The sequence below is a fragment of the Callospermophilus lateralis genome, unplaced genomic scaffold, assembly GCF_048772815.1.
Source record: "Callospermophilus lateralis isolate mCalLat2 unplaced genomic scaffold, mCalLat2.hap1 Scaffold_66, whole genome shotgun sequence".
Classification (NCBI taxonomy): Eukaryota; Metazoa; Chordata; class Mammalia; order Rodentia; family Sciuridae; genus Callospermophilus; species Callospermophilus lateralis.
Genome location: NW_027514882.1, coordinates 123,848 through 195,936, shown reverse-complemented (window position 1 = coordinate 195,936; position 72,089 = coordinate 123,848). Strand labels below are relative to the sequence as shown.

Here is a 72,089-nt window from a genome sequence, read left to right as displayed (position 1 = left end):
TGACAAATTTATTTATTGGTTTGGGGAAATACTATATAATAATCTACCCTAATTATAAAAAATGAGTGAGAAAAATCACATATTTAGTTAAGTTTTATATAAACCTTTTCTATAATACTTTTTGTAACTTTAAAAATTTCAGATGGAATCAGTAGTTCTATACCCATAAGTCCTGGATGAAATTATACAACATTTGAATCAGAACATCATAGAGTGTTCTGTTTATTAACTTATGTGTGGACTCATTTAATTTATACACACTTGCTGAATTATACATTTGCAAAACAACCAGACACTTCATGAAAAGTTAAACATGGTGCCAATAGTAGAATACCAAGATTCAAAGTGCTAATTTTTTCATTAGAATTTTCTAAAATAAACTAACTATATACCCACTGATGTGAAGATTAAGAAAACACTTGGTGTAGCATTGCACAGAATTACTTAATATTATTTAGATTTTCAATGCATCTTATTGGTAAAGAAAGATATATATTTAACAATATTGATCATATATTCAAAGCTAATATTTAGTGAAATGTTAAATACCAAACAAAAATGCTTCTGAATTTTCATAAGGTAAGAAATATTTGAGAGAAAATATAAATTTTTAAATATTAATTTTCATCATGAAAAAGTTGCTCTTGTAACTCAACTGTGTCTTCTGCACATACTACCATACTATTTTATCTTTGCCATATGTCACATGTTGAAATGCAAAGAATGTGGGTTTTTGTATTTGTTCCATACCTGAAGAAATACATGTATTGACTTTCACCTATTAATAATAAACATAATATTAAATGATTACTAATTTATATATACCCATTGGGAATGAAACTTATTCTTATATAAATCCTATTATTGTATTTGAGCTAACTTGACAATAGTCTTTTTTATTATAAAATACTGATGTTTCTGCTGATGTTTATAAAGTACTGATTTTTCAGAGTCACCATCCTGCCTTTAGTGAAGGACACTTTTGTCTGAAGGGGTGCTTCTTTCTTCTTCTTTTTTATCTCCATGTGCAAACACATGATTTTATTAATCTTTTTCACTCCATATCACATTCTTACATACACAGTGTTTGGCACATAATTATATATAAAAACAATCTGATAGATTCACATATATTTCACCCCCAAATAGTTGATTTATCTTGCCTTTGTATCAGAATATATGTATTAATTGTTGTCTGTTAAAAAAAAATACTAAGAAATTTTAAGAAAGGAACATAATAGAGAAAAAGTAACTAGTACATTAAGAATAACAGCAGGCTAGCAAGGTAGTATTTAGACTTGGGTAAGAGAAAAGATACAGAGATATTATGAAAAGAAAAGTAATTTTTGAATCTGAAATAAAATTGAAAATTTGTATTATAAATATATTAGACCAACAATATCTCTGTAACACATAAATTTTTATACATGCAATAAAATATAAAACCACAAGTAATGACTTTGATGAGATGGTAAGACTCTGAGAAAAATCTCTCATTGATTTGTGGTTTTATTTCAATTTTATTAGTAATCCATCACTTTTAAATTCAGCCTCACACAAAGATTTAGAACATGGGGAAATATAACCAAGTTTTCTGTTTTTTCAGAATATAACTTGAGTGTCTTATACTCCAATTCCCAACAGAGTCCTCATTTCCTTCTGAAAAGTCATAAGCACAGTCCATATCTCCATCAACATTCTGGTTTTTTAAGCTCCCACTAGAATTACTCAGCTCCACTTTGAGTTTTCTAAAGCTTTTCCAGCTTGCATCTCTAAACTATTAATTTTTTCCCCACAAACAAGTTCCAGAGATTTCTGAATCACATGGTCATGTTAATTATAGCAAGGACCCCACTTCTCAGTACCAATTTCTGTTAGTCAACGTTTCTGTCACTGTATTTCCCCCAAAGAACACATTTAAGAAGGAAAACTTTATTTGGGGATCATGGTTTCAGTGGTCTCAGATGGCCAACTTCATTGCTTTTAGCTCAAGGTGAAGCAGTACATTATGGGGGAAAGGCCCAGAAGAGAGAAGCTGCTCAGCTCATGGTGGAGTCAGGAAACAGACATGGGGGAAAGAAGAGACAGAGGGAGAGAGAGGGAGAGAGAGAGAGAGAGAGAGAGGTCAAGATAGAGAAGTTTTCAGAAAGAATCAGTGGATTTTTGATTAGTTCCTTTCTTTTAACAAATCAAAGTGCTAATATTTTATAGAATAATTATCATGTATTTAAAATATTAATATTTGGTAAAGAAATTAAATAAGGGATACAACTTTTAGATTATGTAATTTTTATATGTTAGTTTCAAACTAGTTGTCGACTGCCTACCTAAATGGAACATAAGCAAAAACCAGAAATCAGAAATAATTGACAGTAGCTATAAGAAGAAATGATGTGTGCCTCTCGCCTCTCATGGGAGTACCCAGATTGATCAATTTTCTAATTATGCTGATTTTTCCTATTTCTTTCATGCTCACTTTTGGATGGTAAGTAATAAATATTTTATTAGTTTGTCTTTTTGAAGGGAGGAAATAACACAATATCCTACCTACCTATTTACACGAAGAAATATTATTTAGAGACAATATGTTTTTAAGGTACAAAAATGCAATTAGTTAGGTGGAATAAGTTCTAGTGTTCTACAGTGTAGTAGAATCAATGTGGTTACCATTATTTGTCAGCTCTGGAGTTTGAACTCTGAACGTTGCACATAGTAGTTACTCATTCTAACACTGAGCAACATCCCCAGCCCTGGTTGACAACAATTCATTATATTTCAAAATAGTTGGGAAAAAAAGAAGTTTTAATGTTCCAAACACACAAAATGTTAAATATTTAAGGTTACGGGTATGAAATTATCCTAATTTGATTATTGCATATTACATAAATGTATTGAAATATCACAGTACTGCACTCCATAAATATGTATGATTGTAACATATCAATTTCAAAAAAAACTAATATATTTTCATATTAAAAGATACTGAAAGACATTAAAAAGATAATATTTTGAAGTCAGGGTAATTTGATAACACTACATAATGGAGAGTTTTATAAAAAAAATCAATGTTTTACCTCTTAATTGCTTTTATTAGGAATTACGCACATCAAGGCTATTCCTAGATGACACTTTTTGTTCACTAAAGACAAGTTATATTCTTATTTCCAATGCTGTGAAAGTACATTAATATAAGAACCTTATTATTCTATAATGACATCCCATTTTGACAATAAATTACCAACACAAAGAAGGATTTAACTCATTTTATTTCTACTTAGAAATGCAATTTTTTTTGGAATGACACTCATTGAGATGTCCAAATGAGGGAGTCATTGAAAATCATTTTTTCACAATGAAATTAATCATAGTAAAAGTGAATGTGCCAATATAAAACATTATTCTCTTTATAGATTTATATGGCCATGAAAGTTAGCATGGTACATGAATTAATTATGGATGTTTAGACTGAGACAGCTATAGTATGTTTACCAGTTCTTGAAACTCATATGGTTTCAGTAAATTCAGTTAAGTTTTCAGTGCTTCAGCCTCACCTTTTATATAATGGTGATGTTATTCACCATAGTGACAAAGACTAAAGGAAATATGCAAGTGATTATGGTTTGGAAATCATTAACTATTACATAAATGACATTTTTTTATTTTGCTTAAGAATTTAAACTATAGTGGACAGGGTAAAAACTTTGAAATACCCTCCATTTCCATTAAGCATCTATAAGCATCTACATTTCATTTTATATTTTTAAAACATATTTTCCCCAGTGCAATTTATTTCAACTGGCTGCCTTAGAACTGACTCTTATTTATGTACCATGGAATATGTTACAGTAATCCTCAGGCTTTTTGATAGCCTTCCTCCCTGGCCTATCTTCTCATATGGTCTATAAATCCCTATCCCACTCTAATGTTCACATCTAGGCACCTCAAGCAGCACCTTTGCTTAGTTACAGAACAAAGCAAGACAATCTTGTCCTACTTTTGAGTATTTTCTAACTTATGTGTGACTTGCAATGTTGTCTGCTATCTTCTATTTAGGTTTTCAAATATCAATGGGATAAATGTTAACTTCTAGAAACTACTGGCTCTAAATTTTCTTTCCAACCATTGGTTGTGGTGATAGTGTACTTGGAGTGAATGTGGGTGGATGGAGGTGGCAGGATGTAACTGTTGCCATTTCAGCACAGATCCCTTCAGTCCTTTGAACAGCAAGAGCTGCTTCTTAATCTCTACTTTATGTTGATGATAAGCCATGAGATAAGAATTTAGTATTTGCAAATTTTCCACTATACATATTTGGATTTATGGGTTCTGTCTCCTTTCAAGAAATTCTGTATGTTATATGGGGTTTTCCATATTTTTAATTTCAAGTAATCTATATTATCATACATGAAGAAAAATCATGTAGGACAACAATATAATTATACCACGTTTTAAATTAATTCTGCCTCTCTCTGTCTTCAATTTAGTTGACATACTTAGTATATTTTATGTCATTAATTTATTTATTAGGGCTGCCATTTTATTTTTTTCTGCTGTGCAATCATTAGTTTTGATTCTGTTTCTTGACTTCTGATGGATTACTTGAATATTGTTTAGAATTCCATTTTGATATATTTGTAACATCTTTAAGTGTTTCTCTAGATGCAGCTTTAATATTTCTTTTCCTGAAGTTTATATTATATATGCATAACATTAAATTCAACTGGTATGATATTGTATCCCTATAAATGAATTTCAAAAATCTTACCTTCATTATGTCAATTTACTTTCACTGTTAATAACATGTTTTAATTAATATCTATATAATTAAGAATATGTCAGATGATATTGTTATTTTTGTTTTAATCATCAAAAATAATTTAGAATACTAATTAGGAGAAGGTGATGTAATGTGTTTACACATACACCTATTTCATATTGTTTGTTCTTAAGCTTCTAAGATTATTTCTGTCATTTCTTTTCTCATTTGAAATCTACTTTCAACCATCCTTTTAGAATAGCTCTGTTGCTGATGATTTTATCACTGTTATAATTATTAGCTTTCATTCAACTAAATTTACTTTGATATTTCTTTAGTTTCTGAGATATATTTATTGTAAATAGAATTCTGGGATGGTTGTTTTTTTCTCTTACTCCTTAAAAATATTGTTAAACTTTCTTTTGACTTTTATGGTTTCTGATGGGAAACCTACTTGACATTCTTAATGGTTTTCCCAAATGCATGAGGTATCATTTTTCTATTGCTACATTGAGATATTTTCTTTGTCTTTATTTTTTTAGAAACTTGAATATGGTGTGTTTTCTTGTGGATTTATTTAAGTTGATCCTGCTTGGAGTTCAACCAGCTTAGTGGGTTTATGTCCTTTATCAATTTTTGAAGTTTTTACCTGCTATTTTTCTGAGTGTTTTCTTCTTTCTGAGTCTCTGTTGACCTGAATTTCAGATCTTGTTACAGCCCCACAGGATCCTGAGGCTCTGTTCATTATTTATAAAATCTACTTTCTCCTTATTTCTCAGATTCTTTAATTGTTTTTCTGTATTCTAATTTGGTGTCCTGTAAACTCTACTAGGTATATTTGATTTTACTTTATATTTTTTAACTTTTGCGAAGCACATTCGAGGCCCTGGGTTTGTTCCTCAGCACCACATAAAAATAAATAAATAAAGATATTGTGTCCAACTAAAAAATAATATTTTTTAAAAAAAGAATGCACAATGTAATGTATTGAAGTATCACATAATATCTAATCAATATGCACCAAATTTTTGTGTAAATTATATTTTTAAATGAAAACCTAATTCATTTTGATGTAATGTTTTTATAATTCTATATAATACTTATTTATTTGGCAGATATTTAATTATTACCTAAGTGTTCAACAAAGAGATAATCAACTTTACTTTTAATTCTCATAACACTGTGAAGCAATTATTTACTTTACACTTTCAGATAGAATAGTGAGGCTCAGCATAGTATTTCCAAACCATGTTTAATAAATCAATTACTTAAATTGATATTGAACCTATTTTTCTACACTTATCTTTATTAATCAATAATTCCATGTATTTCCACTGAACACTTCCAACAGTCAGCCTAGCTACTTGATATATGTAGAAATTTGTGCTTGGATTGCAAGATAACTATCTACAGGAGTGTCATATATCTGCTCATCAATTTTGTAGACCAAAAGGAGTATATACTTAAGTGTACTTTAATTTGTTGTGTTCTTTTTGGTGTCTTTTAACCAGATTTGGGTGTGTCTTGTCATTCGCTTAATTCAGAATTTCCTAAGGAGGGAGAATTAGTCACTCAAACACTGTCTATATTGTCTCATTTGTTTGATTCATTTTCCTATTCTCTGGCTCACACGAGTTCCTACTTAGGCCAGGTTGTAGAGCCAACAAATCTTCAATAGAATGTAAAGTGTTGCCAAAATTTAAAAAAAAAAATTAAAAACCCTCAAATTTTAAATGCTACATGAGCATTTTCATTGGCCTTTATTACTCTGCTTTATTCAATTAAAGGAGAAGTTACTTGGGTATGCCATTACTGATTTTATGATTATCTATTTGTTTTTAGCTATAATATATTTAATGTCTACTTCTTTTAGTGAGAAATATAGTTTCCATCATTTTATGTTTGACAATGAAATCAGTAAGTAGCCTTTGTTTTCATTCATTTATAAATAAGTAGAAGGTCCCTCTTTCCAGAATATGATATTCAGTTTCCAACATGCTAATCACTGAAAGAAAGTTCTGTATTTCTGAGAAGTGAAGGGTGGACCACCCACTGATCCTGGTGTGATACTTACTGGTGTCCAAGATGGGGAGTCATCTTCAAATTGCATCATCCTTAATTGAGTATTTGATTACAATATATGTCTTTGATAAACGGCATTGACCTAAGCAGAATAACACCAGGGATCTCGGGTAATGAAAGAAAAAAAAAATCTCTGGGCAGAGTGATGTGTCTCAAATCCTCCACCTTCCCAGAATATGTTCAGTGATGCAAGATTTCTTCAAAAAAGCCAGAACTCTCAGAGTCCAGACTATTTTTAGAGCACCTGTTGGCAAAGGTTCTTGGATCTGATGCCTGAGTGGTAGGTGACAGAATAATACTAGCTAAAGTGAAGATAATTTGCCTGTCATTAAGAGTTTTCTTGGCAAAACTATACTAGTTATTACATGGAAGCAGAGAAGCTTTGGCAGAGCTATCTGGCAAGGCCTGTTGGTGATGGTCAGGAAGCAGGTTTCCAATTTAATTGCCCAATTGGTTGTTATTGGTGCTAGTCTCAGTACAAATTCTAAGACTGAAGAAACACAGAGTCTTCAGTAAGATTTACAAACACCATCTAACTTTTTGAGTTCAAATTCTGCCTGCAGAACTTAGCTTCTGAAACTCAGGCAAGTGACTTAATTGTTTGCTTCTATTTTCCCATCTGTAAAATGGTCTAAATGTTTTTAACTTATCTAATAATATTTTTGGAATAATTAAATAATTTATTGAAAAAAATGCTTAAAATAGGAATTTATACATCATAATTATTAAGTATTTTTACTTATTATTAATATTTTGACTTAGATATAAGACTTCTTGGTTACAATTGATGGTGGAATGTGATTATCATTTATGATTATCCAAAGTATATTTTGAAAACATGAATTGATGTGAATATACTTTTTATACAACCAGAGATATGAAAAGTTGTGCTGTATATGTGTAATAAGAATTTTAATGATTCTGGTGTCATATATAAATAAAAAATAAAAATAAAGACTTCTTTACTGTTAAGTTTCATTGGTGAAGTGAATGATTCTTTCTGCATACTATGAGTGATAAATTCTTTCAATTAATATCATACACAAAGTGCATTTCAAATTATAAATCTTCCTTAAGAGGATGAGTTTTTAAATGTGGCCTCTCTTGACACTGACATTCATTTGTGGTAGATTAGCTATGTCATTACATGCAATGTATTAGTGGATACACATTGAGTTTGAAAAGCACATCTTATGACTGCTTCTATTTTGACTAATTTATCTTTAATATTACATAATACTAACTTTTGTTCATATTCAGATTCAAGTTTTCTTTAGAGATTTCTTTTATACATCTCCCCAGAATTCTTTCTTTGAATAAAGGGAATGTTCAAATATCACCCAGGAAGTAAAATGAATGCTCTGAAATTACTCAATTTTAGAACAATTAGAGCTTGGTTCATCCACATGTACACAGACTCAATTAACTCAACAATTGAATTATGCATTCCAAACTCAATCTAAATTACTAAAATATGATTAAGTAGAATGGATTTGTTTCAAACTATTTATGCTAGTACAAGTATTGTTGTAATATTAAACATCTGAAAAATATCCTTTTATCATTATTCACATTTAATTATGACATATGTCAAATTTTAAGTATTGAACACATTTGCTATGCAGGATATTTCTCTGTCACCATGAAAGAGCCAAGTATGCAAAATGTAATTTTAGTAGTTTCTCTCCAAGAAGACTGGCTTTCCAATGCCATCACACAGCTTTTATTACCCATAACATTTCTGTCACTAGCCCCAGGAAATATGCATGGTATAGTAGTTTCTCTAACTTTTATTGAAGCTGCACAATGGAAAAGACTCTCACCATGCCTTTAAGCTGATCAATACCATGACTGAGTTTGAGAAAATTTCTTAATTACTGGAAGAAATAGATAAAATTAAATTATACTATGAATGATTTTTACAAAGCCTGATTTTTAAAGTTTTTGATATGGATTACAAAACTTCTAATGCATAACCACAATACTCAATTGTGGGGCTGGAGATATAGCACAGTTGGTAAAGTGCTTGCCTCACTTGCATAAGGCCCAGGGTTTAATCCTAACCACTACTAAAAAAAAGAAGAAAGAGAAGAACTAATTTTAAATACACTTATTGTTTTATTGCTAATGTAATTTTTGTACTGTTTCCATAGCATCCCAGAGCTTGCTAACAAGGTGTAAGTGGTTTCTTAGGTTAAAACAAACTGCAAGTGGAAATTTAGCTGTGGCATGTTCAAATTGCAGACTTTACTTAAGAGAGGTGTTATTGTGAACCTCTACAGGATATTAGAATTCAGAAGTTGGTGCACGTTTCATAATCTCAAATTTTATTTTTATGCTGAATTAAAAAAAAGATCCTTAAGGGATTTCTTTACTTGGTATATCATACAATGAACTATAAAATATAAATTTAGCCATTTGTTTTATATCAAACTTATTTTCAAAAGGCACCTGAAATTTTGCCAACAATTGAAAAGCATACATGCATAAAACTTTTTAAATGTTCCTTAGAATTTTACTGCAATTTATCAGGCAATTTATTTTTGAGTAGTAAGAAGATGAAATCTGCCTCTATTTTCCCTATGGTCAAAAAAGGTACACTCATACTTTTCTGGTAGGACTGCAAATTGGTGCATCAAATATGGAAAGTAGTATGGAGATTCCTTGGAAATCTGGGAATGGATCCACAATTTGACCCAGCTATTCTTCTCCTCAGTCTATACCCAAAGGACTTAAAATCAGCATACTACAGGGACAAAGCCACATCAATGTTTATAGCAGCACAATTCATAATAACTAAACTGTAGAGCCAACCTAGATTCCCTTCAGTGGATGAATGGATTAAAAAAATGTGGCATATATACACAATAGAATTTTACTCAGCAATAAAAGAGAAAAAAATCATGGCACTTGCAGGTAAATGGATGGCATTGAAGAAGATAATGTTAAGTGAAGTTAGCCAATCCCCCCCAAAACAAATGTCGAATATTTTCTCTAAGGAGGCTGACTTATAGTTGGTAGGGAGAGAAGCATGTGAGGAATAGAGAAACTCTACATTGGGCAGAGGGGTGGGAGGGAAAGGGAGGAACAGGGGGTTAGCAAGGATGGTGGAATGTGAAGACATCATTATCTGAAGTACATGTTTGAAGACACGAATTGGTGTCAACATACTTTATATACAACCAGATATATAAAAAATTGTGCTGTATATGTGTAATAAGAATTGTAATGCAATCAACTGTCATTTATTTAAAAAAAATTTAAAAGACTCTAACTGGAGTGTCCCATATAATTCACTGTACAGATACATATAGTTTCTGTGTACCTTATGCACTTATTTTGATATATAACGTGTAGCATAAATGTGTAGATAATAAGGATGTGTGCCCCAGAGTTACTAAAAATAACTCCTGAATCATAAAAATTATGAACATAAACTCATGTGTATATATTTAATATATTTGCTTGCCTCTAATATGTACGTTTCAAAATTTGATTTTTCTGAATCTAAAGTTTAAGATAGTATTGTGTAGAAATTCAGTTAGTATTTATTCTCCCAAAAGTCTTACAAATAATTTTAGTAATTTTTCTAAACAATGGAAAGAAAAAAAGTCATATGTAACAAATCATTATTTGCATAAACAAAAATTTCAGTGAATTTGAATTATTCAAACTGCTCTATTTGTGTAATAGTTTGTATTCTGAAAATTACCTTAAAATGCTCAAATGGGTTATTTAACTCTTTCTATGAAAAACCTCATATCTAAATTCCAAATTATTTACTTTAGAATACATATGACATATATTTAGAACATACTCAGAACATTAACATGACTTAATAATTTCACTATATTATGTTTTAATCGCTATTATAACTAGAAATAACTAAAATAATTCATATCATGTACATAATAGAGTACCTGGTATTATAAGATTATCACCTTTCAGCACTATAGTGCTATATTTATATTGATTTAAGTGAAGAAAGTATGTTTCTCCTCAATATAATTGTATTATCTCATGTTTTAGGATACTATTTCAGGGGGAAAGTTGTATGCTTAAGTACATTAAAAAAGAGGAAACAAGTCACTTTCTTCATAAAAAACCTACAGCAATGTGATATATTTTGGTCATGTTACTGTCATCATCTGAGAAATGGGAGAAAAAAGATTCATTACCTATATGCCTCTATCTTCCTTCTTGGGTAGTAAATGTAGACATGAGATGTGGAAGAATCCCTAGCAATCATTATAAAAAATACAAGTGATTAAATTTGTGGAAAGAATAAATTAATTGTATTTTACACAAAATTCCATAGCTATAAGTGGTGTTATTTTCTTAATAACCTTATATAAATGGTCAGAATAGCCATTGTTTTGTTTTACTTCCTGATGTATTCTTATGATGTGAGCCATATGAAAATACTTTGCAGTCTATAAAAACCCTGTTAATCTGACATAACTTTCCCATGTTCCTGTATGAATACATAACTACTAAACCTTCACATCAAGTACAACCACAAGAATGGGATCCCAATTAGAATGTTATACTCCATGTATGTATAATATGCCAAAATATACTTTACCACCATGTGTATCTAAAAAGAATAAATAAAAATTATATATAATATAAAATACTCCTGGTAATATGAACTTAAACCAGGAAGTCAATGGTAAGGATATATGTGCATGTGTGTGTGTGTGTGTGTGTACATGTGTGTGTATGTACATATATATGTATTTATGTGGTCATGCATATACATATGATATGCCACATAAATACATATATATGTGTGTAACATATATATGTGTGTATATATGTGTGTCTATAAAAATAAGTATATACATATGTAAATTTTTCTTTGTCAAATTCAGATTCAAGTTTTTATTTAAATTTTCAGTTAAGACAAAGGTTTTCTCAAAGCCAAAACACATTAATTCACATAGAGTATATATTATTCTGTGTGTAATTTTGGAATTGGTAAGAATTCTTTGAAAGATAGTCAAGAAACAAATCCTACCTACAATGGAAAAAAGAGATATATTTGGCTTTGTTCAAATATAAAAGTAAAATATTCAACAAAATTAAAAATCAAAAATGCAAGAAAACACTATAAATACATTTAAAAGTCAGGTAGTAAGTTCTTTTAATGAGGGAATGGATAAAATTCTGTCCATGACAGTAATATCTAATTGTTTCAAAAATAAAGATATATTTTATTTTTGATCTTAGGTTCAAATATTTTTCATAATAAAACATTGATAAGTGGGAGAATAGTGTACACAGGATCTAAAACACTGTCTCATTTTCAGACAGTTAAATTTAACTGAAAATTTCAGCTTCAGTTCTATAATATTACCCAGTTCTATGGGGGTACTTCAAATTTTCCTGCTTTTAACATGTATGTTTTAGAACTAAATATTCAATTACTGTACAAATATAGGCTGGCTTTAACATTTATATTTATTTCTTTTTTAAAAACATATTTATTTTTAGTTGTAGTTGGACACAATATCTTTATTTTATTTTTATGTGGTGCTAAGGATCGAACCCAGGGCCTTGCATGTGCTAGGTGAGAACTCTACCACTGAGCCACAACCTCAGCCAACATTTCTGTTTCTTTCTACTACTAGGGTACAATTATGTCTTTTAAAATTTGGTATGTATTTAAATTTCCATGTTGTATTTTATTTAACACATTCTGTGCTTTTAGAACAAGATACACACTTAAAGGATAAGTAGAATTTCAGATTAACAACCATTCCTACAGAGGTCTTTAATTTAGAAGACACCTTTATTTAAATATCACATTTTCCAGAATTCAAAAGATACTTTAAAACAGATAAATATATATGTAATTACTCATACCAATATAAGTAGAACCAATCAAAATTTTATGATATGAAGTATCCTTCCAGGAAATATGTATATTCAGATGATGGAGATTTGTTTTTCAAATGAAAATTAGAATTGATCTGAAGCTTGTGGTTCAATACATTAATATGGCACAAATCGTTTTTTATTTTAAATTACTTCTATGAAACATTTTTGGTATCTTTTTACTTTTGACACAAAATATAATCCTATCTTATGAAGATGTATAATTAATTTCATAATATTTTCTTAAGTAGAATGTCATTTCAGATGATGATAAGGCACTATTTCCTGGCTGCCAGGCTCCAATCAAAGATTAAGGCCTTCTAAGATTCCATTTTGCTCTTCATGATTAGTTTGATATTATTTTGAACATGTTATAATTTGCTCAGATAGTACTAACCTAATGATAATATGAAAAAAGTTGATCAATATATCTACATAGAGTGGATTCCATATGGTCATGGAGAAACCTTAGAATTAAAGCAACCAAGTTAAGTAGATCTAGTAACATGTGAGTAAAATTACTTTACTATGAGGGCAAATAGTATATCAAATGGTAGAAGTGATACAGCTACTGTCATCAGCAATATATTATGAACTAGATATTTGAGAAGTGGAAAATACAGAATTACACAAAGGGAACAGCTGATGTAGGAATTTTGTGTTTTGGTTTTATAATATACTGGTTTTACAATATACTGAATTATTTAACCCAGTTACAACACCAGTGAAATTAAAAAAAGTAAATTAATAGTACTACTGAACACTGTTTTTGTTTTTCCAAGATGTGTCTAAGCACATGTATTAATATTTCCATCCTTTCATACTTATAGCAAGCCAACATGGAAGATGTTATTTCTATTCTTATTTCTCAGGTGAGGATGCTAAAACACAATGTGGTTACCACATTTTCCTGAGATCTTAAAGCATTTAGAGAGCTCCAGGATTGAGCCCACTCAGGATGTTCTAGCACTAATGGTTTTATCTATGTTCTACCCAATCTTTCTAGTACATGTGTGTACACACATTTACCCCGATAAGACATTTGTAAGGGAATAATACCTGGCATAACATTAAATATGATGAATAAGAGATGTCCAAGGTTAAAAACACTTGGATATTACATAGGAGGTGCTCAGTATTTAAAAGCTATTATTTTTATTTTAAAAAGCTTCTAGTTCAATTTCTGAAATTGGTGGATCTAATTACCAAATAGTATTACTTGTGTGAACGTCTAGAGCGTTCGGGTCCCTGGGTAAGGGTCGCAAAATAACCAGGACACAGGGGATGCAGATCAAAGGCAGCAATTTCAACTGCATGCTGAGGTTTATTTGCAAGTTCGTTTTATATTTTTCTTCTAACAAAGCAAGCAATTCTTCCCAAGCAATTCTTCGATAACCCTTTACCCACATTGCCCAAATATCATGCCTCAGCGGATACACAGAGCTAAATTCAGATCGTTCCTGTTTATTTGATAAGTACCCTCTTAAAGTTCTTTGTAGACATTATCTATTCCCCTGAGGATGCATTTGTTTCTTTAGAATGTACTGCTCCCAAGATAAGTATGCAGGAAGCTTCTTCCTCTTGGCCAAACCATGCAGAACTTGTGACTTGCGATAAGGGGAAGAGAACTTTTCCTCCTCCTAACTGAGTTTTGCCTCAGCTGACCTAAATCACAGCCACAGCTCTTGCAAGATGTCAGGCCTGAGGGATCTAAACTCTGCACACTCAAACTCCAACAACTTGGATTACCTTATAAACAATAAAATTTAAATTACACAAATAAGAGCAATGTGCAATGTATAGTGTGAATAATTAAAATTGGTGAAATTCAGACATTGCATATATCTTAATGTTTCATAAAAAAGAGTAGATTTTTGTTCAAAAAATAAAAACCAGAAATATACTATAAGTTTTGTCCTCCTCAATTTTTATTATATTCCCTGATTTTATTTATTTATTTTTATGTGGTGTTGAAGATTGAACCCAGTGCCTCACATATGCTAGAAAGCTCTCTACCACTGAGCTAAATCCCCACCTCGATTCTCCTCAATTTAAACACAATATGTCACTTTTAAATTTTTACTAATTTTTTAAGTTTTCCAATTAAACAGGTAAAATATCTGTTCTTATCAGAGTTGGGTACTCTTTGCTATTTGGTTTACTATTAAAACAACTATTGTACACATTTTTATGTATTCCATGCTGGTCCTCAGAAGAATGTGTTTACTCTCTAAACTATAATGAAATATATTTTTTTTGTCCTTGAGGGTATATATGCATTTACTTGTATGTAAGTATTTCTGTGAAAGTGGGAAATCAACAATATAAGAACAATGGAAAGGGACAAGAAAGGAAAAATAGGTTTTGTTTTTTTTTTTGAAATTTCTGTTCAAAGCCTAATTGACTTCATTCTGAATGAGTGTTAGTGAAGATATTGCATTGTTCTTTATTCTAATGGACTTTCCTTCATGTGCCCCTAATATCCCTTCCATATTCCCATTGCCCCTCTAATACCCATTTTGGTGGGGAGTGGGATAAAGGTACAGAAATTTGAATCCAAGGTATTTAACTCTAGTACTACATCCCAGGCTTGTTTCTATTTTATTTTGAGACAAGGTGTCTCTAAGTTACTGAGGGCCTTCCTAAATTTCTGAACTTGACATTGAAATCTCAATCCTCCTGCCTCAACTTCAGAGCCATTGGGATTACAGGTATACACAACCATGCCCAGTCTAATACCCATATTTTAATCACTCACAGGGATAACTGAGGAAAACTTAACATCTTTAGATTATACTATAAAGAGATGAATTGATATTATTTATAGATAAATTTTGTGCTTAAAGGCCGGGAAGTTTAAAACTGGCAGAAATAAAACATGTAACTTGAAAGTTAAGTAAGAAAAAAATTGTCTTTTTCACATGTAAATTACTGCATGTAAATTAATCTCCAGAGTGTTACTAGGTTTTCTGTATTTCTCTTTGTTTTTTTCTTTTCTGTATTTTTATGCAATTCTGAAGTTGGATCTAGCAAACTATCAGAGGAAAATAAAGTCCTTTTCGCTGCTTTCTAAAGAGAAAGGAATACATGAAAAGTCTCCAGCCATTTATCTGTCATATTCACTGATAAAAACTCCAAAGAGGAACAACTAAGGTTGATTGCAATCAATCATAATGTTTTTGTGGAACACGATTCAAATATATTCTATTATAAATCGCTACTATTCAGAGTAGCAATTTTTAATTTTTTTTAGTTGTAGATGGACACAATATCTTTATTTTATGTATCTATGTGGTGCTGAGGATCAAACCCAGTGCCTCATGCATTAGAGGCAAGTGCTTAACTACTAAACTATAATCCCAACCCCAGAGTAGCAAATTTAACTACATAAATACTTAACACAATTTCTAAGTATGTGTTAAGAAAGCACATACTTGTGAATACAACAAATCTCTCAGTTGGTGGTGGAGAGAAAAAGGTTATTTGATCATTTGGCAATCAGGTAACGCACCTTCAATGAAATATTATTTAATGGTACTTAATTGTACTAAGGGATCTGAAATAACCAATATACTAATTTTTTAACTTGTATCCAAGTCATGTTGTATCCCAGAAGACACAGTCTACTGATCTACACTGAATTTAGAGTTTGGAACATTGGAGAATTAGAACAAATGACTTATAACCAGTCAATCAATACAATAAAATTATTCAAGTAGTTTCTTCTAGAATAATGGATTTTTTTCTCTTTTATTGTTTTTACAATTTCTTCCTTCTTTTCTCTACCAACACCCAAATCATAATCATAAATAAATAGCCATATGATATAAAATAAGCTTTTGAGGAACTTGTTGTGGTGATGAGAATCAAGTTAAATTGACTAAAAATTATTTAACTACAATTGTCTTATTATTTGTTGAGAAACTGCAGAAATGCACATAATTAATGAGGTTTCTTTTACTGTGAAGCTTAGAAAGGAAAATACATAACAATGTTAGAGATGTTTTACTCTGCATATATCACAGGCAATATGATTCACAGATATATAAATCATGCTCAACCAAAGGAAAAGTGTAGTGGCTCTTTCAGATAATGCAATCCTTTCCAGTTTTCTCCCCCTCAGAGTAAATGAAAATGTAGTGAATTAAAACAATTCAGTAAGTAAAAGAAGCTTTTGCTTCTATGTTGCATCTAGTGCTTTTCTATACTATTCAGAGCATCTGTTGACCAGGTTTAATATATAAAATACTCTATATACAGATTAAACCACACTCTTAATCCAAATATTTGTTAATTTCTAAAATAAAACAGAGGTAGATATACCTTAAATGCTCCCAAAAATCTGAGTCATCTGGATTTCTGGATATTTCTTACACTATAAAAAACAGGATTGTACAGCAGTTATGTGCAGGTGTATGCATATTGAAGTTAATTTAACTATATAAGTAAAGTGACACTTATTGCCAATATAGTGTCATCCACAGTTGAGTCAATGAAACCTTCTCAGAACAATATCTTCTCCTAAGCAATAACAATAACAACAAAATCATCCTTTCCTACCTTTTGCTTTCATAGGTCACTACCTCCAAAACATTATTGTGAGATATTTTAATCTCTTTTTCTCCACTAATAGATGAGGTCCTTGACAGCACACAGGGTAATATTTATCTTTGCTCTCACATCACCTTTTGACAATAGGAAAAAGTGGGAAAAAAGCAAGAGCTGGATTTGATGAAGAATGACTTATTTTTAAAACTAACATCACCATCACGTGACACTAAGTGGAAAGTAATTTTATAAAGTGACAATTCAATGTTAATGTTTTCTTCAATGATTTTAATGTGAAAAATTAATTTTAGTTTGCAACAAAAGCAAGATTAGATTCATTTCTCAGAAATACTAATTCCTCAAATGTACTAAGTTTAGAAACTGATAATGCTTCACAAATAATACCTATTAACAATTGTAATCTGATGAAAAAGATATTAAGTTACTCTGAAAATTAGAAAATAACCCAATTTTTACATATTAACTATTTTCTTGGGGAAGGTACCAGGATTGAACACAGGAGCACTTGACCACTGAGCTAAATGCCAGCCCTATTTCGTATTTTATTTAGAGAGAAGGTCTCACTGAGTTGCTTAGTTTTCCACTTTTGCTAAGGCTGGATTTGAACTCAGGATATCCTGCTTCAGCCTCCTGAGCCACCAGGATTACAGGCATGCATCACCATATGTGGGTTACATATTAACTACTCTTGCTTTGAGATTTTCAACAAGATTCCAAATGCCTGTATACTCTACAGGTTTATAAATATTATGTTGTGGCCAAAGTATTTATCCCCCATCAACACAATAACAATCCACAATATTTTGGTCCTTCTGTTTCCCTCTCCTGTGGTATACATAAGGAAACTCCGTGGAATCCCTAAAATCTCAAAGTCTGGTTTTTAATTCATTATATGACAGGTCACCCTGTCTTCTGAGAACATTTAGTAGACTACAGCTCCTGGGCTAGTTAGGGATGCCAAGGAAAACATAAATATTTTTATGTTGGAAGGAAAGCAGAGTAAAATTCCAAAATTGAAATCAATGTTCAAAAGTCAACGAGGCATAAGATATGGTAACTAGGTTTCACTAAGCCTTTTTAATGTGATATGTAATAATATGTTAATGTTTCATGTATCATTGGCATTTCAAAACTCAGTCCAAAAAAGAGGCCTTTTCTATTTTAGGCCTCTTCTATTCTTTAGTTGTATATACTTGGATGTATTTGTTTTTCTTTATACATTGTAGTATAGAATTATGCATATTTTTATCTTCCCTTCTATACCATCTTAGAAATTCTTGAGGATAGAAAACTCTGGTTTTGAATGAAGGCTATTGCCCACAACAAAGTAATACTGCTTGAGTTAATTTCTAGGACACTACATTTTTTTGTCCCAAATTTATTGCATATTATGAAATCTTTTCCTGGAATTGGATGTGGTGGCCCACAACTGTAATTCCTTGGGAGGTTGAGGCAGGAGACTCTTGAGTTCAAATTCAGCCTCAACATTTTCTTTATTTATATTCCATCTTTAATTTATTTTTATTTTTTCCTATTATTTTACCAAAAACTTTGTATAAAAAATAGTTAATAATAGTTGCCTACAGCCTCTGTAAATATTAAAAGTAAGGGGTATCTTGAGATTTAATGCCCATGAATTTTCTTTTCCAAATCCCTAATTCATAGATCCAACCATCAATAAATTTATTTCTATTTGATCATCTCAACAGGGAGAACTATCTGTAGAATTATAATGCATGTTCTTCTTTCATTAATATGAAGTCTTGCAGGGCTTGTGGAGAGAACCATAGGGCCTACACCAGGTCTCATGGAGGTACTGCATCTGCTGGCCAAAGGGAAGGTGTCCCTGGCTGCCAGAATTCCCAAAGCAGAAGACTAAAATATGCTGAACAGTCCCCCACTCTGAGGGCATAAGTGAGGTATTGCATGAGGATATGGAGGGAGTGTTACCCTGGCCTTAGGTGGGTTGGGGTCGGGGGAGAGGAATAGATGAAGAACTTACCTTCCCACCACTATTTCAGTGGGAGGCCTGCCAGTAATTCTTTGTGTTCCATGGTCTGACACTTGGCCCTTTACACTGGGCCATGTCCAGGCTGTCTTTCATCTCCTTGCCTTGACCCCAATTAATGTCAGGCAGAGGCTGACACAGGGACAGGTGTGACAAGTGTCTGGCTTCTTATTTGACAATTGGCAAGAAAAAAATCTCCCTGTAAAGATGTTCCATCTTCATACCTCCTGGTTGTCACCACGAGGACCCGTCATGGCCAGGACAGATGGTGGCCCTAATGGACTCCATTCTTCACCTGCTGCCAGAACTGCAATCCAGCCCCAAGGCAATGGAACCCTCCCTGACACTGTGGTAAATTTCAAGAAAATCAGAGAAATGCTCTTTTTTCCCCTTACCTCAAGGCCCTCTTTCCTCCAAGAGTATGAAATTTAAATTTACGTGCTGAACCTAAGATCAGAGAAAAGAAATGGTTAAGTAAGATTGCTAAAATAGTCCTTGGAAGTTTTTCATTGGTAAAGGTATTTGTAAATTTTAAACTTTTTTTTAAACAGCTAAATATTGATAAAACTATTAATGTGCTTTTGCAATAACTTTCTATTTTTTACCACAATAAAAGTGGATTGAAGTCATTGTCAAAAATATTCTAGTGCTTTTTCTCCTTCCGTTTTGTCTCATTTGAATATAAGTTTGAAAAGAGAATTTCTTTGGTAAAAAGAGTTTTAAAATAGATTTTATATCCTTTTGTTTAGTGGTAGTGGAGGACTTTTTCAAATCAGGTGTAAATGACTTACCTATTTACAGTAGCAAGTGAGAAAAAAGCTGCAATTTTCTGTTAAGGAGTTTGAGTTATGCCTCTGAGAACAAAGAGGAAGCACCCATGTTAGCATTACTGAAGGCAAAACCAGCCTTGCATTTACCTGCATGATGGTAGAGGGCATTCTGAATTTCTGGTTATTCTGTAGACTGTCTCAAATCCTTTTTGTCTGTTCCCATTTCACTAACGGAATTCAGAAGGATCTAGCTGAAATAACCCTTAATCCTCTCCTAACTGCAGGTAAGAAGCAAATTTTGTTGTTTTGATTTCTAAATTGTGGAATAATATCAGATGAATGTATTATCCTTGTATGTATGTGCAGCAGAAGAGGCTAGCTAGCTATGTTTGCTTCCAGTGCTTTAAACAAAAATTGCCTAGGTGAATTAAATTAAATTAGGAGAAAAATACTCTTAGCATGTATCATATATTCTGTACTTATGAATATAGTGATCTTGTGCTTCTTGCTGAGATTTGTTTGAGTGGTGTTGATTTTTCTGTTGTTTTTCTGTGGAATATATTTATTCACAAGTATTTTGTAGAAACCTGTAAGGTTTTAAGTTTTAAAGTTAGTGCTTGTGTGCAATCTGAATTGATTTTCCAAATTTAGAAATTGTTGAATATGGTGTTACAAAATGTAAAAGCATTAAACAGGAGTATAGTTGTATCTGTTGGATTTATTCAATAACTTGCCTAAAGGACAAATTTTATGTGCTAAGCTATGGTTGTAGTTGTTATTTTCTAGAAAGCACATTGTTGGAATTGTTTACATTTTAAGCAAATATCCTAATGACTTGGGAAATTTCTTATCAGTAAATTAATTGCAATTGTGAGAAGAATCAAATTCAGTGGAACTCAGAATTTAAGATTGGTTGACAAATTGTATTAAAAGTAGCTGGTTGATTTTTTTTTTTCATTTGTGTCTTATATAGTGTTCTGGTTTTTTTTGAATGGTGACTGTATGGTTGACAAAATTTATCAAATTTAGAGAGCAATATTATAAATAAATTGCATAGAAATATTTGCTCAAGAATGAGAGGGGAAGAAATGCTATAATTAAGGCAGTGTTGTGATTTGATATAAAAATGTTTTGGTGTTTAACCTGTGTTTTGGCTACAAATTGTGTTTGCTCTTGTTGATCAGCACCATCTCTGAAGTCTACCTGAGACTTAATAAGGAATAATCCATTTACTACTTTGTGTGTGTTAACCAGATCCCCAGATAAGGGGGATCTGATCCTGATTTATCTAGTGAATTAACAGTTTTGCTTATATTTGTAGTCGCAGCCATTTCAGTTTAAAAAGGAGACATGAAAGTGAACTGATTATAAACAGAGTGGTATGTCAGATCTCAAAATATTACTTAAAAAGTATACTGCTCAATAGTGTAGCCACTAGCCACATTCTGACTATGGACCAGGATGTTGTGGTTAGTTGAAAATGTGATATGCTGTAAATGTAAAATGCATACTGGATTTTGAAAACTTAGTACAATTTGTAAAAGAATAAATATTTTAAAGATATTTATTACATGTTGAAATAATATTTGGCATGTTTATTAAATGTTTTAAAAATTGTATTTTTATCATTTTAGCATAGTTATTAGAAAATTCAAAATTACATGTGTAACTTGCATTATAATTTTGTTGAACAGTATTGCTTTAGAGAAGAAGTAAATCAGTATTTCTTTTAGCCTTCTAAATGGTGTGTCAAATCTGTACCATTTAGGAGGTCATGTTAAATTTGCTCTGTGGAAGAATCACTTAACTTTCAGAGTATATTCTGATAATTTCCATTACGAAAGATGTAAAGATCTGTCTATTTAAAACTCACATGTCTTAAAGTTGCATGTCAGGTCAAACGTTTTTAAGGGTTTCTGTTGATTTTCTGCAAATGGCTTAAACCAGTGTATGAATATACATCTAAAGAACATAGTAGACATATTGAATGATTTCAGAGCAGTAATTTACTGGTACATTTGGTAAAGGAATGTACATTAAGTGTTTAACCCAGGACTGTTTCCACAAGGTCACAGGATTATTTTAGATGGAGTAAAATCTTTCTGTGAAATAGAAAGTAAGTTTCACTTATTGCATATTTTTTCTCTTTATATACCAGATTTCATTTAAATTCATGAAATACTGCTTAACATTTAGTGATTTAACTAGTGAAGCAGTAAAACTTTGGGCTTGCTTGTGCACAGTAACATGGAATACTTATATCTATTTTCTTTTGTCACAGTCTTTGGTCACTGTTGGCTATTGAAAAGGAAATCTTTTAACTTCTCTAGTTCTTTAATATCTGAGTTTCTTTGTGGCTGTGTAAGTGATTCAGGAAAAAAATGTAAAATACAAGTTTCTTAGGAAATTAGAAGTTGTTTCTTACTACTTTGAGGAGAGACTTTTTCCATATACCTCATTTGTAAAATAATGCATATGCTTTTGTGTGTCTTTGGATTCTTCTGGGTAGAAGGTTAGTTCTTGTAATTTTGATAGAAAAGCCTAAATTTGTATTGTGTTTTTGCTTTCATGCCAGAAAATGCAATAGATTTTGGTATTATAATTCTTTTAACTCATAGCTGCATAAATGAGAATTTTAGCTTTATGGTAGTTGTATTATTTAGATTTGTTAATTTATGTTGTAATTAAAAATGGGATTCCACAATCATAAGTACACTTAGAATTTGTGGGTTAATATTGCATGAGACCTTTGAAACCTTATGCTTGCTACTTCCAGGTGCGATTATTTAATTATGGCTTTTGGTAAGGTGTGTGTGTGTGTATAAACTTGTCAAAGTATGTGACAGTGTTAATTATCCCTCAGGGAAGAAATGTTAAGTGTATCTGGGTACATTCAGGAAAATGTTGAATGAGATATAGGAAAACCAGAATTACTTGTACTAGGGAGATTTGTCTTAAATCCCATCTTTTGTTTTAATTAATAAGTTATTCTTTAGTTACATAATTAGGTCTAATATACACATCCAGGATGGCCTTTGGGTAGATATCATTGTCAAATTAAATGCATGACTTTAAAAGTGTTTGATTATATGTCAATAGGAATACTTCTTTTTCTTTTAGTATAAAAGGTTGATAAACAATTAATTTCTAATGATTTGATGGTATTTTTGGTTTTAAGTATTGAAGACCTGTGGGCCAATGCATTTTAAACCCAGGGAAATAATATATGTTTTTTGGTTTATGTTTATACTTTTTACATTCTATATTTTAGATTAGGATATAAAAATCAATTCACCAGTAAGCATGAAGGGAAATTATTATGAACATCCCTTTGTTTTACAGAAAGTTATGGACGAGAGTTGTTTAGTAATTTGTTGACATTTACGTTCTATTTATCAAAGGATGTGCTTCCTTCACTTACGGTCAGCACTTGTGTAAACAACAAAAGTTTAGAAAGGTGCTGGATTACTAAGTTAATCTTGAATTTCTTTTCCTGTATAGAGGGTACAAACATGTACTCATAAATATTAATGGGTTTGGACTGAATCTATGTTAAAGATTATATTCAAGAGTAATTGTAAATCTGTAAATTGTTTTTGGATGAGGGGAAGGTCTTATGGGGGGTAGATATTAGAGTTTCAAGTTTATGTTAATCATATGTTGACTATCAAAACCTGAAATCAGCTACTATAATACTTGTAAATACTATAATACTTGCAAATTTTGTTAACTTCCCTTTTTAAAAGAAAGAAACAGAAGTAGCCTAAGTTCTAAATCAGAAGTTTGCAATTTGCGCATAAGAGTAATTTTCTGAGGATAAACTGTGTTTCTAATGGTTGCCATATCTCTCACTATTGTCCAGTGTAGATTAGAACTTTGCTAATTAAAGGGTGATCTTCAAACTAGCAACATCTGTATCACAGGTGTGATTGTTAAAACTCAGAATGTTGTTTTCCCCTAACCAGAAGTACTGAGTCTGAATCTGAATTTAATAAGATTGCTAACTGAATTGTGTGTCTATTGAGGTTGGAAAAATCCTGCTACTGAAGCAAGACTGTTCAGATCCATTCTGTGCCACTATTGGCATGCCACTTTATATAAGTTATGGGATATTTTTGTTCTTCAGTTTCCCATGTTGTAAAATGAAGATTAAGTTGATCTCCCCATTGTATAATTGTTGTGAGGATGAAATGAATTTGTTGAAAGTTTTGTTAACCACATAAATTGGATCCCTAAAGTGGATACAGTATGATAAAAGTAGGTGAGACAGTTTAGCAGCATGCCCTCACTCTTGCTGGCTAAGGGAGTCTTTAAAAAAAAGTTTAAAGGATAAGATAAAAATCTATCTTTGCCCAGCTTCTGAGATTAATGAGTTTTAGTTGATCTGAGAAGGAGTAAAACATGTTTTGTGGGAAATTGAGCAGATATTAAAAGTAACAGTGACACAAGTCCCTATAATTGTGAATCCTAATGACCATCAGAGTCTTTCACTGGGGGTTTGGCCTGCAGTCTTTTTTTTTTTTCAGAATAGAAATTAAAAGTTTATTAAAGGACAGCAGAAAAGACTTCTCCCAGAGGAAGAAGGGGACCCAAGAGGTGGAATCCATGGAAGTGCGGTTGTTTCCCCTTTTTATAGTTTGGTGACAGAATGTAGGTTGGAGGCTCGAGGGGTGGGGCACAGGTGGGCTTATCACTTTTCTAGGATGGGCTATCTCCAAATCTGTTGGGGGCTGTTTCCTGAGCTCCATTAACATTTCTTTGAGGTGGACTTTGGCCTAGGGCCTTTTTGGGACTTCATTAACATTCCATGAGTTGTTCTGTGTTTTCCCTGAGTCATTCCCAGCATGGTCTCCATTTTAGATTTCACTCGATAATAGACCCAATTTACCTAACTACACTGACTACCTAATTTTAAATCTGGCTTCATTCCCCCCTCTAATTTGGGAACTCCTTACTGCTGTAAGGAAGGGGGGTGAAGAAGATCTTTCTGGCTTCTTCAGGCTGAAAAGGGATGGTGTGGGGCAAGCAGTTTGGAGTCCCCCTTTAAAAATCGGGTCTATCGAGTGGTCCATGATAGAAGTTTGATTGAGAAGTAATAGACTGGAAGGCCATTTGAGTGATGGGTGGTCTATAAGAGAAACAAGAATTAATTAGTACTGGAACCAGATTGATGCAGCAATAAATCCCATAGCACAGGAATATGCCAATGAGTATGATGGCAAAGACAAAGACTAACAATGTTTTCCACCAGGAAGTACCAACAACCAGGAGCTAAGATATTGTTTTCATGACAAATTTGCTGAGGACATGGCTTCTGTCTGAGCATGTAAATCTTTAAGGGTATTTGTCACATTGCCAGAATTGTCAGGGATGTAAACACAGCATTTAACTTTTAGGGTTACAGATGTCCTTTTCCTTAAGATACAGTTTAATAACTTAATGTTATCTGAGCTTGCAAAATCCTTTTACTAGTATGACCTCTGTGTCTAATAGAGAAATATTTAATTCTGTTACTTAGGGCTGGATAACCATACTAGCAAACATTAAGCCTACCTGCGTAGGTTAGAAATAAAGGCCTTGATCTAAAAACTACTCTGGCAGTTCCTTTTGATAGCTATCAGGCATTCCTGTCTGAGAATCTCTTTTGAAGCCTCCAGTTTACTTATTTATGGAAGTTACATTTAACTATTATTTTATTTAAAATGCCCAGGAATAGCTGTGCTTTGGCTTTGACTGTCTTTGCTAAGTGTTTAAGATAAAGCAAGTCAAACTGACTTTTGTTTCTATCTAAAAGGTTTTCTGTTCTTTTGCTTTGGGAGTCTGAAAACTGTAAGAGGCTATGTTTATTAAAGAACTGAATACAGACTTCAAAGGAAGTAGCTTGTTGAGCGGGGGTGAGTAGGGGAGGTGGGGGGAAAGGTCCTTTCATTGGAAGGAGGCTCCCTCTGTCAGCAGAGTTGGGCCCTTGTAAATCTAGTTTTGAATTTAGGGCCTGGGAGACTTGTGAAAAGAAAAACCAACACCAACAACAACAAAATGAGCCAAGGGAGGCCCCCAAACTTCTGGGAGAGAGGTCCTCATTCCTGCCTTTTTGGAACCAATGTTCAAGGGTTGGTATAAAGGAGATGCCACTTGGTAAGGGACAGCTGGCTTCCTGACTCCGATCGGCTGGACAGCTGCCCCTCTTTTCTCAACCTGGCAGAAGTGTGTGCCTGAAGCCTGAGGACAGCACTGCCACCCTGCAGATTCTTTTTTAAGGTGGGGAGAGGAGGGTGGGTACCAGGGATTGAACTCAGGGGCACTCAACCACTGAGCCCCATCCCCAGCCCTATGTTGTATTTTATTTAGAGATAGTCTCACTGAGTTGCTCAGGGCCTCACTAAGTTGCTGAGGCTGGCTTTGACCCTGCGATCCTCCTGCCTCAGCCTTCAGAGCCACTGGGATGACAGGCACACTGCACCTGGAAACCAAGCAGATTCTCATGCATCTCCTGTCCCAGTTTGAATCTGTGAGGCACAGCCATGTTCACAACAGGCCCATGGCCCCACCTCACTCAGCATTAGTTACTTTTGTCCTGATTAATGACTGCTGGTTCCTTGGTTAGATTTGGGTTTTGCCAGAGGCCTCGAGGGTTAAAGATGCAAATAAGTCATAGTGGACAGTGCCTTCCTAGGTGGGCAGGACACCCTCGGAGCACTTTCCTTAATGTCCGCTACCCCTTTAGCATGGTTTTAAGTTGGGTTGCCCGTATTCCAGAAATGACAGGTTTCAGCTCCATCATTTAGATGAGAAAACTGAGGAACAATGCCATTAGAGTTTCAGGGGATTTGATTCCAGTGAGACCCTGCAGTGAGCTCCTCTCTCCCTTTGCAGAGTGCCAGGATTTTAGTTTTTAAAATTTGTTCTAATTAGTTATACATGACAGTAGAATGCATTTTGAAACATCCAACATAAATGGAATATAACTTCTTCTGGTTGTACATGATGTGGAATCATACCAGTCATATAATTATATATGCACACAGGGTAATAATGTCCCATTCCTTATACTATCCTTCCTACCCCCAAAACACCCTCCCTTCCCTTTGCTCCCCTCTGCCTCTATTCTTTCTCTATTATATACCTCTATTCTTCCCCACTCACCCACCATTTTGAATTAGCACCTGCATATCAGAAAGAACATTCAGCCTTTGGTTTTTTTGGAATTGGCATGTTTCATTCACTTAGGATGATAATCTCCATTTCCCCCCATTTATCAGCAAATGCCATCATTTCATTCTTCTTTAAGGCTGAGTAATATTCCATTGTGTATATATAACACATTATCTTTATCCATTCATCTGTTGAAGGGCATATAGGTTGGTTCTATAGCTGGGCTTTTGTGAATTGAGCTGCTATAAACATTGATGTGACTGTGTCATTGTAGTAGGCTGATTTTAGGTCCTTTGGGTATTATGCTGAGGAGTGGGGTAACTGGGTCAAATGGTGGTTCCATTCCAAGTTTTCTGAGGAATCTCCATACTGCTTTCCAGAGTGGTTGCACCAATTTGCAGTCCCACCAGCAATGTATGAAGATTACTGTTAGGGTCTGTAAACAAGTCAAGATGGTGCCTGGCATTTTGCCAGAGGGAGTGGTTTGTGAAGTAATGCCAGGGAGCCATTACGTGTGGAGATTCCTTATTGGTTGACTGCTGTATCTAGTTTATGCTAATTAAGATAAGCTGTGTGGAATGTATGTATACCGCTCTTGTCCTACAATAAACGGCTCCCACTCCTGCTGTATCAATGTACACAAGTTGTTTGTCACCCCCCAGTTATTTTTTTAAAGAGAGAGAGTGAGAGAGGGGGAAGAGAGAGAGAGAGAGAGAGAGACAGAGACAGAGAGACAGAGAGAATTTTAATATTTATTTTTTAGTTATCGGCGGATACAACATCTTTGTTTGTATGTGGTGCTGAGGATGGAACCCGGGCTGCACGCATGCCAGGTGAGCACGCTACCGCTTGAGCCACATCCCCAGCCCCCCCCCAGTTATTTTGCTGCAGCCAGACTGTGGCAGATTACCATAATTTTATCTGTGTGTGTGTGTGTGTGTGTGTGTGTGTGTGTGTGTTGTGTGTGTGTGTTTAATCTCCTGTATGTCTCCAGGCCTGGCACATGGGAGGTGTCAGTAGTGATTTCTGAAAGTACGTAGTGATTTGTGAAGTTGGATTAAACTGACCCAGAGAGGTCTGAGGATGTGGCTCAGTGGTGTAGCACTTTCCTAGCATGCATGAGGCCCTGGGTTTAATCCCCAATACTGCACACAGCCATATGACTAAACCTAGGCTGGTGCCTACAAGCCTTTTAAATCATGGCAGTGGACTGGGTCCTGATGATTGCAGAAGGTAATTGGTTTGGAGCTGCCCAATTGCACTGGTACATCCTTTATGGTGGGTATATAGGTAGATGCAGGTAACGCCATGATTGTGTACTTAGAGATCACCCTTATGTTCTTTCCCATACTTTTTTAAACAGCTTGTCCCATATGAGAAAATCCAGCATACTCTCTGAAGCCAGCAGCTGATCATGGATGGGAAGAACAACAGGAAAGCTCATTTTGAATGTCACTAGAGGGTCATGTTATGAAAGAGTGAAACAACTAGTAAAATAGGAAAGAGAATTCTTATACTTTTTTTATATTTGATTTAGACACAGGGTCTCACTGAGTTGTTTAGGGCCTCAATAAGCTGAGGCTGGCTTTGAACTCAAGTTCCTCCTGCCTCAGCCTCCTGAGCCACGGGGATTACAGGCGTCCACCACTATGCCTGGCTCCTGTAGTTACTCTGCAAAAAGAAATGCCCGAGTCACCTCCACTTGTGTGTTTCAGGCAGCACAACAGGATCCGCAGTGTGAACGGGAGGCAGCTGAAGGCCTACCTTTCCTTGGAAGTGTTGGATCTGAGTTCGAATAATATCATGGAAATTTGGAGCGCCTGCTTTCCCCCTGGACTGTACATGAGAGAGCTGTAAGTGCTTCTGTGGCTGGGGCTGTCTCTCTGCTTCTAGGTCAGCTGGAGGCCTCTCCATTGCCCAGGTCTGTACACAGTCTGCATATTTCACTTCTGCTTTGGTCAGCTTTTTCACTACTGTGTGACTAAAAAAACCCGACCAGAAAATTGTAGAGGAGGAAAAGTTTATTTGGGGGCTGACAGTTTCAGAGGTCTCCATTCATAGACAGCAGGATCCATCCCTCAGGGCTCAAGGGGAGGCAGGAGGTCATGGAGGAAGAGTGTGGTGGAGGGAAGCAGCTCACATGGTGATCAGGAAGCAGAGAGAGACTCCACTCTCCAGAGACAAATAGAGACCCAAAGCCATGCCCCCATGCCCCCTCCTCCAGCCACACCCACCTGCCTCCAGCCCCACCACCCAGTTAATCCCAATAGGGGTTCATTCACTGGTTGGGTTAAGGCTCTCACAACCCAGTCATTTCTCCTCTGGACCTTCTTGCAGCATCTCACCGTGAGCTTTTGGGGGATACCTCACATCTAAACCATAACAATTTTTCAGCTCTGGGGATGGTACAAGACAGGAGGGATTGGCCTCTGATGCCCACTGATGGAACATTTCCAGTCCCATAGTATTCATCTGTGTTACACCCAAGGGGGACACCTTTGACAGGGAGAGGTGGACTTGCCTGTCCAGGGAGCTCACCCCTCAGACAAAAGAGTTTAAGACTCTGAGGTCTGCCCTGACAACAAAGCCTGCTTTTACTCCCATTTACTGGGCTGCTTCCCAGCAGAGCTTGGAGAGAAGGCTCAGGGGAGCTTAGAGGCCCACTCTGCAGGGAGAGCGCTTTGCATACGCTCCAGGCTCTTTCTTCCTAGCGTCCCACAGTGATCACACAGCTCAAGGGATCTGTCTGGGAAGGCAGCTCCTGGTCCTGTGGGTTCTCAGGACTGTGCTGATGTGTCTCTTACCTGTGTTCGGGCCCCATCTTACCTGCGATGTGGATGGTAGACAAGAGTAAAAATGATAAAACCTGCAGCACCCATGGCCTGTGGGTAGGAAAGTGTTGCTCTGGGGAGGAATCTGAAGAGACATTTCCAAATCTGAGTGAGTTTACATTCGCTTTGTCATCACTGTTTCGGAGTCATGTTGGAGCTCATTTGCGAGTCCTGTTTAGAGGTGGTCATGACCCATCTCTTCAGGGAAGATGAACCTTGGCCCCTAGGTTTTCCAAGTTATTCTCAGGCTGCATCAAGGTGCCAAAATCAGGAACAGGAGGCCTTGGCCTTTGTTAACCTCAAGTGGAGCCTGTCCTGAGGTGTCCAGCTGCCGCCCAACACTCCCTTGTTCAGAACCAAGAAACCACCAACTGCGAAATGGAATTGCACTGACCTTCTGTCCCTGCAAGAAAGCAGGAGGGACTTTCTCTTTTGGCAGCTTGTGGCTGCTCTATCTTCTTCCCAGAGGCTGTTATTCTCTAATCTGGAATGTCAAGAACAAACAGTTTGTAGAGAATCCTCATGTGCCCTGTGCTGGGGCTCTGCCTGGTAAAGAATCCAGAGGAGACTTGTTCCTTCCCCCCAGGGTAGAAGATTCTCTGAGCTTTCTCCTTTTCACTTAGGCGCTGTTTTTTTTTTGTTGTTGTTGTTGTTGTTTTTGTTTTTTGTTGTTGGTGTTTTGTTTAAAAAAAAAAAACACCAAAATTTTGTCTAGGAAAAGCAGTAAGAAGGGTGTTGAGGGGTAACTTCTCATAGGAATACTGATTTATTTTATTCCGTTTATTTTTTCCCTTTTCTTTTCCACTGCTTGCTATGCTTTCACACAGTGTGACACACCTGTCTGTGTTATACACTGCAGTCCGTCTGCTCAGTACAGTCAAAGGAGATGGCCCTGAGAAAGTGTTGCTTGTCTTTTTTTGGCGGGGGCGGGGGTACCGGGGATTGAACCAGGGACGCTTAACCACTGAGCCCCATCCCCAGCCCTATTTTGTATTTTATTTAGAGATAGGGTCTCACTGAGTCGCTTAGGGCCTCGCTTTTGCTGAGGCTGGCTTTGAACTCTCAATCCTCCTGCCTCAGCCTCCCAAGCTACTGGGATTACAGGCGTGGTATGGCTTGCTCTCTAAAGAACTTGGCTCAAGTCTCTTTAACTAGAGGGTTTCTTTCAGGTATTTAAAATCATTTAAAGGAATTGGCTTGTACCTACTTATTATGTAAGTCCAAAAATGAGACCCACTTCAGGATTAAAGACTGTTTCCCCAAATCGTGGAATGGAATCTGACCTGGCCTCTGAGCTGACTTTGTGCTTTGTGTAGGGCTTTTCTTGTCGGCCTAGGGTGGCGGGCCAGGTGTGGCCCAAGGTTGGCAGGTTTGCAGGAGGGCTGGGGGTGGAGATGTCTGACGGTCACTCCCGCCCTCTTGGGCCCACTAGCCACAGGTGCTGTATGCTCTGGGCTGAGTGGAGGTTGACCTTGGACAGTCTTGCCACCTGCAGTGCTTTCCCATCCGGGAGTCATGGGAGGCTCTGAAGCCTCGTGATAACAGACATCTCCTCAGGAAACCTGTCCCTCTGGGTGTGTCTTAGCGTGATTTCCCAGCTCGGATCCAGCTTGGTCTGGTGTCTGTAACAGAACAAGGAAGGCCTCCTACAGCTGTGACATTTTCTCTCCTGACTCGTTCCAGCAACCTGGCCAGCAATTGCATTGGCACCCTGGGGTCAGGAGCATTCGATGGCCTATCACAGCTATCACAGTCGCTGCTAACTCTTTGTCTGAGCAAAAACAGAATCACCCAGCTTCCTATAAAAGCATTCAAGTTACCCAGGCTGACACAACTGTGAGTACAGAAACCAGCACTTTAATTAAGGTTATAGCCCAATTTTATGGGGGCCAAACTTCCCCAAGGACCTAGCACCAAATGCAACCCCTACTTCCCCCTCCCACCTTGCCCCCAGTAAAGTTCTGCATGAACTGTAATTAATGCCCCTATGACAACACCTAGTAAAAGCAGATTGGAGCTGGGTCTGGGGCCGGTGGGCCACCTCATCTTGCAGGGATGAGGTCCACTGAGTATGGACGTGCAGGTTCATGCTAGTGTCCTCCTCGATGACATGAGGAATCCTGCTGGTTAGCTGGCGTGGCTAGTGCTTAGGCTGCATGCATTCTGTTTATTTATCTCAGAGGTTTTAGTGTTGGTTTTAAAGGTACCCATAAAATAAGTACCTCAGCCTTGATGGCATCCTCGACATTTCTTGAATTTGGCAGGAAGTTAGCACGGCTAAAGGCGGTAAGCAGGAGATGGCAATTTTTATCTCCTAAATCTTGTCTCTCGCTTTTTTTTTTTTTTTTTTTTTTGGTACCAGGGATTGAACTCAGGGGCACTCAAACAATGAGCTACCTCCCCAGCCATATTTTGTATTTTATTTAGAGACAGAGTCTCATTGAGTTGCTTAGGGCCTTGCTGAGTTGCTGAGGCTGGCTCTGAACTCACAATCCTCCCATGCCACTGGGATTATAACCCTGTGCTACCATGCTTGGCTCTTGATTGATTGATTGATTGATTGATTGATTGATTTTTGACTTCTTTTTATTATTGGAAGAATAAATGTCAGGAAAACAAGCCAGTAGTGGAAATTTGGTTTAAATTGACGAGAACAGTTGTTGAGGCTCAGTGGGGTGTGGATCCTGGGCTGTCTGCGGAGAAGGTCTCCATGATGCTGAGGAGGTTGGGTCACGAGATACTCCAGAAATAGTTGGGGGAAACCAGGGCTTTCCCATTAGCTCCATGTGTCTTTCCCTGCCCCTCCAGGCCACCCAGAGTCCTTTTAGTCCCCCGAGGCTCTCTAGTACTAGAGCCAGCAGCTGAATGTGTGTGCTTCATGGGGGTCCCCCGCTGCTCTTGCCCCATACATGTAGATCCCGTCAGATGCCCTGACTGCAAGTGTTCTTGCATTAGATACCCGCAGGCTCACTGGCTGGGAAACTCGGCAGGTGTGTGTGTGTGTGTGTGTGTGTGTGTGTGTGTGTGTGTGTAATGTGCACAGGAAGGCTCTGACCCTGTGGGCTTCTTCTCTTAGGAACCTCAATCGGAATCAGATTCGGTTGATCCAGGGCCTCACGTTCCAGGGCCTGGACAGCTTGGAGGTGCTGAAGCACCAGAAAAACAACATCAGCAAGCTGATGGATGGCGCTTTCTGTGGGCTGTCCAATATGCATGTGCTGTAAATGTGGGTGGGCCCTGGCAGGGCTCCAGCCCAAGGGTGAGGCCGTGGCTTCTGCACCCTGCCTCTGTGGGGAGTGGGGCAGCCTGTGTGTGTCCATTCAGCTGAGCACTAGGTGAAGAGCAGGCCACCTTTCCTTTTTCTTTCTGTTTTTTTGTTTTGGTACCAGGATTGAACTTGGGGAGGCACTCGACCCCTGAGCACCATTCCCAGCCCTATTTTGTATTTTATTTAGAGACAAGGTCTCACTGAGTTGCTCAGCACCTCACTTTTGCTGAGGCTGGCTTTGAACCTGAGATCCTCCTGTCTCAGCCTTCTGAGCTGCCTTGATTACAGTCCTGTGCCATCGCACCCAGAAGGCCACCTGTCCTTTGAGTCTTCCTGTGGTCCCAACTCAGTGTCTCTGCAGACTCAACCATATCTGTTCATGTTTCCATAGCAGAGTAGGAACATCTCTTGGAGGAGGTTTTTGAATCAGGTCAGGTGTTGCAGGAAGGAGCCCCATTCCTGGGCTTCCTCCCACCGCCACTTCCTCGCTGCAGAACAGATCCTTCCTCACATCCTCTCCACTCCCACACTCCACAGGAAGCTCCTTCTCTCCCCATTTTGGGTTTGACAGTCTTCCTTGATGTGTAGGTGGACCCAAAATATAGTTCATCACAGGAGATTTATTTATGTCTTGTGAGCTCATCAAGGCACTTGGTGCAGATGTGCAGCTTTTATCAAAGGAACATTCTCTTTGGCCAGATGTATCCAATAGCGGAGCTGAGGCCTGCCAAAAACAAAGGCAACATCAAAAAAAAAAAAAAAAAAAAGCAGATGAATGTAATCTGCTGTCCTTCAACATTTAATTTGTTTATTTTTCATTAGAGGTCATGCCTCTGCGTGAATGAATCAGATAGTAAAGGAAAACAGCTGCTGCCCACCCATCATTCGTCCCCTCTCTCCCCCTCCCTCCCCATCCCTGTTCTTCTCCCAGAAGACAGTTGGGTCTTAGCATTTCCTCTTGGTTTTTCTGTTTTCAGGTTTGCGGGTGGTTACTTCCAAGTTGGCACATCTTCACCAGTATCTACCCACTTCTTTCCTTTACTACTTGTCTTTATAACTGAAACCAAGCCCAGAAGCTTAGGTCCAGGCCCCACAGTGTACTTTGCAGAAGCATCTCTGCTTTGCATGACCAGGATGCTAGTGGCTTCTCCTCCTTTGCCACTTCAGCTGGGCTGGAGCTCTGTGGTGCATATTTCAGAACACTCTTCCTTCCTCAAGTCTGTCATTTAGAATCTGAAGTTCTAAGTTGATGATGGTCTGAGGATTAAGAGAATTTTCAGAAGAAAACAGTCTGAGGCTCAACCATTTCATTTTTATGTGGAACAAATTTATACAAATTAGGGCCGGTCATGGTGGTGTGTGCCTGTAATCCCAGTGGCTCAGGAGGCTGAGGCAGGAGGATTGCAAGTTTGAGGCCAGCCTCAGCAACTTATCAAGATCCTAAGCAACTCAGCGAGATCCTGTCTCTAAATCAAATATAAAAAAGGGTGGGGGTGTGGCTCAGTGGTTAAGCACCCCTGAGTTCAATCCCTGGTACCAAAAAAAGAGCAAAATGTGCATCAGTAACTTCCATGAGAGAAACCAGGTGTCTAGGCAGAGCTGTCATTGGTGAGGATTCTGAGAAGTGAGGGAATGGCACATGAATGCTCTTCATTCAGTGGGGTCATATCCTGAGATGCCCACTGTGAGCTGAGGATGTCATAAGTTGAAAATACACTTAATTCCTATTCCCCAGGGCATCCTAGCTTGTAGCACAACACATGGTAGAGTGTCAGTTGTTTCCTCTGGGTACCACAGGGCTGAGGGGGAGCCATCTCTCTGCCACTCCCAGCATTGAGAAAGGATTGTACCAGTTAGGAAAGATCTAGATTCAGAATTCAAAGCGGAGTTTCTGCAGAATGTGTGTTAGTCTCACACCTTCATTGAGTGTGGACATCACAAGTTGGAATACTGTAAGTCAGGGACCTACTTTGCATACTTAATGAGCTTGTTGGGAGCCAGATCCTCACACTGCCCACAACCTCGAGGTACATTCTCTATTCCCTCTCCATACAGCACCATGGGGTGGATTCTTCTGGATATTTCCATTTTGCAGGTGTTCAGACTCATTAAGCCATCAAAATAGCAAAATCAAGATTTAAATCTTGTAGTCATGGAGCTGGGAGTAGTGGCACACACCTGTAATTCCAGCGTCTCAGGAGGCTGAGGCAGGAGGATCATGAGTTCAAAGCCAGCCTCAGCAACTTAGCAAAGCCCTAAGCAACTCAGTGAGACCCTTTCTCTAAATAAAAAATATAAGTAGGGCTGGGACTGGAGCTCAGTGGTTAAGCACTCCTGGGTTCAATCCTGGGTACCAGAAAAACAAAAATCATACAGTCATTGGACCCCAGAGCTAATGCCATGTCTCCTGGCACAGTGGATTTTTTCAGTTGGATGAGGATAAGGGCTGCCTCCCTTTTCCCCTCCTCTCTCTGTTCCTCTCCTGGCTTTGCCCTTGCTGAGAGCTCCTCTGCCCACTCATCTGCCTGGTTCACTTTGACTTAGCTGAAAGTGACTTATGGCTAACATCCCCTGCCCTTCCAAACTTTCTGAGTATGTCTTGGCCTGCAGACCCTCCACTGGGGTCTGCTTGTCTTCTCTCCACCATGTGTATGCACACCAGGGGGTCTCCATGCTTCCCATGTGCTCTTACACCCTCAGTGTGACCGCCGTGTCTGATCGGAGTGCTGACCAGGCACACTCCGGGTATTGGGTAAAGGTTGGACCCCTTTGACCCCGGGCACTGTCATTGCAGACACCTCGAGCACAACAGCCTGGTGGAAGTGAACAGCGGCTCCCTCTTTGGCCTCACAGCCCTGCACCAGCTGCACCTTGGCCACAACTCCATCTCATGCATCCACCACGATGGCTGGAACTTCTGTCAGAAGCTGCGTGAGTTGTAAGTGCCCTCAGCTTTGGTCTGTGGAGGCAGATCCTCCAGAGCCCAGAGAGTAGTGGACTAAGAAGGGGTGTAGGCCTCGGGGGCAAAGGCAGCTCAGAGGCAGGCAGGCCGGTGGCCCTGTTCTGGCAGAAAGAAGGATAGATGTCCAGGCCAGCCAGGCCCAAAGCAGGAATGTCAAGTCTTTGAGCTCCAGGCCCTTCCTACCTCCTATTTTTGAAATAACAGAGGTGTAGCCTGTCGGTCCCCATGAAGAGCCTCTGTCCCCAGGGATTTCATGGGTGTGGAAAAAGCTCCTGAAGTCAAGGGCTCTGTCTGGGAAGGGCAACCTAAAGAACACTTCTCACTGTAGCTTCTTGCAGAGTGATGGTACCTTAGGCCTCTGGGCCATGGTGTGGCACACCTGTAATGCCAGTGACCTGGGAGGCCAAGGCAGGAGTATCACAAGTTTGAGGCCAGCCTCAGCAAATTAGTGGGACCTATTTCAAAAAAAAAAAGAAGCTGGCAATGTGGCTCAGTGGTAGAGCACCCCTTGGTTCAAGCCCCAGTACGAGAGAGAGAGAGAGCGAGAGAGAGAGAGAGAGAGAGAGAGAGAGAGAGAGAGAGAGAAACAGTGTGTTTGAACCACACTGGGATCATGAACAGAGCAATGGCGACCCGTTGACTTGAAGAATCTGTGTGTCCTCAGTGCTTGCACCTCAGTCAGCTTCCCCAGGGACCTGGCTCTTCCCTTTACCTGTCGTGCCTGGTGGAGGAGGTGGATGTGCATGGAGGCTCACAGTGTCCCCCCCACCCTCCATTCCTTTGGAAGATCCCCAGGCAGGACACCCAGGCTGGGCCTGAGGGCACCTGAGCTCACTATTGGCCAAGCTGAGAGCCACAGTGGTGACCCCTGGAGAGGGAACCTGGGTCCCCTCTCTGTGGTCCCCTCTCTGTCCTGCATGCACAGCCGGAGCTGCATAGCCAAAGGTCAGAGAACATGGCCATGTTCCCGTGTCTGCACCCGTTTCTAGATTTCTGCTTGTGTTGGGGGAACAGGTCCTCGCTAGGTGGAAATTTTCAGTTTCATAATGCTCTAGTTTAGTCCGGTTGGGTTTCCTTATTTTTCAGGAGAGTTTGGGAGGGTTTTCTCCTTTCCCACTTTTCATAGGCTTGGCCTAGAAAAATCGTCACTTAATGTGAGCAAGCGTATGGGTGCCAGGCACACTCACAGGGACCTGGAACTTCATGCTGCGCTTGCAGCCCCAGTCCTTAACTGGTCCCTCCCGTTGTGTGTCCCTTGCATCTCGGGCCCACAAGCATCCCTCTGCTGACCTGGCGTTTCAGTCTCTTTGGGACAGTGGTCAGAGCATGTGCCATGCAACAGCCTGCCTCTCCCTCCCACTCACTGCCCTTGGACTTGGGGTGTTAGATTCACCCTCCTGGTGCTTTAGGGTGCTGCTTCCTCCCTCTTGTGGTATCGGATGGCACACTCTTTGCTCAGGTGAGGACCTCATGAGGGAACTCCAGGGACACGTGGTTCTCTGTTGTCCTAGTCCGGGAGCCCTGGGGAAGCAGGGCAGGTTGAGTCCCACAGTCCTGAGCCTGTCTAGTTCCTAGGGTGAGGAGCCACCGTCCCGTGACTCAGCAGAGGGTGTGTGACCTCCTGGGAGAAGCTGTGCTCCAGAGCCTTGATGGGGCTTTGAGCTCCCTGCTCCCCTTTCTGGCTGTGGACCGCTGTCTGCTGTGCCCTTTAGAGGGACCGGGGGTCACTGCAGCGTGCCTTGACCAGTCCTAGAAGCTTGCCCCATTCTCAGGTCACCTCAGAGGCAGGCTGAGGGTTGCTTTCCCGCCCCTCCCCTAAGCCAAATTCCTTAAATGCAGGTGAGGATATAATTTTGGTCTCTTGCCAGGTTTTGTGACTGACAGACACCATGACTTATTTCTCCAGCAGGGAAAGAAGGCTGCCTGCTGCCCCCTTTAAAAACTCATTAATCTTCAATGATACTATTTTTCTTCTTCCTGACCCAGCCCAAACTTCCCATTTTTCAACCAGAGGTGACCCGTATGCCAAGTGACCAGTGCCAGGGTTGTGTCAGAAATGCAAGGGTGTCTGAAAGGAGGGTTGGAGTCTCACATGCAGGCTAAATGGATGATTTGGGGCGTGTCCTGTCCTGCTCACAGGGAGGGTAGGTGACACTCAGGCCAGAGCCTCCAGCCTGAGGCTGAGGCCCTGAAGTGGTTGTCCCAGGCAGGGATGCATGGCGCCCTCTGCTGTCCAGTGCGTGGAGTGGCAGCATCTGACCCACAAGGGGCCTATCCAGGGTGTCGGGCCTCTGCCAAGAAAGGTCTGAATCAGGACCAGCCTGGACACCAGCAGGGAGGTTTTGTATTGCATGACCTTGTGCCATCCCCAAAGTTTAATCACACTGGGACCTGCACAGCCATCCCTGTTGTTAGGCCAGGTGGATGACCTAGCTGCACGTCCACTGTGAGATACTCCCTCCCCACGGAGACCCCATGGGTTGTTGTAAGCAAGTCTGTGAAGCCTGATAATGACCTGTGCCCCTCCACCTCCCCAGGATTCTGTCCTTCAACAACCTCACACGGCTGGACAAGGAGAGCCTGGCCAAGCTGGGCAGTTTGAGCATCCTGCGCCTCAGCCACAACTCCATCAGCCACATCACCGAAGGCACCTTCAAGGGACTCAAGAACCTGCGCATCTTGTATGGCATTCACTGTGAGGGTGACCAAGCAATGGGGTCCTGGGCAGGACAGCAGAAGAGGACAGAGCCGGCCCCCGAAGGCCTCTCTGGGAGTTCTCTGAACTCCACTCCCAATGGCTTTGGGTGGGAATTGGACCCCAAGCTGATGTGTTATGTGTGCATAGCTGATATTGAATGTCTTGTTCCCCTGGGATGGTGCCTGAGGGAATGACAACCTTAAAGTGTGGTGTCACGAAGCAGAAGCTGCACATTGTGCCTGTCAGGACGCTGGGTCCTGCTGTTGAAGTGAGCGTCCCCAGGTCGGCAACCACTGCCACACTGTCCCTGCAATCATTTTTTTTTTCTTTCTTTCAGTACCAGTGATGAAACTCAGGGGCACTCGACCACTGAGCCACATCCCCAGCCCTATTTTCTATTTTATTTAGAGACAGGGTCTCACAGAGTTGCTTAGTGCCTCGCTTTTTGCTGAGGCTGTCTTTGAACTCATGATCCTCCTGCCTCAGCCTCCTGAGCCCTGGGGATTACAGGCATGCAACACTGGGCCCAGCTTCATTTCTTTAAACCCTCTATATCTTTTCTCAAAGTCATGGCAGAAAACTAGTTCAAAAACTAGTGCAAAAACTCCTTTGTTACACTTGGTGTCCAGTGTGCCTCATTTCCAAAAGAGGTGGAGTTGGGGACTCTGTATCTTTCCTTGTCCTCATTAGGGAGTCATTCAACCAGGTGGAGGTGACAATGCCATGTCCCTCTAAGTGTCCCATTAGGTAAGTCACCAGAAGTCATCGCAGATGCTTTTCTGGGATTGTTGGCCTCAGTCAGTTTCCAAACCATCAGCAGAAAGCACCCAGAGCGGGGTGTGTGATTTTCAGCAGACAGTGGTGGTGGGCTCTGAGGCCCCTGTCCTAGGCATGAGTTCCCGGTGGACAGGGGCTTGCTGCAGGCAACTGGGACAGGAAGCTCCTCTGCAGTTGTACCTGGTGGAGCTGGTTTTAAAGTGGGGGCAGTGGAGTCACTGCCTGGGGGAGCAAAGCACCCCAGGCCAAGCTATTCAAGCTGAAGTCCTACAAGGCCAGGATAAGGAGGCCAGGCATTGAGACTTAGCAGGCCGGAGGAAGAGAAAAAGGTTGGCAGCAGGAGTGGGCACACAGGCACACAGAGGCACCGCCCCAGGCCTGGGTTCATTCAGTCTGAAGATAATAGGCAGGAACTGTGGGAAGGAGAAGCCCCTACAGCAGCCGACTTTGCTCAAGCAAGGTCACAGTAAATGGTTCACCTTCAGTCAGAGCTCCCTTCCCTCTAGCACCATCCATTCCAGTTCTTCCTGGGAGCCAAGAGCATCCCTTTCTGTTCCTGGCCCTTGTGCAAGGGCTCAGGAGAGGGAAGGGCAGGCATGAGGGCCTGGTGGAAAGTTGGAGATGGCAGAGTGCATGCAGAATAGGGCCTTGCTACCAGGTGCGATGTCCCGCCTGGGCACTTTGACCTGCCCTTGGATTCTGGGAAGCAGGCTGAGTCACTGGCCTTGGGATTTGCTCTGCTGGAGGAGCCTGGCCTGTCGAGTTGGCCCCATCTCTCCCACCCTGGCGAGTGAGTCACAAGTCTGACTCAGCACCCAGATGTCCTCCCTGGCTCAATGTCTAGCTCTCTGCAGGCCATGTAAGGAGATGGGCTCTGGGCCCCAGACTCACCAGCCAGCATGCAGGGCACAAGGCCAGGGTTCCTTTCTTTACTGCTCAATTTTTTTCTTCTACGTGCCTTGTTCCAGATTCTTGGTTGGGTCAAAAAAAGGGACTCTGGTTGAGTTAGAAAAGATAGGAACCTCAAGGAACTTGTCAACCGATCCTCCATGCCACGGCAAGGTGTCTACTCTGTGCAGGCAGATTACAAACTGGGCTTTCCTAAATGTGCTCTGTACTGCTTCCCACCCCCAGGCCTAGCCAGGGAAAGCTGCTTGTTTGGGGTGTGCATCATTTGCATTGGAAGGCCGTGGGAGCCTAGCCATGCTGCAGGCTGTACAGAGCGGGGCCTGCTTGACAGAGCCGGACTCCTCATGACTGTACAGGACACTGGGCCCCCTAGAGTGCACCTGGGTGCCTTGAGCAGTGAAGTAGAAACCCAGTGTAAAGCAGTTCTTCTGTCCCTGAAGAGAGTGGGAGAGGGAAATCCTGGGAACTGAATTAGAACAAACTATATCCCATGCTTTAAAAATGATGCCATATTCTGTTGTCATGTAGAACTAATGAAAAAAAGTAGGTTGAGGGCTGGGGATGTGGCTCAAGTGGTAGCGTGCTCGCCTGGCGTGCGTGAGGCCCGGATTCGATCCTCAGCACCACATACAAACAAAGATGTTGTGCCTGCCGATAACTAAAAAATAAATATTAAAACTCTCTCTCTCTTTCTCTCTCTCTCTCTCTCTCTCTCTCTCTCTCTCTCTCTCTATCTAAAAAAAAAGTAGGTTGAGGGTTGTGACTGAGAGGTTCATGCTCTGTCTTCTCCCCAGGGACCTGGACCATAATGAGATCTCAGGCACATTAGAGGACACCAGTGGTGCCTTCACAGGCCTCGACAGCCTTATCAAGCTGTGAGTATTTCTGAGTACCTGGCTCTCTGAGCGCTGGCATGCACTGGAACCCCCTTGGACAGCTCCCTTGTCCTGTGTCTGAGTCCTGCAGCAGAAAGTGGGCTCTACCCTGGTGTGGTGGTGCACGCCGGTGCATGCCTGTAATCCCAGTGGCTCAGGAGGCTGAGGCAGGAGGATCACGAGTTCAAAGCCAGCCTCAGCAACTTAGCGAGTCCCTAAGCAACTCATTGAGACCCTGTCTCTAAATAAAGTATTAAATAGGGCTGGGGATTTGGCTGAGTGGTTAAGTGCCCCTGGGTTCAATCCCCTGATACCAAAAAAAAAAAAAGAAAAGAAAATAATTTGATGCCTGTGATTTGGATTTGAAATAATCCAGCTGGATTAGAAAATGGTGAAAGAGTAGAGGTAGAGGTGATAATGAGATTGGCACAATCTGATGACACCTGTGGGTGTGTGGCAGCCACCTGGGGTTCACGATACTCTTTTGTCTGCTGTCATGGTATGCGAAGGCTTATGCATTAGACAGGAAAGAGAAAAGTGGATCTTGGTGTGCAGCTCTAGGTTGACCACTGTGCTTGGTGTTGAGTGACCACTTAAGGAGGGAACCGTGCTGCTTGGATCCCCTCCTCTGCTGGGTTTCCTCCCAGTGTCACTGGGAGCTCTGTGGCATGGCTGTGCTGGAAGATGTGGCCACCACACTGCGTTGCCCCATCTCGATGGGCTGGCCCCAGTCTGCAGGCTCCCCTGGGCAGTGTGGAGCATTCCAGCACAGAGGAGCCATGTGGAGTCCCAGAGAGGTGGCCTGGACCTGCCTTTGGAGAGCTTGAGAGGCTGGTCTTGCTGGATCTGCCTCTGAATGGGGAGGTGAGCTACTCCTGAGGTCCTTCCTAGCTCACCACTGGGCAGGCCTAAATAAAGTTGTTTTCTCACTAAGAGCAGCAGAGCCCTCTGTGACAACCAGGTGGACGTTGCCCTTCCTTGTTCCAGGTTTTGAGCTCAGGTAGTCCCTCAAGCCCAGCCATTGATAGTTCTTCAATCTGGCTTTCTGGTGCTGCTGGAGTGTTCCTTTCCCCCAGGTTTGTGGGATTGTCATACTCTCCCACTCCAGAGATCCTGTTCTAAAATGGCTCTGGTGTCACCTGCTGGGGACCTGCACAGGTAGTATATGAGGAGAGAAGGAAGAATTTCTGGACCCCAGGAGAGGCAGTTCATTGGCAATGTTAGTGACATGGGGAGGACAGGCGATGCAGGGGTCTGCCCTGTGCCTGGGGCGTTCTTTGGGAGGCTGGGTGGGAGCAGAGGTCCATGTAAAGGGAGTGTCGGGGGAGATGCAGAGCCACTGGGTTCCCATGAGGTAGGAGGTCCTGTAGCTGGTGGGCAGGGCCTTCATAGTGGGATTCATGGGGAAAGGGTTTTGTGCATGTCATTGCTAGTCCCAGGGACATGAGTGCCACTGCACCATCCCCCTGTGCCTTGCCACCGTGGCTTGGGAAAGCACTAATCCAGCCTTTGGGAGCCTATGACTTACTGGCCAGGAGACTCATGAGGGGCCAGCCATCCCTTCCCTGGGATCCCTGACTGTGGGACAAGAACATCCCTCCAGCAGAGAGCTCCAGTTCCCCTTTGCCCACCCAGTGGCTGTTTGTTAGAACCACTGCAGTGTCTAGCTGGAGCGCCACCCAGCCCCCACACGCCAGCAGGGAGAAGGTGAAGGCCTGTTTTAGTCCACACACAGCACGACGTGCCCTGCGAAATTGAGAATTCATTTTATTGTTATTGTCACCATTAGGAATAACAGCCTGGCCTCACTGTAAAAAGGGTCAACGTGACTAATATGGAGTGGATGAAATAAAGCCTGGCATTTCCCTGGATCTGGTTTACAGTCTAGATGATCAGCGCCATGCGTTTTTACTAGGACCTGGGGTGCACGGTTCCTCAGCCTGTGGGGGATCTGAGCAAGTAGAGAGTTTGGCAGTGCCCTCAGCCTTGCTTGGAGTTTGGTGCCCCCCCTGAGTCGTTATTTGTTGGAGCCCTGTGGCATGGCTGCCCCAGACATTGGCCTGTGGGCTGGTGGTGTCTGGGGAGCAGGTGGAGCAGCCTTCCCTGTCTGAGCTCTGGGTCCTGGCTTGGCCTGTACTCTCGAGGACACCTGCTGCTTTTGCTCTGTTGCTGTTAGGTTGAAGCTCAGACAGCTGGCAATGGCCTGACCCTGCCATTTTTTATTTTGGGGAGCTCACCTTCCCTTTCCTGGCATCCCTGAGGAGGACTTGGTGCTCACTGGCTTCTCTGGAGGGAGGTAGAACTGGCCTTTGTATTCCACATTTCTTACCTGGTTCTTGGTAGGACCCATGTCTGATGGGTTGACATCATATAAAATCTGGGATCTTGCTCAAAAACCACAGCACAGGGCATCTTCTGCAGGCTGAGATGCCAGGATGTATCTCAGGTGCAAAGAGCTATGGAGCCACCCTGACAAGCCACCCATTTTCCTATTCCCTTCTTGCCTCTTTTGGGAACCATTATCCCTGGAACACAGTTCTAAGAAGTGGGCAGCAGCTTTCAGATCCATAGTTTTCATTACCTTCTCTGTTTCTCCTCACTGAGAGACTACCCAGCCTGCCTCTTGTGATTCTATTTCCTGCCTCACCCCCAACCCCCTTCAGGGGCCCTTGGAGACAGAGGGCCAGGTGGGACAAGTGTGTGTCCAATGGGTATTAGTTATGTAGGACAGTAGAGTGTACTTTGACATATCATACATATGTCAGATCATCATGGAGTCTAACTTCCCATTCTTGTGGTTGGACATTATGTGGAGTTTCCCTGGTCATGTGTTCATATATGAACACAGGAAAGGTCTGTCCCATTCATTCTACTGTCTTTCCCATTCCCATTCTCTCCCTTCTCCTCATTTCCCTTTTTCTAATGCAATAGATTTCTATTATTCCCCCAACCGTCCTTGTTGTGGGCTAGCATTCACAATTCAGAGTGAATATTTGACCTTTGTTTTTTGGGATGAACTCATTTCACTTAACACAATAGTCTCTGGTTTTATTCTTTTACCTGCAAATGCCATAATTTCATTCTTTAAGGCTTAGTAATATCCCATTGTGTATGTACACTGTATTTTCTTTATCCATTCATCTGTTGAAGGGCACCTAGGTTGGTTCCATAGCTTAGCTATTGTGAATGGGGCTGCTATAAACATTGATGTGACCATGTCACTGTAGTATGCTGATTTTACGTCCTTTGGATATAGACTAAGGAGTGGGATACCTGGATCAAATGATGGTTCCATTCCAAGTTTTCTGAGGAATCTCCAGACTGCTTTCCAGAGTGGTTGCACCAATTTGCAGTCCCACCAGGAATGTATGGGGTGCCTTTTTCCCACATCCTCACCAACACTTATTGTTAGTTGTATTCTTAATGATCGCTATTCTGACCGAAGTGAGATGGAGTCTGCAGGGGGCCTTTGTAGGCCCTAAAGTGAATGCACCTTCAGCCTGTCATTGCTCCTGAATTCTAATAGAGGGAAAAGTGTTTCCTCTCAGAAGGGGCAGGACTGTGTATGTCCACTCTGGGATCTTAGTGCAGGTCAGCTTCCCCTGCCTCTCACTAGACAGGCTGACTGTGTGTTATTTCTCCCCCCTTTTCTCCCACCCTGTCTCTTCCTGGATGTTTGGAATCTGCAGGACTCTGTTTGGGAACAAGATCAAGTCCGTGGCTAAGAGAGCGTTCTCGGGGCTGGAAGGACTGGAGCACCTGTGAGTATCTTGCCAGACCTTGCCTGACCCCCAGGCCTGCCAAGGGTGGCCATGGCAAAGTCAGCTAGGATTGAATGGCATCTTTGTAAACTGAGAAACAGACTGTTTAGAAGCAGCAGCTGCTGGCCCTTATCTTGCCTGTGCCAGAGCAATCACAAAACACATGGCCAGTCGATGTGATACCCATGAATGCAGCTGGTGTGTAAACAATACCTTCCTCCCTCCAGTGCCCTGTGTCACTGCTTCCTCCTCTCCTCCCTGGGCCCTGGTCTCCTCATCACCCCCAGAAGGCCAGCCATCAGAGTGACACATACCCCACCCCACTGGGAGCTTCTCTGCCTGGCCCTGGGAGTAAGGGGACCAGCCAGCCCTGAGACCTTCACATCCTCCTGGGGTAGCTCCTTCGAGTGGGTGGGCTTGAGTCTGTTTTTTCTTTGCACCAAGTTCAACCCCGGTTCTTCTGGGAGAGCCTGTGGCAGTTGACTTGCTGAGCAGGCCTGCACCCGCCTCTGCACTGCCCCTCAGACAGGTTGGGTCCCCGTGTCACTGCATGTGCTGTATCAACACGTGTGAGAGCCACCTCCTGTGGAGTTATCACCTCTGGGTCACATGAAACCAAGGCTGTCACGGAAAACCTCCGAGTCTCCTGGCTCAGACACAGGGCTGGCTGGAAGGGCACCTGGGGTTTCTTGGCACAAGTCCTTGTGTTGTGTTTCAGGGACCTGGGAGAGAATGCCATCAGGTCTGTGCAGCTGGACACCTTTATCAAAATGAGGAATCTTAAGAAACTGAGGCTTTCTGGGGCCCTTGTGATTATGAGGAAGAACTTCCAGAGTAACAAACCCTTGTAATTGCTTTGTGCTCACATTTTTAATAGCTATGATCGTTTATGGGTAGATGCAAGTTAAACTGTTTTAAAAAAATACTATGGGGAAGCTGGCTTGGTGATGCACGCCTATCATCCCAGCAGCTCAGGAGGCTGAGGCGGAAGGATTGCAAGTTCAAAGCCAGCCTCAGCAACTTATTGTGGCTCTAAGCAACTCAGTGAGACCCTGTCTCTAAATAAAAAAAAATAATAATAAAAGGGCTGGGGATGTGGCTCAGTGCTTAAGTGCTCTGGGTTCAGACATTGCAGGATTATCAGGCCATAAAATGCCACCCGTCCCATCCCTCCCACAGCCTGGATTAACTTTGAAAATGATAAGCTAAGGGAAAGTTGTCAGTGACAAAGGACCGCAGATTCTATGACCCAGTCACAGGGAAGTCCCAGGACAGAGAGATCTGTAGAGGTAAGACGTGCCCTAGGAGGTGCTCCAGCCTGGGGAGAGATGGAGAGAGAAGGGGAGTAGCTACAAAGTGCTTCTTCATGAGGTGACAAAGATATCTCAAAATTGACTGTGGTCATGATGACACCTACTCGTGAATGCACCACAGACCATTAAGTTGTGAACTTGAAATGGGCGAGCTGTAGTATAGGTGAATTGTTGCTCAGTAAAGCTCTGTGTGTGTGTGTGTGTTATAAATATAATTTTTACATGTCATAAAAATGTGTCTCTTTAAAACATGAACTTTGGATTTAGAGTCTTCAAAATTTGTGTCCTCACTGATTTATAACATTTTCATCACTTCTGAAAGAAACCACAACCCCACGAGTTAGCAGGCATTCCCTCTTCTCCTGGCCATCAGCCGTGGCGGTCACTAGTCCACGGGTGTGTGTGACCTGCCTGCTCTGGACAGTTAATATGAGTGCTGGTGGATGGCATGTGGCCTGAGGAACTCTTCTTTTCTCACTTTGCTGGGTCTTCTCCCCTAGTGGGGGGATTGGATCTGGGGCCTGAGCTGCCCGCACCCCTGAGCAGTTTTGTTTTATATTTTTAATATTTTTTAGGTATAATTGGGTACAACACCTTTATTTTATTTGTTTATTTTTAATGTGGTGCTGAGGATCAAACCCAGCGCCTCACACATGCTAGGTGAGCGCTCTACCACTGAGTCCCAGCCCCAGCCCCAACCCCTGAGCATAGTTTTAAAGCATCAGTTCCTTTTCTGTGACTGAGTGACATCCTGCTGTATGGATATAGGTTTTGTTTCATCCATGCATCAGATGGCGGATATTTGATAGTGCTTTGGGGATTTTATGATTAATGTTGATGTGAACATTCATGTACTAGTTATGTGAATTTTCTTGGGATTGCACTTGGGAATGGAATCTTTGGGTCCTGTGGTAGCTCTAGGTGTGACCAAAGAACTGTCAAACTGTTTTTTCAAAGTGGCTTCAGGATATTACACACCTGCTGGCAATGTACAGGATTCTGGTTTCTCCTCATGCTTGCAGACACTTGCTATCTTTTTTATTTCAGATTTTGCTAGTGGGAACACAGTAGAATTTCATGGTAGTCTTAACATTTCCACAATGACTTATGATGTTGAATAATTTTCTAGATGCTCATTGGATTGTGCATAGCTTCTTTGGAAAAATAGCTACTCAAGTCATTTATTAATTTCTCTATTTTGTTATGAGTTATCAATTCTGAATATTAGCACATTCAGATCTATATTTGTTATGAGTTGTCAGTTCTGAATATTAGAATATTCAGAATATTAGACCTCATCGGGTCTATGATTTGTAAATACAATTTCCTAGTCTGTGAATTGTGGTGGTGGTTTTTCAGTTTCTAGACAGTTGTGCAAAATTTTTTTTAGAAATATTTTTAGAGCCAGTTGCAGTGGTGCATGCCTATAATTCCAGCAGCTTGGGAGGCTTAGTCAGGAGGATTGCAAGTTCAAAGCCACCCTCAGCAATTGCAAGGCACTAAATAAACAAACAAGAAAAGAATTCCATTTACAATAATTTTATTCTGGTGGGGGGCAGGTACCAGGGAATGAACCCAGGGGTGCTTAACCACTGAGCCACATCCCCAGCCCAATTTTGTATTTTATTTAGAGACAGGGTCTCATTGACTTGCTTAGTGCCTCACCATTGCTGAGGCTGGCTTTAATCCTGCCTCAGCCTCCCAAGCTGCTGGGATTATAGGTGCATGCCACTGAGCCCAGCTAAGTGTAATATGAACTGTGGATTTTTCAAAGATGACCTTTATGAGGTTAAATAAGTTCCTTTCTTAACCCTAATTTTTTGAATATTTTTATTATGAAAATCTATTAGATTCTGTCTTGTGTGTAATATATTTGTGTGTGTTTCTGAGATGACTGTATAGAGTTCCCCCCCTTTGTTTTATTGATAATGGTCTAGTACATTGATTTTTGAATGGTAAACCTTGCTTTCCTGGGATCAACCTAACTTGATTATAGTATGTGATTCTTTTTAGGTGCTGTACATTTCAGTTTGCTGGGATTTTTGCTGAAGTTTTTGCATCTATACTTATAAAAGACATTGTTCTCTAGGTTGTTGTTGTTGTTGATGTGTGTGTGTGTGTGTGTGTGTGTGTGTGTGTGATGTTTTTCTTAGGTGTTTGTTGTTAGAATAATAGTTGTATAAAATTAGTTAGAAGATATTCTCTTTACATCTACTTGTCCAAAAAAAGAAAGAGGAAAAAAAATGCTTTGGAAGTTTTGGATTGGTTCTCTCTCTAAATGTTTGGTAGAATTCTCTTGAGTCTGGGCTTTTCTTTATAGGAATTTCTTAATTCTACATTTAAAAATTCTTTTTTTTTTAAAGAGAGAGTGGAGAGAGAGAGAGAGAGAGAGAGAGAGAGAGAGAGAGAGAGAGAATTTTTTAATATTTATTTTTTTTTTTAGTTTTTCGTTAGGCACAACATCTTTGTTTGTATGTGGTGCTGAGGATCGAACCCGGGCCGCACGCATGCCAGGCGAGCGCGCTACCGCTTGAGCCACATCCTCAGCCCCATTTAAAAATTCTTAAACTCTAAAGTGTCTCCTTAGTGTTGAGCCAGAATTTGTTTTTTCTTGAGTCAGTTTTAGGAATTTGTCATTTCAGCCAGGTGGTCTGGTTAGCTGGATAGAGTTGTTAGAGTGTTCCCTATTTTCCTCTGGCTGGAAGAAGGTCAGTAGTAGGGTGCCCTTTTTTGTGCCTACTGTTTTTCCCTCCTGCCTACTAGTTGAGCTAAAGGTTTTTCAATTTTGTTGATATTTTCAAAGAACCAATTTTTGCTTTGCAGTGATTTTCTCATTTTCCTGTCCTCCTCCTTTCATTTCTGCTCAAATCATGATTAATTTCTTTTTTCTGCTTGTGGTGGTGTAGTTTATTCTTCTTTTTCTGGGTTAAAAAACTGGATTATTAGTCCTAAACTTCTTTAATACAGGCTTTTCCAGCAATAAGTCCATGAGCACTATTTTAGGCGTAGCTTCCGAGACTTGAAAACTAAACACATCGTTTTCATTCAACTCAGAGCATCTTCCAGCGTCCCTGTGACTTCTCTGCTATGCGGAAGTACACTGCTTAATTTCCACAAGTTGCTTTCTAAATACTCTCTTCACTGTGGATTTAAACGTTGTTCCATTGTCATCAAAAAAGATACTTTGTGTGATTTCCATCTTTTTAAACTTATTGGACCTATGTTTTGACCTAAAATATAGTCTTATCTTAGAGATTGTTCCATGTACATTTCAAAAGAATATTCTGCTATTGTTTGGTGGAGAGTTCCATGGGTGTATATTAGAACTAGTTGGTTTATACTGTTGTTCAAGTCTTCTTTATCCTTGTTCATCTGCCTAGTTTTTCTGCCTAGCTTTTCATTGGAAATAAGAATATTATTGTTACATTGTCTGTTCTTCTCTTCAGTTCTGACAGGTGGTGCTCTACATTTTGTAAAGCTCTGTTAGGTGCACATATTTATAATTTTTATGTCTTCCTGATGGATTGACCCATTTGCATGATAAAATATTTTGTCTCATATTGGGTGACTGTTTAATTGTCTTGGGATCTAAACTGCCTCTTGTAGGTAGTGTATACTGGATCATAGTTTTTTATCCATTATGGTTCTCTTTGCCTTTTGATCAGAGTGTTTAATTCATTTACTGTTTTGTTTTGTTGGAGGAGGGGGTACCAGGGATTGAACTCAGGGGAACTCAACCACTGAGCCACATCCCCAGCCCTAATTCGTATTTTATTTATTTAGAGACAGGGTCTTACTGAGTTGCTTAGGGCCTCACTTTTGCTGAGGCTGGCTTTCAACTCATTATCCTCCTGCCTCAGCCTCCTGAGCCGCTGGGATTACAGGCATGCACCACCACAGGTAATTCTTGTGGGTAGGGTCTGGTAGCAGTAAATTCTCTCAGTTTGGATATTTTTTAAAATCTGGGAATGTTTTAATTTCATCTTTATTTTTGAAAGATAATTTTGCTGCACCTGAGATTTCCAGACTTTTTAAATACTTTGAATATTTCTCCCTCTTGACCTTCCTGGTTTTGGATAAGAAATCAGCTACAAATATTTTCAAGGATCCCCTGTACTTGATAAGTTGTTTTTCTTGTGCTGTTTTGAAAATGCTTTGTCTTTGGCATTTAACACTTGAATATGATGAACCTAGCCTTTTGAATGAATTTTGCTTAGAATTGATTAAACTTTTCAGATATGTGGGTTCATGTTTTTCATCCAATTTATAAGTTTGGGTGCATCAGGGCTTCAAACATACTCTCCCTCCTCCTTGTGTCCTGTGCTTGGACTTGCATGATCTGTGTGTTGAGATGCTGGATGCTCTTGCACAGATCTCTGAAGTTCTGTGTATTTTCTTCATTCTCTTTGATTCTCAGACTGGATATCTCCGCTGACCTGTCTCAAGTTCACTGACTCACCTGCAAGTTCAGTTCTGCTACTGAGCCCTCTAGGATGGATTTTTAAAAAATATTTTTAGTTGTAGATGGACACAATACCTTTATTTTACTTAGGTTTTTTTTTTATGTAGTCTTGGAGATTGAATCCAGGGTCTCAGCCATCCTAGACAAGGGCTCTGCTAGGGAGCTACAGCCCTAGTCCTAGGGTGGATTTTGTTTTGTTTTTATTTGGTTCTGAGGATTGAACCCAGGGCCTTGTGCATGCAAGCCAAGCACTCTACCAATGAGCTATATCCACCCTAGGGTGGATTTTTAATTTCAGTTACTATACTTGTAAATGCCATGGTTTGTATGTGGTTCATTTTTATAGTTTCTGTTCTCATGCTTTAATTCTCTTAGACTAGTTTTAGTTTTTCAAGTAGTTTTATAATAGCTGATGTTGTTTAAAACATTTTTTGAGAGAGAGAGAGAGAGAGAGAGAGAGAGAGAGAGAGAGAGAGAATTTTTAATATTTATTTTTTAGTTTTCAGCGGACACAACATCTTTGTTTGTATGTGGTGCTGAGGATCGAACCCGGGCTGCACGCATGCGTGGTGAGCGCACTACCACTGGAGCCACATCCCTAGCCCCTCTGATGTTGTTTAATGAATCCAAGATCTCAATTTCCTCAGGGACAATTTGTATTGACGGTTTTTTTTTACCTGTTTCATAATTTGTTGTTGAAAATTGGACATTTAAGATAAAATAATATGCTGGGTGCGGTAACACAGGCCCCATCCCAGCTGCTCAGGAGGCCCATGCAGTAGGATCTTGAGTTCAGAGTCAGCCTCAGCAACTTAGAGGAGGTCCTCAGCAACTCAGTGAGACCTTGTCTCTAAATAAAGTACAAAATAGGGCTGGGGATGGGGCTCCATGTTTAAGTGACCCTGGGTTCGATCCCCAGTTCAAAAAAAAAAAAAAAAAAAGTAAAATGACATGGCAAGTCCAGAGTCAGATCTTCCTGTCCTCCCCCAGGGCTTGCTAGCCCATCACCGTTCCTTTAGGGCCTCTCCTAGATGAGTGTTGTGGAGCCTGCTCTGCACAACCCCTTGAGTTCCTGCTTGGCTTGCTAGTGTGTAGCCAATAGTTGGACACAGAAGTCCTTAAGTCACGCCCATCAGCAAATCCTGGGTCCTTCACCCAGGCCGGGTATGTATGTGCTGGCGTGTGCTCTCACTTCCTGCTTGTGTGTGTCTGCCATCTCAGCCCAGGCAAGAAATGAGGGCTCCCCCGAAGTCTTTCCAGGGTGTGTGTCCACCCTGCATGTGGGCATGCACTTCCTGATTCCCAGGACTCTGGTGGACCTCACAGGGCCTGCTGGTGCTATCTCCTCCACCTGACTTTCCTTCAGTTTCAGTGAACTGTCCTGTTCACCCCGACGGGCACAGTCACCTTGGACAGTGGCATGGTTACACAGTGGCCACTATTTTCATCAGATGCCTGGGGACAGGGCTTCCTGTGGTGAGCCTTCTTCATGAGTGGGGCTTTCTAGGTCTTGGCCTGACAGATCACACAGTGCCACTGCTCAGATGAGGCTTTTGGGGGAGCTACACCTGCCCCCTCAATGGTTGCTAGCTGCTGAGTCTCAAGGCTGTCACAGAGTGGGGTGGAGGCAGGTAGGACTTGGGTAACTCATAACACCAGAGAGCTCCTATCTCTTTCCAAGAGGCCTCCATTTTCTTGAGTCCACACCCTGTGGATCATTGTGTTTGATTTTCCAGAAATTGGAACCGATGATTTTGACCAATTTTTGCAGTACTTTCATCATTTTAAGGGAGTTCAGATTTCTGGGAGTCCCAACGTTCTGGAAGCCATTGTGCCAAAGTCCTTTGTGCAGCCACAACAAGTGGCACCTCTTGTGTAGCCGTGTCAACAGGTGCAGTGGGTGTGGGCCTCTAGGAAGCTTCCGGAGGGCTGGGTGACCAAGTGCTGGTGGCCCATTTCTAGTCCAGGGGCGTGCTCATGGCCTCACCTGGGTGGGGCCTGGTGTCCCTGGCCTGGTTTTGTGCGAGCGTGACAGCAGCTGGTCCCTGTCTCCTCATGGTGGCCCTTCTCTCCCAAGTCTACTTCCCAAAGCCACAGATCATCACCCAGCCGGAGACGACAACAGCTGTGGTAGGCAAGGACATCTGGTTCATGTGCTCAGCAGCCAGCAGCAGCAGCTCCCCCATGACCTTTGCCTGGAAGAAGGACAATGAGGTTCTGGCCAATGCCGACATGGAGAACTTCTCCCATGTGCGCAGCCAGGATGGGGAAGTGATGGAGTACACCACCATCCTGCACCTCCACAGGGTCACCTTTGGCCAGGAGGGCTGCTACCAGTGTGTCATCACCAACCACTTTGGCTCCACCTACTCTAACAAGGCCCAGCTCACGGTGAATGGTAGGTGCCCCCGTTGGTCTCTCCCAGGCACCCCGCCCTGCTAGCTGCCCACCTAGGAGAGGATGAAGGCAGACCTGCGATCAGACCGCACTGTACCCTGGGTTTGCCCAGGGCAGGTTCTGCAGGTTAAAGCACCCTCTCCCTGGACTTTGGGTGACTGTTGGGAGGCAGGGTGAGTGGCAGAGCTGAGCCTTAAACTTCTCTGGAACCACACAATTCAGTTTCTAGGTCCCGTATCCCAGACCCTGGGGAAGCTGTGCCCTTGAGTGGGTGGCACAGCTGTGGAAGCACAGGCCAGCCTGGGCAGGGGCAGGTCCCCACCTCTCAAGACAGCAGAGAGCAAGACAGATGTGGGGGAGGGTGGGATGAGGTCCTGTACTCAGAAACCAGCTTGTCAGAGCTGCTCTCTTCAGGGCTGCTATTTTTGGAGGGGGACGGGAGGAGTGTGAGTGGGCATCTCCCTGAGAACCCGGGGAGATTTTTCTCATCATTAAAGTGCCAGTGACAGAGTTGGCTCGAAGTTCATCAGAAGTGCCAGCAGGCTGCGCTCAGTCAGCCCAGCAGACCACAGAACAAACTTGACCACACTCAGGTTGTCTTGGTGTATTCTTAGAGAGGCCACACTGCCACCTCAAGACTCAGGCAACTAAGTGACTCTCTGCCAGGGCATTAGTTATTTACACCAGGTAAATAAGGTCCCGGGGTGCTTACCCACATCCCAGCACTTTCCTATATTTTATTTAGAGACAGGGTCTCACTGAGTTGCTTAGGGCCTCACTAAGTTGCTTAGGGCCTCACTAAGTTGCTGAGGCTGGCTTTGAACATGATCCTCCTGCCTCAGGAGCCACTGGGATGACAGGGGAGGGCCATGGTACCTGGCTGACCAGAGCAGCTTGGACAGGAAGCGTGGCGATGCCTGCCATGCAGCTGGACACTGACTCTGGAGTCCCACTGCTTGCTGAACCTGAGCCAGTGAGCCCAGTGCTTCTGCCTATGTGTGCTCAGCAGCATGGCCCTCAGGCTGCCCTGGGGATGCATGGACCTTCCCTCTGTTATTGCAGCTTAGTGAGCAGGTATTTCTGTTTCCCAGGCTCTGTCCTTGTGGCTTGTGAAGGCAGGTAAGCCTCAGGCCCCGACTTCCAGGGTCCCACCTGTGTGACCCATTTCCCATGAGGTGCAGTAGGCAGAATGTCAGCCATAGCCTGGGAATCCATCCCCAGATGAAGTGGACAGGTGGAGGAAGTGCCAGGCCATGGTGGGGAGAGGCTGGCACTTTCCCTGGGAAGCCTACTGCTCTTGATTGAGGTGGCTGTAGCAGTCCTGGGCTGGTGGTGGCACAGGGCGGAGAGGTATTGAGCAGTGGCCCTCGCACACTGGGGGTCTCTGCCCCAGAGGTGTTCCCTGCATTTGCAGCCAGCTGTCCCCTGACCTCCCCCTTTGTGTGTGTTTTCCAGTGCGGCAGCACTGGAAATGTCTCGGGGCATTTACCAAAATGCCCCGAGACATTGCCATCCAGACTGGCACCATGGCTCCCCTTGAGTGTGCGCCCACCAGCCACCCCAACCCCCAGATTGCCTGGAAGAATGACGGAGGCACATATTTCCCTGCGGCTCGGGAGTGTCACATGCATGTCATGCCAGACGACGATGTGTTTTTCATCACTAATGTGAAAATAGATAACATGGGCATTTACAGCTGCACCGCCTAGAACTCAGCAGGCTCTGTGTCAGCGAATGCCACCCTGACTGTCTTAGGTTCGACCCTTGGTATACTCTGGGGGGTGTGTGTGTGCGTGCATGTGTAGGAGTCTGAAATGGCACTGAGGGGAAGGCCTGCGGAGTTGCTCTGTGAACCCTGGGGTTACGGGAAGGTGTTGCTACTGTTTGAAATTTGGGGCTGCATTTAGGATTTTTTCCTCTTTTTAAAAAAAATTGTTTGGGGTCCTGTGGATTGAACCCAGGGCACTCAACCACTGAGCCTCATCCCCAGCCCTATTTTGTATTTAGAGACAGGGTCTCACTGAGTTGCTTAGGGCCTTGCTAAATTGGTGAGGCTGGTTTTGAACTTGCAATCCTCCTGCCTCAGCCTCCTGAGCTGCTGGGATTACAGGCATGCCCCACCACCCTGGCTCCTATCTCTTTAAAAAGACTAAAGGCCAGTGCAGTGCCAGAACCTTGAGCAACTGGTGACCAACGAGCATGCAGGAGGGGTGTGGTCTTAGTCAAAACCAGGGACACAGCACAGTTTGGGAACAGGAACCTTTATGACCAGAGATCAGCCATCTTCTGAAAAGCTTGCCACGCTGATGGAAGCCCTCAGATGGGATTATTAGAGAACCAAGCAGACCACAGCACTGAGGCCCCAGAGTGAGTGTGCTGTCTCTTGATCTCTTGCAGAGACCCCGTCCTTGGTGGTACCCTTGGAAGACATCATGGTGTCTGTGGGGGAGACGGTGGCCCTCCAGTGCAGTGACTGGCAGCCCCTCCCCCTGCATCACCTGGCTCAAGGGGAACTGCCTCCTGAGCCTCACCGACAGGCACCACTTCACCTCCGGCAACCAGCTGCTGGTGGTCCAGAACGTGGTGGTGGAGGACGCGGGCCAGTACACCTGCGAGATGTTCAACATGCTGGGCATGGAGCACGCTCACAGCCAGCTGAGCATCTTGTCCATGCCTGGTTGCAGGAAGGACCACCATGGCATCTTCACCATTACCATGGTGTGCAGCATTGTTCTTATGTCGCTGGTGTGGGTGTGCATCATCTACCAAACCAGGAAGAAGAGCGAGGAGTACAGTGTCACCAACACAGGTGAGCACGGTGGCCGTTCATTTCCGGGGCAGGAGAAGCCAGGTCCACACTCTTCAAGAGCTCTCATGCTCTGGGAACTCCAGGACCTCTGGGAATGTGGTTCTGGAGAACTGAAGCCTTGGTCCTGCGGACACTGGGTTCATACTCAGGGCAGAGCCAGAAATGGAACTGCCTTGGGGCTAGGGCTGGGGCTCAGTGGTAGTGCACTTGCCTGGCATGAGTGAGGCACTGGGTTTGATCCTCAGCACAGCATATAAATAGATAAACTAAAGGTCTATTGACAAGTAAAAAAAAAAAAAGAACTTCCTGCTGATGTCCTCCTCATAAACGGAGGTGGATTGTCCCTGAAGCATCACAGTGCTGTGGATTTATTAGTTCTGTCTCCCTTCCTGTCACTCTTCCCCGTCTTTTGTGGTCTCACATGCTTTTGACCTGGGCTCAGGTTCAGCTCAGGTCTGGGAGGGCCTCCTACCTGCACCAACTCCTGGTCTCTGCGTAGCCTCGATGGCGGTTGCCAGGGGATCCTGTTCGGGGCCTGACAGTGAATGCACATCTGCATCTGTTGTCACCGCAATCCTGAATATTTCATTGTCTTATCTCCTTGCAGATGAAACTATTGTGCCACCAGATGTTCCAAGCTACCTCTCTTCTCAGGGGACCCTTTCTGACTGGTGAGAAACCTCAATCAGGACTGAGGGTGGCCATTGGGCCAACAAGCACATTGAGAGCAACAGTAAGGCCTCTGATACAGTGAGATGGAGCTCTATCTAGGTGACTGTCCTCCGTAGGTGGAGATGGCCTCTAGCTCCCTATTCAGGTGTCTGGCATTAGGTGGGAGGGAGCATCAGGTGAACGAGGCAGCTGCTGGCCCAGGCCTCTGTTGTTCAGCTCAGTCCTGGTCTGTGCAAGCTCTTCAGAGGTTTCAACATCCTGTCTCTCCGGAAGGTCACCATCTGGGCTTAGCAGTAAGCCTCCCAGTTGGGATAAGGTAGGACCACTGTCAGAAACAGCTGAAGGGTACCCCCAGGCCTTGAAACCAAGCCCTGCTTCCACAGTTGGCCCTTGGTATCTGTGGGTTCGATTCTCTACACACTAGAAATATCCAGGGCGGAGAAGGTGCATGCACATGCAGCCTTCTTTTCCTTGTCATTATTCCCCCAAAACACAGTCCAATAGCTGTGCACACAAAGTTACATTTTACTAGTCACAATGCTTAATCTAGGGTGACTTACATGGGACAGTGTATTCAGGTTATGTGCAAATGGTGTGTTATTATATACAAGGGAACTTGAGCATCCCTGAATTTTGGGATCTGTGTGGGGGCTCTGGCACCATGAAGGTACGAAGGGATGCGAGTGCAGCGGCAGTGCCCAGACCTGCTCTGTATTCCAGACTCACAGGGAAAGCTCTCTGCAGGGGGCGCTATTTCAGTTGGTGGGAGATTGTGAGTGCTTGCTGAGCTGAAGGCCGGGCCTGAGAGAGCTGCTCCTCTAACATGGCTGCAGATGCTCAAAGACTGCTTGCTGGGAAAGTGGTACTAGAAAACAGGCCCATTGCCAGCTTTGTGGTGGCACAGTAGTAACTCACACTGATAGAGAGACTACAGCAGCAGCCCCACCAGTCCTGCTCATCAAACTCACTGAGACCTCCTCTGCAGTTTCTAACCTGGGGAGTCTGTTGCAGGTGTGTGTCTGAGAGATGCGGGCCTCTTCCCAGAGGTTACGTCCACAACACCATGCAGAGGCAGCCCAAGCTCTGTGTTAGATACAGTAAAGAGCCCTGGAAAGTGTCAGAAAAAGCCACTGGGACACCTGGTCCACCTAAGATGGATAGGTGATGCTTCCACCAGGAAAAGCAGTGCCTTTTTGAAATCAAGATCTGGGTTGACCCACTCACTAAATGAAGAGGGGAGACGCCTACATTTCTGTCTAGCACTCTCTAAATTGGGTATTTAGTATATAAACAGGAAGCTCTGGCCTGGTGCCCTTTTAATTCTAGAGGAGTGTGTCTCTTAGTTACTATTTATGGTACAGTAAACCTGAGCAATAATTTTGCAGAATAATAAGCAACATAGGGGGTTTTAGTATCTGTTCACCAGGGTTGTTTTGAGGTTAAATTTCTAATTATTCAGAAGACTCTTAACCCTGCATGGTACCTAATTAAATTGTTGGGGTTTTTCTTTTTTCTATTTTTTTTTTTTTTTTTTGCCTCTGATCACAGTAGTGTGACTACATTCTCTAAGTACAAGATTAGCTTAATCTGGGGCATGTGAGCAAGAAGGAGCCCATCTCCACTAACGGTGTGGCATGTGCCCAGCCTTTTCTGTGAAGGTCTTTGGGGAGGGGGCATTTGCAGGCCGGGGGCAGGACCCCACTTGGGTGCAGGTGGGTGGCCTGTTCTGTGGGGGTGGCTCTGACCTGGCCCATCTCTCCTTCAGAACCCAGTGGCCCTCTTGTGTGCAGTGACTGCAATGCTGATGTGGACAGTTACTCCAAGGAGCAGGCCCCCCACCCTCAGCCCACATGCAGGGACAGCACACAGCCAAGTGCACTGTGTGTCCAGGATCCCAGCCAGGGCGACCAAGGAGACTCTCCACATCACCCTTGCAGTGGGGCCGGGGACAGGTCCCTGTACCCCAGCAAACAATAGAATGCCGACATCCTTGAGGAAGCCGGCGGTGTCCCTAGATGGAAAAGGTGATCCCTTACTGTCCTCCTGGCCTCCCTGGCAGCTACACTAGCTGCCACAGCTGGTCATGCTGGAACTTGGCTCTGACGGCCTTCTCTTTCCCCAGGGGTCTTTGCCTGTACTCTATAGTGAGGCTGTGCGACGTGGACCCTGCAGACCTTCAGCCCTGCCCTGTGTTCCCTTCAGGCAGCACGGAGCTCCCAGAGGCCTCCTTGGCCTTTCCTGCAGGTTGCTGTTTCCTTGGAGGGGGGTTAGTTCTGGTGCCTTAGTGCATGGTGGGAATTTAGAGACAAAAACCACGTTTGTTTCCTGGGGTTCCTGGTGGGTTTGGAAGGACGGGGAGTCCTTGGTGTTGTGTGCTCTTTGCAGTTATGTTTAGCCTGTGTTGGTGGCTCCTGCAATGTGTCTTTGCTGTGAGGGGCTTTTCCCTGGAGGCTTGCTTCTTTGAGGGGTGGAGTGAAGGTTGCTAATCCACCATAAGCCATGAGTTAGGACGGTAGGCCTTTCTCCCTTCTCTGAAGCTCACTTTTTCTTAAAAGCAAATGTCATCTTGTCCATGTCGCCGGATTGTTAGCTGAGGCTTTTTATTAAGGCAAAGACTGCTGGTGTTGGTACCTGTGGATTTTTCAATAGTGATGTTTTAATTCTGCTAATATAATATTACATTGGGGGTAAAAAAGATCAAGTTCTCACCTTCCAGGGCTAGCTCATGTCTACTGAGGAGCCTGAGCAGGCCCATCCATACCCTCCCTTCACATAGACGGGACTGGGTGTGGACTACATAAGATTGAGCCCTAGACCTGGGTGTGTTTGCACTTTTGAGACCTGTAGCTAACTGTCTTGTGAGTGCCAATGTGTAATTCACTGAAAATTACATTGAAACAAATAAGGTCCTTAAAAAAATCTCAAAGTACATTTCTTTAGCCAAAAAGCTGAAGGGGAGATATTAGCCAAATGGCTACCTATGTCAGATGTTCCTGTCAGAGGTCATCATTGTTCCAGAGGTCATCATTGATCGATTGTTTTGTCCTCAACAGTTAACTGATAAATGTTACTTCCACAAAATATGTGAATTTGCTGCTTCTGAGAGGCAATGTGAAAGAGGAAGTATTACTTTTATGTACAAATTTATTTATTTATAGAAATTTTGGTACAATGTACATTGAAAACATGTAAAATATTGAAGTGTCTAACAAACGGCACTGAAGTGTCTTTAATAAAGGTTCATTTATAAGTGTTGAGCAAATGGCAGGAATAAAAATTGAGATATATGGTGTCCTTAGGGAGACAACAAATGGCTTCTTTTGGCTAGAAAATGTATGTACAAAGCAGGTTTGCAGGTTAGAATCATGCAACTTATTCAGTAAATATTTATTAAGCATTTGCTAGACACTTAAGCATAGGATACCATGGTAAGCATGATAGAAAAGTTCTCTTAAGAAACCTGTTAGTCTATTAGGGCAGGGATATTAGTTAAGAGCTATGATAAGGACCACATGGTAAGATCTAGATCAAGTTTCAAGATAAATTGTCTTTGAGGAAATACTGTTTAAGCTGAAACCTGATGGTTGAATAGATATCAGCTAAGCACTGCTTGGAAAACAGTCTACCTTCTCTAATCCTCTAATGTCCAAATCCTGTTAACCAAATTGTGCATTATGTGTTCCGTAGTCAATACAAATGAGTTACTGGTACTCTAAGCAATTGAAATTGGCATGAAAAAGAAGTATATTTTCCATTCCTGGTCTAGAAGATACCATGCCAAATATAGCATGACATTTCTTCATTTTTAAATGCAAAAAGATAATGATTTTAAACATCTTACAAACCGCAATTTGTTTCTTCACTCAAGCTTAACCAAATTTTGATAGAGTAAGTTCAGTTTTTAACATAATATATGTCACTTGGATGGTAAAATAGCATCCAATTATATGTTCAGTATCTGATGAGAGTCCAGAGGTAGGATGCTATATTTTTTAAGTTGTGGGTTTCTGTAGCAAGATTTGCCAACTGGAGTATATAATGAAATATATAATGAGATAAGCCTAATGGATTTACAGGAAAAGTAGAATTGATGAAGAGGTCTAGGCTCAATAGAAAAAAGATGAAAGGTCAGAGAATTGCTGATAGAGTGTGCAAAAAGGGAGATGCCCAAAAACTGAAGAGAAGACAATGAGTGACAAACATCACCAAAGAAAGTGGTTAAGGAATGAGGTACTTAAATATAAAGCATCAGAAAAGGTATAGTTTGGGGGATGGCAGGTTTTAGGGTGTGGCCATGGGAGTAAATGGATGAAAGAAATGGAGAAAAGCAAGTAACTGTGATTGTATCTTGACATGGGTGGAAGAAGGTGAGGTTTAGTGGTGCTGTCAAAGCTTTAAGTCATGTGTGAATATTTTCAAAAATCTGAAAATTACCCCAGTTGGGGATCAAATGGGAAGTAAATCTCAGTAACAGGGTATATGCAAGAATCTGATTTAATAATCAGCCTACAATCCCCTATAGAAGGAGGAACAAGGAATTGCTTAGAAGTGATGAAATGCAGACAGGATGCAGCTCTGACTTAATCAAAAAGAGGTGGCCATACTTCAGGCAAGGACTTGTGAGCCTGGAGTGGACAGATTGAGTATGAGGTGGAGTTCAGTGGAATAAAATGGGAAGAAATAGCTAGGTGCTCAAAAGAACAAAGATTTGGAAACACAAGTCCTTGGTTGAGAATAATAGAAATGGAAAAGGAACTGCACAGGCTCAGGCTAATGAAAAAGGTGATTAAAGCCAGGGATAAAGGTCTTGATGGTAGTTGATTTTCAAACTCTTTCTAGAGCTTGAATGTTAAAATGTTTCCCTATTGATGCAGACAGGAGTACTCAGCTCTATAAGCCAGACAATAATCTCTGCCCAGTGGCTGACTTTCTGCCTTAAAATATGAGGCCTCTTAGGAGGGAAGTAGGCATAGCCAGGTAAGAGTCATGGTAACACATTTAGAGTTTTTCTGTTTTCATACAAACAGATTTGCACACAAAGGAGTGCTATCTTATGTAGGGACTGCCAGGTGGAATCATCTTGGGCATTAGCTGGATCAGTTGATGTTAATAGGTGTTTGTCCAATGCTGTAACCAAATAACTGAGATAATCTTCATTAATAAGGAAAGTTTCATTTGGCTCACAGTTTCAGATGGTTGCATGGCCCCGTGGCTTTTGGGCCTGAGGTGAGGCAGTCCATCATGGTGGGAATATGCAGCACTCCTGCACGTTTGCCAGAGAGCCAAGAGACACAAGAAAAGTCTGGGATATCAATATACCCTCCAAGGGCATTGCTCCAATGACCTAACTTCCCTCCAATTGGCCCCATCTCCTAAAGGGTCCACCATCTCCCTGAAACACTAAAGGCTGATAACCACAATTCTTTCAGACATAGGTTTTGGTGAAAATTTATCCAAGTGATAGCCATGGGTTTACTTGTGTTAGGATTCAGGGTTAATTCCATTCTTAGCATGGATCTGAGGTAAATTCAAAGTTGACCAGAAGTGGTAAATGGAGAGTTGGAAGAATGTAGAAAGAAAAGATAAGTTGTCTTGTAGTTTTTCCTGTACACAGGAAACTCAAATTCTATATAACCATGAGAAGCCACAATACTGAAATCAGATCCCTATCACGTTTGGCAAGAATTTATAAAAATTTTCAAAATCTAGCTCCCTTGAACTGCATGACCAGATAAAATTGAGGCAGCAGGTCATAGAGTGGCACAGATCAATAGAATTGTGGCTATGAACACATTGACAATCTAAGTCATTTAGGTGCAAGTCCTTAAAAATAATTGCAAAACAGTGTATGAATTTTAGAGACAGTCTATTTTACCTACTGAAGAAGAGCAAGTTTATTCTCTCCAATAGAGAGAGAAGTTTGAGGCAGACACAATTTACCTCTTTCACCTATCTACTTTGGACAAAAATCTGCAGAGACTGATGATGAATGCTGAGGATGGGAGCCTTGTTCTAACCAGATGAGGACACATGGATCTTTAATGTTTCCCACAGATACAGAGTCAGGCTCTAAAGACAGGTATCCTGGATATATCCTCAGTGTCCAGAGTATCTTTCAGAGCATGGAATCTTTCAGACTACAACCAACCAAACAAACACCATCACCAAGTTCAAGAAAAGAAAAGAAGGGTAACCTGGAAAATGCTTAGATCACAAGTGACCTTTTAAAACCAACAAAAGATGAATGTGCTATATAAAGACTCAATAATAACAATGCAAACAGCAACCAAATATTACCTTCCAGAGGACAATGGCATCATGACATTAATAATATACTAACAGGCTGGGAACATAGGTCAGATTTTCTTTGTGTGGAGTGATTTTTCTCTTTGCTTTTAATGATATGAGGTAAGCTCATAATTTTTATTCTCAATGGTAGATTTTGCACCCAAATTAGTTACGTAACCTGATGCTCTATTCAGGTACCAGTGTTTTTCAACTAATATTTTAAGCAAAAGGAAAATGAAATGACCTGTACACTTTCAAGTTTGTTATATTTTCCCATTAGGGGATATACTTCTATATCTCAGAACATATCTCCATTGTTAAACAGCACATGCCTAATTGCATTAATGAAGGTATGTATTTTATTATATATTTATAATTGTGGATTTCACTTCATTTACAGTAGCTATATATTAGTACTGAATTTATTTCCAAGTGGTTTCTCATCAATCAAATGACTCCTTTAAAAATTCCAACTCATAACACAAGTATTGTAACATTCTAAATTTCCTAGACTCAGAGTATTGAGATAAAGAATCATCTTTGACCAAGTCTGTTGGAGGCCATGTATATAATATATAATTATATATAAATATATATTTATTCTAGTTATTAAGGAAGAGAGGACACTCTTTCAGAAACTCCTGTGTGGAATACCCCCACCCCCACCCCCACCCCCACAACAAGAATGCCTGGATCATGCTGTCCTAACTCACAGCCTTAGGATCAAAGAGCCTCCTGGAGATGGGCGTTGCCTGCCAAAAGCCAAATAACCTGTTTATTGTGGCATCCCTGCCACCTAAAGAAGCAAGTACCAAGAAAAGACTCCCCCCACATGGAAACCTTATACATACTGATACCCTTTGATCTGTACCACTATAAATAAAGCAGGCACAGGCTTCTTCTTTGTTAGAAGCTAGACCCTTCTAGTAGGCTCAAGTGGCCATGTCCCTGCTTTACATATATTCTTGCCTGTTTGTCTTTAATTTCTTGATATATTAGTTTTATAATTTTTATTGCACAGCCAGCCCATCACTCCTAGGGGTACCCACCCTCCTTGCCCACGCAGGACATGAGCAAGTTAAGTCTACACAAATTGCAAATAAAAGGAAGCCTAATAGAGGCTTCATTCAAACATCTGGGTTTAAGATATCAAAAGAAAATTGTAGAGGGCTGGGGTTGTGGCTCAGGGGTAGAGCATTCATCTAGCATGATTAAGCCCTGGGTTTGATCCTCAGCACAACATAAAATAAATAAATAAAATAAAGGTATTGTGTCCAACTACATCTAAACACCATTAAAAAAAGAAAAATAAAGAAAGAGAAAACTGTAGAAGTTGTAAAGGAAGAACACCATTGCTGACTTGTACAAAATTTTCCTACAGTCCCATATTAATCTTTGTCGAATTCCACTAGGGAATATTAAGGACAAATTGAAAAAAGCTGAATCTGCAATGAAACCCAAAAGCAGAATCTGCAATGAAACCCAAAGTGTGAGATATAAGCTAAAGGAGATGTGAAGTCTAGAAAGGATTAGCTACTGAGCACCCAAAATGTGATAATGAGCAAAGTCCATCTGAATTCAGCAAGTTCATGTGCTACAAGCAGGGTGGAAGGCACCTTGGCTTTACATTTTCCTTTAATGTAGACTCTTACTATACTGCATGATATGTTGGCATGTTGGCCTATTTTAAAAATTAGACACCAAAGAATTTGAGTATTATTCTGTTAAAATTGGAGTGCACACAGAAAAGAGTGTTTGAGCAGGAGAAATAAGATGAAAATTTCAGGACTCTTTATCTGGCAATAAGGTATAGGCTCAACTTCAGGCCAACTTTGAACAGTTAAAGGCAATATTCAAAAGAGAAGGAGTGAAAGCCTGACTTAAATAAATTGAATAAATAAGTATAAAAATGGAAAAATAAATTGATCTTTGAAGAAGAATTGGAATAAATTAGCAGCTTGTTAGAAATAAGGGGTTTCTGATTAGTTAATTAACTCTTTGGTAATTCTTAGAAATACATTCAATAATTATGAAATATACTATAGAACACTTTTTAACCTAACTGCTGAATTTTCTACCTAGGGCCCAAAGTCAGTTTAATGACATTAAACTCGCCAGGAGGTGAGTATGCCTCATACACAAGCATCAATCAAATAATAAAAATGTAGAGATTTTCAGAGAATAACAAGCAATAAAATGTGCATTATTAGCTCAGCCAAGTATGTATATAGTGTTTCCTTTGTTTCTTCTTTCCCCTGCCACTACATATTTGGTTTGTGATTCTTTGTGACATCTATTGGAATGCCTGGAGACGAGACCCAGCTTTCCCTTCAGATTGTCCAACATTCTTGATACCTGCCTGTGGTATACAGGCTCTGGTCTTCAGAGCTGTGCAGTTTCTCACTGATCTCAGCAATAGGTTATCAAACTTAACACATCACATCTTTGCTGATTTCTGATATGAGCAAATGGATCTTAATGACTTTCTAAAGCATAGACTCACTTCCATTACCATTTAATTTTTTTTTGAGAGAGAGAGAGAGAGAGAGAGAGAGAGAGAGGATTTTCTTTTTAATATTTATTCTTTAGTTTTCAGAAGACACAGCCTCTTTGTTTGTATGTGGTGCTGAGGATCGAACCCGGGCCGCACACATGCCAGGCGAGCGCACTACTACTTGAGTCACATCCCCAGCCCACCATTACCATTTTTTGAGACCTTTGCTCCCATTTAAAATCCTAAAGAGTTATCTGCCCCATCACCTCCATTCCCCATTCTTCGTCATGTATATATTCTTGTCCTACACTCAAACAGGACAATGTTGCCCTTATCTACAAAAATTTACCAAACATCATTTGGTTTGGGACTTGGAATGCTCATTTAAATCAATTAAAAACATTTCCTGTTTCCTAGTGAAATGAAATTTAAATTCCAGGTAACTTGGGGAGGTAATTTAAGGAGCTGGCTGTCCCCCAGCACTGGGATCATGGCAGGAGACCTTAGATAGCTCCCTGCAGTTGTTTTGGCTCTTCTGTTGGATGGCCATGTCATTGATAGATGGTGCCTTGAAGGTTGTGTATGCACTGTGCTATTGTAAATGTCGTAGGCACTAAACCATGAGTGAGCTTCATTTTTGTTCTATTTATTTTGAAATGGACAAGACATTATTTTCTGTTTCTTGAATCAATACTGCCAGACCTCTGAAACTGATTGGAAAGTGAGATTTGGGCATTTTATATCTGCATTGTGAGGAAGTATAACCACAGGGTTCCTAAGAGGTCACTTTACAAATTCATCCATTCATAAAAGGCATCACCTGATTCTGCCTAGCTTTATTTGACTTTTTGAACTGTAGAATATGTTGTTTCCTGGCCAAATGGAAAAATGAGACCAAAAGAAATGCCCAAATAAAGATTTCTTAGTAGAAATCACTTTGGATTGAACTATGATTTCTCACGGTCGTTAGCAAATTGCCACCTGTCTCAGAGAAGAGACTGAATTCTTCTAATGAAACTTAGCTGGAGCAGCCTAAAGCTATGAGTTGAACAACAGTCTGTTTGTCTCCCTTATTCCTTCCCAAGGGTGGTCTGGGATGAACTGTGCTTTCAAGAGACAATAGTTTCTAGCATGCCAAAACCCAGGTCCCTTCATTTAAAATGCTTTCTGAACACTATTTTACATAAGACCTTCTGAATAATTTGAAAAATGTTGGCTGTAGCAGAACTAGGCATGGTTTAATTTTACCATAAGATGCTTCAGAGCAGAGTGGAGAAAACTTCAGATCTGGCTCCATTGTTTGTAATAAAGATGCTTCCTCTTGTTTATTTTGGGGAGTGTGGGCCAGGCTATTCCAGAGGTTCTCCTGAATTCCTTCTTTCTTCATATTTCTATATTGAACGTTCTGTTTCTGCACCTCTATTTTTGGTGAAAATTGTCAGAATCAAAATGTAGCCACTTGCTGGGTGCTGTGGTGCACACCTGCAATCCCAGAATTTTGGGAGGCTAAGGCAGGAGGATCACAAGTGCAAGGCCAGCCTCAATAACTTTACAAGGCCCTAAACAACTTAGTGAGACTCTGTATCAAAGTTAGAAAAAAAAAGTTAAGGGGGATGGGGGTGTGGTTCAGTGGTTAATTACATCTGGGTTCAATCCCTGGTACTGTGATAGTAGGTGCAAATGTGACTCCATTTTGTTTTATGACTTCATCCTGTAAAACAACCATGCCAAGTAGAAGAGTCATGACTGGAGCAAGATGTTCTTTTCCTTTTGCTATAGAAACCTTTAAGAACACGGAACTACCTAATGGGATATTGTTTCTGTAACTAGGGTAATGGGGCTCTGTTTCTATAACTGGGGTGACTGGGCTAACTGTGATTGGTTAGGCTTCCCTCTGCTTGACTGCACTGTCCCGCTTCTGTTACCTGGCTTGCTTGCATTGGCTAGGCCCCCTGAACATCCCTTTTGTGGTTTTCAGGCTTATAAGGAGTGCTCTTGCAATTGTTCAGGGCTGATCAGGGGAACAGCTTTATGTTCTGGTCAGCCGCCACTGGTGTGCTTCAATAAAGGCTTGATTCGATTATACTCGAGTGGTCTGGACGTCCTTTTATGAAACCCTGGGACAAAGCTTTAACTATAACAGTACAAAAAATAAAAAATAAAAAAAGCCTCCCATGATAATTTCCTTAGCATTTCACAGCTTTCCCCAACCACTATATTGCAAAGCCAAAGGCATTAATTTAGTCTTTTATTTTAAAACACCATATCTCACTTAACTACCAGCTAAAAATTCACTCCAAGATTCTGTGGCTTTTTATTGCCTTGCTTGTCAGCTATTTCTCATTAAATTTCTGTTGCCAGAGGAGTTAAATATCCTGGATACCAAACCATTTATCCTTCTCTTTGCACTCTACTTTCCACCACCAGTAGAGTCTATAATTTTATTTAATTTCCCAGCAAGCAACTGCAGAGTTATTTCTGATTCTCTGCAGTTCACAAGTTTTTGATCATACCCAACTTTAAATCCTCTTTCTTTCTTTCTTCTTTTTTTTTTTTTTGTTTTATGGATCCTAAGTTTATTCATTCTGTTGTGCTGTTACTTTCTTTGTACCAGTCATTAGGCTACTATGAGCCAATAGCAGGACAAATCTTCAAACCAAATCCTTCTCCATTATGTAAATAAAATAAATAACATTGAATTCATTATCTCACCTTTTTGATACATCACCTATAAAATAAAACTTTGTAGGTTGCTAAACCACACCATCAAATTCCTCTTCTGATCACCTGCCCATACTGATTACCAAACATCTCTTCTTACCCAACTCAACCCTTGCAGCAATTCTGCTCTTCCAGATATATGCATAGAAATGGTTTGAATAGAGTTCATGTCCATAAATAATTATATTTAGCATATGCACAGAATTTTATGATTCCACCCTTACTTATGAATTAATTTGCTATAGTAGATTTAATAATTCCCATTACCAACATTTTATGCTTGGATGAAATAAAATTCAGAGAATAACATTTCAAATTGCCAAAACTAGATTCTGCCTCTGTAAATACATTCATTTTTTAGGTTCTGAAACATGTATTTTCCCTAGTCTGCTTTGAAAAGCAAATGCAGATTTAACTTTCACCAATATACTCAATTTTAATTCCTTTACTTCAAATGACATTCAATTTTGGCAGATAAATATGACTTTCTAGTTATTTCAAAAAATTAATTTAATTACATGATTTCACAGCTGAAATCTATTGGAGTTCTTTGTTTTTCTAACCCAGGGAACATAAGTGCAGAGAGAGTTCAAATTACTTGTTAAGTTACACACTCTTGGGTCTGCGGATGTGGCTCAAGCGGTAGTGCGCTCACCTGGCATGCGTGCGGTCCGGGTTCGATCCTCAGCACCACATACAAACAAAGATGTTGTGTCCGCCGAGAACTAAAAAATAAATATTAAAAAATTCTCTCTCTTTCTCCCTCCCCCACTCTCTCTCTCTCCCACTCTCTCTTTAAAAAAAAAAAGTTACACGCTCTTATTAAATATTTTTTAAGAGATAGTGAGAGAGGAGAGAGAGAGAGAGAGAGAGAGAGAGAGAGAGAGAGAATTTTTTTAATATTTATTTTTTTTAGTTCTCAGCGGACACAACATCTTTGTTTGTATGTGGTGCTGAGGATCGAACCCGGGCCGCACGCATGCCAGGCGAGCGTGCTACCGCCTGAGCCACATCCCCAGCCCACACACTCTTATTAAAGTATATCTACTATGTTTCATAGGCTAAAACAGTATTTAGGTATCCAACCACCTTTTATTACTTATTCACTCTTGGAGAAATTATTATCAAATATTATCTACATCATTCTTTATATGCTTCTTTTGAAATTATATTTGATAAATTCTTATCAAATATTATCTACATTATTCTTTATATTCTGCTTTTGAAATTATATTTATCTACACATTTTATTACATATATGATATTATTATTTTTGTTGTATCATGTATTGGATTTATATATTTGTGAATTGTAAAGACTCAGAACATAAGATCTACATTTTCAAAATTGTTCAAGACACTTCTAATACTAAAACTTATCATTAGACATAATTTAAATAAAGCATGTGTTTCTGAGATCAAAATATTTTCAAAATCACCAGATTATATTTATCATAAAATGTTGAAAAGACATGGAAATACCAAATCAAAAGTTTAAGATCACCCTCAATTTTTCCCTTCAAATAAAACCTTTATAAAACTTTGGTTTTACTCAATGTTTTGCCTAGTAAAGAGCAGCTTTTTGCACATACTAAGAATCAATGGACATTAGAAAATGAATGAATGATGGATGTCAATCCATGTGAATTCTAAACGAAAATTAGATCAATGTATATGTATTTCTTTTTAACTTGTCCTTTTTTCACTTAAAATATCCCTAGCAATTACATATATTCAGTATATTCATGCAATACAATTTTTATAGCTGAATCATGTTCAAGTCATTCAATTGAGTGAGTTACCTCATTTTAAATCTATGAGAAAAGATTAACATTTTTTGAATTAGTATGACATACCTCTCCCTGACATTGCCCTGCTTCAAACCTCTACTGGATCTTTAAAAGTCCAGGAGTCTTCACAATTGGAGATGATGTGTCCATCTGGCCCTGTTGCCTCTTCACTTTGTCTGTTGACCCCAACCCAATTTTTTCCAGAGAAATTATGTACCATTTCCCAGGAGTGACACCACTCTCTCAATTTGTGGGCCCTAAAGCACCCTCCTTCTTCCACCAGGAATGCTAGTCCTACTCCTCATCTTAGAACACATGTGTGGCCTTCCAAATCCAAATCCAAGATTTTATTACTAAATCCTGTATCACAGTGATGCTCAGGAATCAGCATAAACCACACAGAACAAGAAGTTGAGTAGAGATGAGGAGAACTGAAGTTTTAGGTCAATTCAGGAGAAAGAAAAGAACATTTTGGTTTGAGTGAGCAGCCAACCCTCTAGACAGGGTTATTTTCCTGTTGTCCATGAACAAGAAAAAGCCATCTAAAGCAGCACATTCTTTTCTTCTCTTAAGGAAACAGTGGAATTCAATTCCTCTCTTCTGAGGCCCCGAGTGATTGGAGAATGGATTGGTAGAGAAGAAAACGATGCTGATCCACTAGCTGCTGGAATTTTGCAGCCCCCAGTTTCAATAAGTAAAAATGGCCAATGGGAAAGTGAAGACAGTGGCTCTAGCCCTGCAGGAAGGTAAGCAGAGATGCCTTCTGGGATTCTATGACTGGTCACTAAAAGATGAATGAAAAATAAACCCAAGTGCAGGATTTTGATGAGATACCTCATAGTAATTTTATATAGAAAAACTGGTAAGCTTTTTGTGGGATAAAACATTTAGCTAGATTTAATTTTACCATGATGTGTGTGTGTGTGTGTGTGTGTGTGTGTGTGTGTGTGTGTGTTTGTGAATGCTTCAAAACATCACATCACACATAATAAGTACATAGTTTTACATGTCAACTTAGAGTGTCATTAGGCTTGCTCTTGGTTTGGGTGTTTTTCTTCACATCTAGGTGGTTACCATCTTTTTGCTACTAAAACCAAAAGGGAAAATAGTTTCAAGGTTATTAGCTGTTAGTCAAGACCAACTATAACACTGGGCAGCAAGTGGCTGGCTGTTAAGACTTGGAGAGGGGATTCCTGAGGTATCAGAATGATGTAGTTCATCATCAGGAAGAAAAAAAAAACTTAAATGCATAATATAGTGTAAGAAGTAGAGTAAATGTAAAATATAAGAAAATAGAAATCTTGCTTTAGAACTATTTAGGTTTATAGTTGAAAACTATGATTGAATATAATTATCCATAATATATTTAATTTTTAAAACTATTCTAAACTTGCAAGTACATATAACTCTTACTCAGAGTCCTGATGCCCAAATGGTGGCAAATTTGCCTTAAGCATTCTTATTCTGGTACAAGTGAAGTAATGTTGAAATGTCCAGATCATATTTATTAGGTAGAGCATATTCAAGATTATCTTGTTTTTGTTGTTGTTGTTTTTGTAATATCATTTTGAGAGTGCAACTCAAAGCAAAATGAAAACTTCAAGGAAGTTTGGGTGGAAAGCATTATGGGAGGCGTGGCTGACACCAAATTGAGAAAACAGATTTAAATATTCATAATTAAAATGTACCAGGAACTTGTAATAGGAACTTTCTATGTCATTAGCTGACCACTACAAAAACCTTGCTCCTATGAATAAATCAGCCACACTAAATTGGTATTGCCTCTGTTAAATTTAGCAGCAGCCCATGAATACTTTTTTCTCAAAGAGAAAACCATTTTCTACAT

General features: G+C 40.8%; 1 pseudogene; it reads left to right on the top strand.

Annotated features, from left to right (window-relative positions):
• Window positions 1-28,939: 28,939 nt before the first annotated feature.
• On the top strand, window positions 28,940-59,019 carry LOC143390052 (leucine-rich repeats and immunoglobulin-like domains protein 1; annotated as a pseudogene).
• The last annotated feature ends 13,070 nt before the right edge of the window (window positions 59,020-72,089 follow it).